This window comes from Camelus ferus, chromosome 18 (assembly GCF_009834535.1).
Source record: "Camelus ferus isolate YT-003-E chromosome 18, BCGSAC_Cfer_1.0, whole genome shotgun sequence".
Taxonomy (NCBI): domain Eukaryota; kingdom Metazoa; phylum Chordata; class Mammalia; order Artiodactyla; family Camelidae; genus Camelus; species Camelus ferus.
The window spans coordinates 29,469,659-29,523,135 of record NC_045713.1 but is presented as its reverse complement, the minus strand read 5'-3'; the positions used below and the strand labels follow the sequence as shown (position 1 = coordinate 29,523,135).

Below are 53,477 nucleotides of genomic sequence, written 5' to 3'. Positions count from 1 at the left end.
TCAGCCTGTCCGCTCTCCTAATACAGGTCTTAGCTTAAATGTCATCTCATCAGTGAGTCCTCACCCAGCCCGGGTTGCTCCCTTTACATTACACTATTTCCTTCAAAGACTATGTCCCAATTTATAATTTTATTTATCTTTTTTCTAGCTGATGTCTGCCCTCCTCTACTCCAGTGTAAGCGCCGAGAGCGCGTGGGGCTTTTCTGTCTGGTACATCCTTGTGTCTCCAGTGCCTAGCCTGGTGTGTGGCACACAGTAGGTGCTTAACAAATATTGGGTGACTGGGAGACCAAGGGACCATCTTCAGAGATAAGTGTTACCCCCGCTTTGCAGATCAGGACATGAGGATTGAAGAGTCTAAGTAGCTTGCTCAAGCTTCTTGGCTCCTAATTGCAAAGTCAGCTTGGAACTCTGGTTTACACTGCCTCCCAGGAAGGATTTGGTGGGTTGCAGATGTACTGGGTCTTGGCCTTGGGTGGAGGCAAGATATGCAGTGATCAGAACAGAAAGAGACAAATGAAAGCTCCTGGCCTCCAGGCGATGACTCAGAAAACTCAGCTCCTTAAAGCCAGACTCTGTAATTAGTGCGCTCCAGACACCTGGCAGAGACAGGGCTCCCGCCGGCCATCTGTGCTGGATTGCACACGGGGGCTGGGCCAGCCCCTTCTGCCTGGGTCCCTGCAAGCCCAAAAGCTCGAGCAGGAATTGTGCTCAGAAGCGGGTCAGAATATGGGGTGTGATGGGCTTTCTTGGAGGCTGGAAGCATCTGATTTTACACCCAGGTGTGGATAATTCAAAATACATATTTCTAATCTCCTGTTGGATCGGGACATCCTCCTAGGCCAGCTTGAGAGCAGAAACCCAGCTCAGAGAGAGGAGATTCAGGCAAATCTGACAAGGGAGGAACAAAAACACGTGTGAAATCCCTTACACCAGTGAGGACATGAGGCGTCATGCTTTCTTATGTTACTTATATGCCCCACAAATGGACTCGTAGAAAGATGAGATTGGAGGGGGTTGTGGTAGGTGGAATCATGGCCCCCCAAAGATGTCCACCTTCTAAGCCCCAGGAGCTTTGAATATGTTACTTTACATGGCAAAGGGACTTTGAAGAGGTGATTAAGTGAAGAATCTTGCCATAGGAAGATTATCCTGAATTGTCAGGGTGAGCCCAGCCTAATCACAGGGTCCTTCCAATGGGGAGGCGGAAGTTCAGAGAAAAGAGAAGATGCTTTGAAGATGGAGGGGGGGCCGTACACCAAGGAATGTAGGTGGACTCTAGACAGGGGACAAGGCACAAGCTCCCAAAGAGATGAAATGGATTCTTCCCAGATGCCTCCAGGAGGAACCCTGCTGACAGTCATTGAAACTGATTTGAGACTCTGGACTTGCAGAAATGTGAGATTAAAAATCACCGCTAAGTTTGTGGTGATCTCTTAAAGCAGCAACAGGAAACTACAAGGCAAAATCTCCCAGTGGTACCCGACTGAGTTCGGTCACATCATGTAAGAGGTGATTACGTCAAGCAGCTATGGCCCTAATCCTTTTCGTTTAACACCTACACACCTGTTATTAACCTCCTTTCTTAATTAGGAAAGAGCAGTCCTCAGGCTTAAAACCTCCTGCAAACAACCATTTGAAATATGCATTTAGTACATTCTTAGTTTGAATCGTATCTGGTTTTTAACTGGGTCACGTACAACAGCTGATACTGATCTTCAACATGTATAAATGCAAAGTTTGAAATAAATTATAAACTTACTTTTTTTCTTTTGAGTAAATGTATTTATATAAAAAAATTGTTCGTTTAAGGAAAAACGTTCCATGACTAACACACGCACAAGCAAAGAGCACATCGTTGGGATATGGATCAGTAACGTTTGGGAAGCACGAGCTCACCTGTGGGCTCCTGCTGGGAACCGAGCAGGCATGTGCCTGTTTGCCCAGCATCTGAATTTCCTTCCTTTGTTTGGCGCACTGCCTTCCCTCTGCGTCTTGGTGGGTTACAGAACTTACCTCCCACTATAGAAACCGAAAGATGCCTGCTAATTTTTCCCTAACCTCTCGTCTTCACCAATCAGCTGCACCATGCCAGGCTCTGAGGCTGAAGAGGTAGGGGCAGCACCCACGATCAAGTTCTCGGTAAAAGTGGCACCGTCTTGTGGTGACAACCGTGGTTTCCTTACCAAACTGTGTCCTGTGGAAGGATCCGTGGCAGTGGTGGGGGTGGGGGGGAGCGGGGGCTACCTCATTTCCTTTTAATAAATTCCTTTTCTATCTCATCAGAGATATCCTTTCTATCTCAAGCCAGAGTCACTGTTGCTTGCGACTAACAACCTTGGACAAATATGGAATTTGGGTGGGACAATCTTCAGACACAGGTGGCCGAGCACAGGGCAGCGGGGACCTGTTGTTCCGGGCTGGGAAGCAGCGGCCCCGGCAGTGCGATGGCAAAACATTTGGCAAAATTTTCTGTAAAGGGCCAGCTGGTGAACTGCTCAGTGGTCCATAGGGTCTCCTTCCGCAGCCACTCGACTCTGCCTTTGAAAGCAGCCTGGAAGGATATGTAAATTAGTGGGCGTGGCTGTGTTTACCAAATCAGGTGGTGGGCTGGATTCCCGCCGAGGGCCACGGTTTAGCTCCGGTTCAAACTGTCAGCCATTTCACACCAACCACGTACCCGTGGATGTCATATCAGAAAAACTTGTAGAAACACGTCAGGATGTCACCATGTCCAGCTTCTTCAAGTCTTCAGTAGGTTCCTGCAAGAAAAAGGCAAAAAAAAAAAGGCAAAGATTATCCATTTAACCAAAAAATGGAAGAAAATGTGGCTTTCCTGAGCCTCCTTCTGCCTGAGGCCTGCAGTCTAAATTGGTGGAGAGCCCAGCGATTTGGAGAAGCGCAGGGATGAGAGCCAGATTCCGAGCCAGGGGCTGGTGGACTTTGGGTGTAAGGGCCAGTAAATATTTTCGACGCCACAGGCCTCATAAGGTCTTTGTGGCGTATTCTTCTTTGCAATTTTCTTGTAACTCTTTTAGAGTGGAAAAGCGCTCCTGGCTTGAAGGCCATAAAAAAGGCCAGGCCAGTGGTTTGCTAAGCCCTGTTCTAGAAAGGATCAGTGGTGTGGAGGCAAAAACTGAGCAGAAGGGAAGATGTATGGAATCACAGGAAAGGATACGCCAGATCCCCTCGCATTCTTCACCAGACAGAGGGACAAGCCTGGGGACGCAGCTTGGACTGAGGGCTCGAAGACACAGAGGCACAGGACAGGAGACAGGAATTCGCAGGCTCAAAGATGGTGTCCACCTCATATAAGACTGTAAAGCAAAACGACCCAGCTACATGACTACTGGATTCCTTCCTGACTGTCAAAACCTGTGTGGTAATAAATGTTTGTTGTTTAAAAAAGAAAAAATCCAGATAAGATCTCTGGCTGACTTGGCCTTGCTTGGTCAAAGGAACCCAGAACCTCCTACCTGACCATCCAACCCTGAGGTGCTTCTGAGACACTAGGCTTCGTGCCCACAGGAAGGAGGGAAGGGCCTTCTCCCCACTGCCCGTCTTAGATACGGCCTGGGAGGCCTGTGGCCCAGAGATCATTCCGTTGAGTGGAACCAAGGGCCCTGCACTGACCACCACTGATCTCATCGCGGGATGGGTGTTCTTGGTATTTGTAACCAGCAGTGAAGCTGTGACCACTGGGCATTGTCTCTCATTCTGCTCATCTGTTGTTCCAAAGGGGACGTATATTGGAGGCATCCTGTTCCTCTCCCCCTATTCCATACTGGGTGCATTGGGAGTCTAGGACTTACCTTAGGTTGATGGGCCATGATGGGCCACGGCCCCCGGCCCTGGTAGAGAAGATGCTGGCTCATCACCAAGCGAGCCTGGCGTGGTTGTGACTTCGGGGTGTGTACCTCCTGGGAAGGGGTTAGCTCATCTTATGAATGTATAAGAATTTTTAAACTTCTGAAGGAGTTGTGCATGGATGTCAGGCAGCGAAGGGGTGGACTTTCGCAGACACTTTGGTTGCCTCCCTCACTCAATCAAGCCCCTCTTTTCTCTCCTAAGAGCACGTGGTTCATAAGTCTACCCCTCACCGAAGGAATCTGACCCCCGGCTCGGAGGTCAATGCTAAGCATGTGGTTGATCTGCCAGTGACTGGGTTGCGCGTGAAAACAGGGAATCCTCAGGCCAGCGACGTGAGGAAGAACTTGCTGTAAGGCTTCTGGGAAATCTCTCCTTGTTCCTAAAAAAAAAGCCTAGAAAAAGACAGTTCCCTTCTGACTTGATTAGACCAGGGAATGGCAACACTTCTATGAGCCAGAGAGAGGTGAGGGCTTTGCAGACCCTGTGAATTGGGTGGTGACACTGACGTTACAGCGGGAAGACGGCCACACACAGTATCTAAACAAACAGGCATGGCTGGGCTCCAGTAAAGCCTGATCTATGGACACTGAAATCTGAATTTCATATAATTGTCACGTGTCACCAAGTATTATTCTTTTCACTTTTTTGTTTTTTGAAAATTTGGCTTAAAATAGTCTAGACCAGCGCAGGGACGAAGTTTATCATGATACACCTGACACCCAGCACAATGCTTACGCTATAATCTGTACAGAAATATTTGGTGGATAAATACTTACAAACTCCTTGTGATGAACTGACCCCTTCATCATTATAAATATTCATGCACCTAACATCGGAGCACCTAAATAAAGCCAATATTAATAGATGTGAAGGGGGGAATAGACAGCAATACAGTAAGAGTAGGAGACTTGCATACCCCACTCCCAACAATGGATAGATCATCTAGACAGAAAATCAGTAAGGCAGAGGGGTGGGGGGGTGAGGCTATAGCTCAGTGGTGGAGCGTGTGCTTAGCATGCATGAGGTCCTGGGTTCAATCCCCAGGACTTTCATTAAAAAAATAATAATAAAGAATTTTAAAAACAAAGGAAATCAGTAAGGAAACACTGGATTTGAACTACACTTCAGACCAAATGGAGCTGACAGACATACACAGAACGTTGCACCCCACAGCAGCAGAATATACGTTCTTCTCAAGTGCACATGGGACATTCTCCAGTATAAACCACACATTAGGCCACAAATATTAGGCTAATATCTTGATTGGAAGAGATACACAGTGCAGTGCTCTGGGGTGACAACCAGCCACCTGCCACGTGGACAAAAACCAAAAAACCTAGAAACACAAGGAATCTGGACAGCAGCCCCTGGAGGTTTTGTTTGCAACCTCTGTGTGGAGACCAGGATGTGTGGGCTCCCAAGAGCTGCTACGACTTTTGACATCCCTTAGGTAAAATGTAAAGCTTGTGCGCTCTCTCTGATTTAATGTTTCTTTTTTTTTTTTTTTAAGGCGTGTGTGCTATCATGATAGTCTTATTTTCATCACCACCCAACCCTTTAAAGCAGAAGCCTTTATTGAAGACAAACTAAAGAACAAGACTAGCTGCATAACTTGCAAAGACCATCGCAAAATGAAAATGTGGGACTGTTTGTCCAAATATCATTACGATTTTTAAGATGGCGGTAGCAGACCGTTAACCGAGCAGGGGGGCGCTTCGAGGCATGGGGTTGTGTGTCACGGCAGGTTACTCGTCCAGGAAGCTGACCCATTAAAGCAGCAGAGGGAGAGGGACTCATCCTGTGACCAATGGTCCATGGCTCACTGTAAAATCCACACACTGTCGTCTCGAGGAGAAATCAAATGGCCCCCTGCCACTCCACACGGCGGCTTCTCGCCCTGGACATGGGCACAGTTGGGAACATCAGAGTCCGTTGCTCTGGGCAATTTGGTTTTAAACTTTATTTTTCATGTACAGTTTCAGATTATACAAAACATAGAAAAATGGACTACTTTAAAGGCACATGAAGTAGAAAGTCTCTAATTACCCTAAAGTCACATTTGTCCCCAAACCAAGATTCAAACTTAACCTCTAAGCCTTTTCCTAGCATCTCCCCATCACCACTGCCCCCCTCAATATACAAAACTATCCAACCTGCTGTACTGTAAGTAAACTTTCTCAACTATTAGCGAGTTTAGTAATTCCCATCCAGGTGGGTTTTAAATGATGCTACAGCTTCTACTTAAGCTGCCATATTTAGTGTGCTTACACAGGGGCTTGGCGGGGCGGGGCGGGGCCGGGCGGAGGGGGGCAGTCTGGGTTTCTTCGTCATCAGTTAACGTAGAGCATCCTAGGACCTCAGCCTGTTGATTAGGGATGCGCACACGCACATAACCCAAGGCAGAGAGTGCAGAGTGGGGCGGGGGATGTCTCCAGTATTCCTGCATTCAGGTGTGAGTATACACATTCATGCAGAGCAACAAATCAAGCCGTTCTCCAAACTCATTTGAACAGAGACCCAAAGTAATTTTAATGCAGATAACAAAAGGAGTTAGCCTGTCTCCATCCACTAGCCCCTCAATGAAAGAATTACAGTACTTTGTAAAAATGTCCTAACATATGCAAACTACAGTTCCCTCAAATGCCGTTGTTACCAGTAACATATTTGGTCCTAATATTTGCGTCTTGGATGTCTCAGCTCATTTTCTTTGCTGTTGTTTTTGTTCTTGAATAACTGATCATAAGCACCAAGTGAGGGCTGAATCTACCGATGGGTGAGGAAGTAGGGTATTTTCTTCCTTATGCCATCACCTCTTCCCCACCTCCCCAGGGCATGTTACACCATGGGGAGCGGGGGAAGGCAGCTCTCCTGTTTCACAAAACCTTGGCATCACAGATGGATGTGCGCACTGAATGCTAAACAGCAGTGGAGACCAGCCAGGAGAGTCCATGGGGTCATTTCAAACACTCACTCCTGAAGTTTTTGGAGGATGGAAATTCATGCATTGCTTGGGAATAAGGCTTTCCTGATTTTTGGTTCTAAGGGTTTTTGTTTGCTTCTATCGTGGCTACCAGGGAACTATAGAAAAGCCACCTGAGTAGAAAGCTGAGGCACTTAGAGCCACCTACCTCCGCTAGGCTTACGTAGCATCCTGCCCACCTCAGGGGTGTGACCCATGCTTCTACTCAAAACATGCCTAATGACAGTTTTCCATCCAGGCAGGAGGTGACCACCTGCCCTGCCTCTGGCCCCGTGACCCTGTGCTGGTGGCCTCTCTGTGGGGAGGGGCTCCTGTCTCAGGCAGGATGTCTGGATTTGCTCACCCTGTGTTTTCAGAGCCTTGCAACACAGTAAGCATTTACTATGCTGCTGAAAATGAATGAATGAGTGTATGGGTAGATGAAGGGAAAACTCAATCCTGCACTAAAGCCGTGTCTACAGTGGCCCTAGAACAACTCAAACTAGGTATTTCCCCAGTTCCACTGGACCTGGACTCATGGCAAATCATCACTCTACTCAGCTAATGGTCACTTACATGGCACCAGTGCTGACATGTGCACATAGGTCCCAGCCACACCTCCCAGCCTCAGGCCCATGATACAGGAGGAAAAAGACAGTGAGGTGCAAAGAACTTCTTCCGTAGGCACCTCCCGGGGTCCCTGCACTGCTGCTCACCTCGCAGGGCTGAGGACAACTCCCTAGAGCCCTGCTTCTCTGTACGGTCTCAGAATTGCCGGCAGCACTGGCTCACTCAGACCCTGGCAGGTGGCACCCCCCGAGTGGCACTTGTGCTCACTGAAGGTTGAGAACCATGGCAATCTGGGACCCTCCCAGGGCTTCGTTCGCTGTCAGGACCCTGGGCCCCTCTGCAGAGGGAAGTGTTCTCTGGGTGTAACACAGATGGCGTTGCCCCATCAAAGCCACCTGCACGGGCTGAGAGGGGTGAAGTTCAGGCTGATCTAAATGCCTCCAGGAGCTTTTAAAAACAGGCAGGCACAGAGCAGGCTCCCTCCCGCCCCCGCGGGCCTCTCTTCTGAATCCCTGGTTGTGTTCTCTGCAGCCTTAATCGCTGTTTGTAATTCATTTTCCTAATTGGTTTTTAATCTGTCTCCTCCGTGAGACTACGAGCCCCACGAGGAGAGAGAGTGTCTCGATATGGTTTCCCCTGTGCCTTGCACAAGCATCCCATACTTTATGTTGATGGATGAATGACCACATGGCAGATGGCCCTCTGAGGCTCCAGAAACGGGGGTCAGTAGAGGCCAGGCAGCCTTAGAAGGCAGGGCAGGAAGAGAAGGGAGTGGCCTCCTGAGTTAGCGTAGGAAGGAGGCTGCAACTCCCCCCCCCCCCACCCCGACCCGGCTGTCTGGCTCTTGGGATGCAAGGCCTGGGGCTGGAGTTTGGGTGGTCCAGATGTGAGCAGCTGCAGAAGAGCTGGTGGAGGCCGAAGTTTGGGCCTGCAGTGGGGGTATGCCTGCCCCCCCATCTCTACACCAGATCTTTAACATTGATAGGGCAGCTCTGCTCACCTGGCCCTGGGACCGTGGTCTTCAATTTCAAGGCACCTGGGGCATCATCGAGGAGCCTGTTAGAAATGCTGGCTCCCAGGCCCCATCCCTGAATTCTCTGATTCTGCAGGTCTAGGGAAGGGTCCCAGTAGCCTGCATTTAACAAGGTGCCCTAGGGATCACATGTTGAGATCAGGCTGAGCCTAAATCTAACCCCCAGGTTAAAGATCACCTTCTCGAAGGCAAGCAGGTGACGTCAGCAAATTTCGGTGGCACTTTCTGGATCCAGCCCATTACAGGAGGGTCGGGGCTCTGGTCTGGATGTAGACAGAACACCAGGGGCCATACCTGCTTCTCACATGGAACATGGTTAAACATTCAAGGTTTCCTCCCTCACCCAGACCCCCTCACCCCACCTTCCACAGCGAATGCAGAGAGATTTGGGAAGGGAAGCTGAGGTGGGGTGGGGGGGTTCCATATGGCCCAAAGCTAGGGAAAGCTGTCCCCCGAGACCCGGTTTTCTCCACCTCATGTCACATCACATCACATCCCCGCGGTTAAGACACATCCTGCTGAACATTTTTGCACTTGAGCATTGCTGGATTTTTGGCTTTGTCGCGTTAAGGCTTCCGGATGGGCAGGAGTTCTGACTTCCAGCCTGCCAAGTCTAGTCTCTGATCTCAAGAATGCAAAAACTCTCGTCTTCTTTTGGCTTTTAAAGGAAACAATATGTTTGCTAGAAAAACCACACACACACAAAAATTGATTATATACAAAACGGTTATCTGCACGTGGACTCTGTACTGCAGCGAAAGCGACCCCGCTCTGGGGGCTCTATTTACGCTTCCTGAGTATCAGGTACATGAGGCCGCTGATGAAGGTAAAAGCAAAGGCCACCCAGGCCAGGATGTAGGAGTAGCCGTATGTGCCGTCCGAGGTCTGGGAATACAGTCTCCAGTTGTTCTTGTGAATGTCTTCGCGCCGGTCTGTATAAATGGAAGCTGCAATCATGACACACAGGCCTGTTGGAAGAAAGCCAGGGTCCAAATAAATCACAGACCAGTGGGCGCCGGGGACCTGAGGGGACTAGGGCTGCAGCTGAGGACGAGCTTCAGCCCTTGTTATTAGAAGGTATGGATCTGTAGTCTCTTGAAGAGGTTACAACTAGTATTTAGGGGCAGAATATTGCTGCCTACCCTGTAGTCATTCTGTTTGCCATTCTGCTAGCTGAATTCACAGTTGTCTGGGAAGCCATCTCCCCAGCCCAGAGGGTAAGTCACAGTGGATCCAGGTCACAGGTTAGCTAGACAGGAAGTAGTTTGCTTTGCAGGCCACGTATGGTCTCTGTCACAACCACTCAACTCTGTCATCGGAGCGTGAAAGCAGCCACGGACGGTACCTAAATGATGGGCCGAGCTGTGTTTCAATAATGTTTTATTTACAAAAACAGGCAGTGGGCCAGATTTGGCATAGTTTGCCAATCCCACCTTGGCAATCCTGTTCCTGTTTACCTGTTATGGTTTATGGTTCTATGTGTCTCAGTTCTGGGCACTGAAAATTCTTCAGTGAAAAATATTACTCCCTGAAAAGAGGGAGATGAGGGAGGAGAAAGCACTTTTTTTTTTTAATTTTTAAATTTTTATTGATTGATTGATTGATTGATTGCTATACTTTCCCTTGCTTACTGCTTTAGAAACTGTTAGGTCAGGATGAATGTCTGGAGCTGCAGCAGCCTTTTTGGGGCTGTGAGGAGGTCATCATTGACACTCTGAAGATGATAAAATGAAAAGATGAAAAGAGTGGGGGGGTTCCTGATGATGCTGCTGAGCTGCCAAACCAACTCTTGAAGGCACCTTCCACCTTCAAGCTATTTGTTATATTAAGAAAGTAAAGGTCTTTGCAGCTGAAGTCATTGTTAATTGGATTTTTCTCTTTCTTGCAGCCAAAAACACCCTGACTGAATCACCAATATTCAGAGACATTTGTGATAGGATGAGGTTAAGTACCCAGATTTTCCTCGGGGGACTTATGCCTCTTCCCTCTGTATCAAGAGAGCACGTTCTAGACAGCAATTCCTACTCACCCCATAGATCCCAGCTCACGCTTCATGTCCTCAGGACGCCTTCCCCAACCCTCTAACTAAATCCAAATACTGAAGAATTAAACATCCCACCACAGTGCAGCAGCCAACCTCTCCTCTTGAAGTCCTCACCTGCCAGGCTCCTCCTGGTGGGCAGCTGGGAAGGAAGTGTTTGTTCTGGGAAGCCCGTCGTTTTACTTACATGCCATGAGCTGGATGATGGAGGTTAAAACAAATCTCTCTCCCTGCTTGAGGCGGAAGAGCTGAAGCACGAAGATCAGAAAGGCGATGCAGCTGAGGATGGTGGACAGGATCATGGTGGCCTGCACCGCCTGTATCGTGGAGAATTCTGTGGGAAAGGAGGGGCAAGAGTGGGTGACCGAGGACCGCAGACCACCCGGGCTTCCGGAGGGCACAGTGACAGCTCCAGAGTGGGGATGACAGGAGGCGAAAAGGCACCAGGCTCCCATCTGCACAGTGCGAGCACAGGGGCAGTCAGGAGACTTCCCGACACCCCTCCCTCCAGTGTCCGCTTGTGCGCTGGACCGGATGATCCTCAACATCCTCATCTGGACTAGGGAGCAAGAACCACCACTCTGCAGACTCCTGGTCTGGGCATTGCCCCAGACGCCTGGCTTATGGTCAGGAGCACAGTGGCGTAGGGGAGGTTTAAAGTACAAACCCTCAGGTTCCAACCTGGTTCAAGGGGCAGGGATGGGACGATTGGGTCAGGACTGGGGCTCTGTACCTTCTAAAGACCTCCAGAAGGATTCTTGAAGATACAGGGGCTCACGGGGCTGGGTGACCTTCTGAAAGTGCTCCGTGGACACAAAAAGGCCTCTCCGTCTAAGGCAGTGAGCCTTGTGATGGCAATTTAGGAAAAGAGAAAGGGAGGTCTTTTTTTTCCCCCTAGATTAGCCTTAGCGAGGAGGACATGAAAGTCTGAGGCTCAGCACAGGGACATTTCAGTGGAGAAAGGAACTGGTCCTGGGTGGAGGGCATGGCATGTGGGAAGGACACGGGTGAGGCTATGTGTAGAGAAGGGATCAAGTGCGTCGACTGGAGCCACTAGTATGGGTCTCAGTTTCCTCACCTGTAAAATGGGGATAAGCATGATTTGTAAGCACTTCAATGCAATGTTTAGAGCAATGGATCCTGGTCCATCTGGCAGCACATCAGGATCTCCTGGAGAGCATCTTGCCCCCTCCCCATTCCCTATGGTGAGGACAGAAGCCAGACCAGCACACCTACAAATACACACCGTGACTCCATTGCCATGAAGCCCAAGCAGCAGGAAAGAGGAAATCACAGAGACAGAAGTTGGAAGCGGCTGCGCTCAGGGCAGGGGGTGGTGGGAACTAAGTATAAAAGGGCCCCAGGGAACTTCCTGGGGTGATGGGGATGTTCTCTATCTTGCTTTGGATGGTGGTTATGCAGGTATATACATAATTGTCAAATCTCTGAATTCAGTCCTGAAGAAGTGGGCATTTTCTTGTTTGTAAATTACAGCTCCATTAAAAATAAAAATCCTGCAGGCTACCCTGAGGTGAAAGAAATCAGAATCTCTGGCTCTGGGATCAGACAAGAGGCGGGTGGGGCAGGCCAAGTCCTCCAGGGAAGTCCAAGGTGGGGCCGAGGTCGTGACCCTCTGGCTTAGAACAGAGAAGTGCTTCCCAACTTGGTGCCACCCCAGGACTCACCTGGGGGCTTGTTAACAAGACACATTCTGAGGCCTCCTCCACTGAGATTGCGATACAGTCATTCTGGGGCAGGTACTAGGAATTTGTATTTTTAGCAAGCACCCCAGGCGACAGGGCAAATATGGGAAACATGGCTGCTGCTGTGGACTGAATGTCTGTGTCTCCTCAAAACTCACATGTGGAAATCCTAACCCCCAATGGGGTGGTATCAGGAGGTGGGGTCTTTGGGAGGTTATTAGGTCATGAGGGTGAAGAGACAGCTGAGAAGTATTCCACTGTATACGTACACACCACATCTTCTTTATCCAGTCATCTGTCGATGAACATTTAGGTTGCTTCCATGTCTTGGCTACTGTAAATAGTGCTGCTGTGAACAATGGGGTGCATGGCATTGTCTTGTTTTGTTCTTTTGGTTGGTTGGTTGTTTTGTAACGCTTTAAAAATGCAAAAGCCATTCATAGCTCATTGGACTGAATCTGGCTGGTAGTTTGCTGACCCCTGTTCTATGAGTGGAAAATAAGAGGTAATAATTGCACACAGTGGATGTGGTACCCAAACGACAGAAACCTGGAAACATTGCCACAGAGGACGGCCAGTGCCCTCAGCTGACCACGCACCCTGGCAACGTTAGGGCTCCAACAGGGAAGGATGGCTGTGGCCAGGGTCAAGGGTTAGCAGAGCAGATAGACAGACGGAGCCGGGTGGCGGCACGGACGGCATTAGGTGGTTTAGAACACAGGCTTCCGAGCTGGTCACATCTAGGCTGGAATCCTGCCTCCATCACTTACTCCTGACTCTGTGACCGTGGGTTTCAGCCCCATGCCTCAGTTTCCCCATCTTAAAACAGGGCCAATGGTCCCTGGCGGATCGGGCTATGAGATCACTTACGTAAAGGATTCAGCCCAGTGCCTCGCGGTAAGCCCTCAGCAAACAATGCCTTCTACTGGTATTTTTGGTTTTATCATGAACGTTGATATTGCCACTGATGGGCTGGTGAGACTTTAGGACCCCGCGAGCAAGGTGCTGGAGGCCAAAGTGCCTCTTCCATCTGTTCTGCAACAGAAAATCGAACCGTGGGCTCCACAGTGAAGGGGAGGGGTTAAGAACATTTTCAGGTGGGATTTCCTGTATTTGCGAAGCCCTCCTGTCTGCTTCGGCTCGTGCCCGAGGCGGCCGCCATGGCAGGGCCGGTGCTTTCACCTGCGTTTACAGCAGAGGATGCCGGGCGTCTGAGCGCTCAGGCGACCTCACCCAGCTAGGGTCACACAGCCCACAAAGGAGCCCGCTCTCGGGCTTCTGCCGAGAAGAGACACAGGTGTCTCTGAGCCGACTCAGAGGCAGAGCGTGGACAAAAGAGGAGGGGGAAGATTCTAGATGAGGGCTGAAGCTGAGAAAGGGTGAGGAAGGAGAGCGCTTGGCCAAGAGAGAAGAGAAGGGTGGGGCGTCGCCAGGGTTGGTGACCGCTGGCCTCTGGCTTCTCTGCCCCTCCCGGCCCCAGCTTGTGCTGACCCTCAGCCCTGCTCCGCGTGCCCTGGGCAGCAGCCAGGCCCCTCTGCGCAGGCTGGAGAGGGAAGGGGGGCAAGGAGTCAGACCGCAGGGAAGCCTTTCTCCCAAGGGGTCTTTTTTTCCCTCAGGGCTTTCCAATCAGTTTCACACTCACCTTGAAAGGAGTCATCGATTTCTGTACAGTTTGTGTTGTTGACACAGACTCTCCAGATATCCACAAAAAACTCCTCTCCTACCCACCAGGCCTGTGACACAAAATGGAAACACACGGAAAGGCGTCTGTTAATTATAAAAACACGGGATTCCTAATCTGGTGCAAAACAGTGAGAATTCGGGATCCGTGCTTCTCAACCTGTCGTATGCACGCAAATCATCTGGGGGTCCAGGAAAAATGCAGATTCTGATTCGAGAGGTCTGGGAGGGTGGGCTGAGAGCCTGCACTTCTAACAGGCTCCCAGGTGACGCCCCCACTGCTGGTCTGCTGAAAGGGAAGGGAAGGTCCCTGGCCTCAGGGGACAGGTATGGGCGAGGAGGTGAGGCCCAGCTGGTGGTTGTAAGTGCAGAAGAGGGTGGTGTCAGAGGGGAGGGAGGTAAGGATGAGATCTGGGGGCAGGGAAGCCTGTTATGGATGAAAGATCAGACAAGACTCTCCTACCTTCCGTCCAAATGCTTTCATTCCTCTCTGTGCTTCTGTTGCTCTTTTGCCCCAGAGGGCCTTCCTTCTGCATCCCATTCACCCAAAGACTGGAATCTCCTCCCCCCATCCAGTCTGCAAACGTTCACTGAGCTCCCACTATGTGCCCAGCACCAAGCACAACTCCTAACTCATAATAAACACTGTATGACTCACCACCCAAAATGACAATAGTGCCGAGGTTAAGAAAACTTCCTCAAGAGGGCTGAATTTAAGCCACATCCTCAAAGGACATCCTACAGGCAAGGCATCATGCCAGGCTCTGCGGGGGAATCAGGGGTGAGAGGCCCAAAGTCCCTGCCCAACCAGACTGACATATGGGGTGCTTCAAACCCCACACTGAGCCCAAGAGTCCTCAGGCCCGGGCAATGGGTGTGCCCTGGAAGGGAGGATGACCCCAAATTGCAATCACCTTGGAGAAGTTCTCAGTCCTGCTTCTATTGACTCTAGGATCCAGGGGTTCTGGGATGATCAAAAGGAAAGGGAACTTACATTGTCGATGGTGGCAATGAACAGCAACGCCGCGGAGGTGATGTGGAAAACGATGATGAAAGCCAGAAGCACCAACATTTTCACGGTGGGGCGTGGAGAAGCGTTGAAAGCCCAGAGGAAGAGACGTGCTAAAGAGGGCGAAAGAAATTCAAATTTATCAGTGACAAAGCAATAGGAAAATGAAAAATAAGTGAATTTTCATGGGGCTTCAAAACATCTTAAACAGCTCTTTCCATCTCTCCTTTGCCTAGAGACTTATAAAACAAGGTCTGGCACGAGGAGCTGTTCTTTGTTGCATCCACATGCCAAATACTCCTTGTAGAGGAGAAGGGGTGAGGACCGATTAAAATCCCTGATTCAGAAAAGAATTGCAAGTCTTCAAAGCTGAACACCACAGGCACCAGGGCAGGAAGGAATAGCTCTGTGTGTGTTAAGATTCTGTTCCCGATCTTCTGCCCACCAAGCAGTGCCATAGGGATTTCACAGCACCAGAGGAGGCTCACTGTCTGAGTATTCGTCATTACAGTCCCTGCTGTGTAACAAGGCAAAAGTGATCAGATAGGAAAATACTTCCTAATGATCTGACCATTTATAAAATTAACCCCTACTCAAACACCCCTCAATATCTAACCGCATCTGAATAACGTCCAACCACAAAATGCAACCAATGTGTGGCAGACTGCTGCAGTTTGATTTTCCACTCTTTGGTCATGAAAGGACAATATTTCCCGGCCTCCCCTGCAATTAGGTTGGAGCCTTGTGACTAATTCTGACCAAAGGGCTGTAAGCAACATTAGCATTCGCCACTTCCGGGCTGGCGCATTTCCCGGCTGAAGAGCAGGTATGATTTCTCCGTGCTCCCTCCCCCTGATGGAGTAGCTGGGGTTGGTGCAGCCACGACATGTTGAAGCCTCACACTTTGGACAGACACTGTGACTGGAACATATTAGTCTTTGGATGTTAAACCCCTGAGATTTACTAAGGTGAATTTTTTACTAAGGTTGGACAGTCTGAGTAATATAACAACAGAAAGCGATGACAAAGTGAAACTGGAAATTTTGCAAAAGAACTAGGGTTGTATCAAGTTGATGAAGGTGACACCGGACAACTGCTCAAAAGGCACCAGAGGGGTTAATACGTGAGGATCTGTCTGGGCTGAACTAGCTAGCAATAAAAGAGAAAGTGGATAAACTTGAATAATGTAAAAAAAAAAAAAAAAAAAAAAGAAGAAGAAGAAGAAAGCAAAGAAAGAAAGCATTCAAAAGAATGATCTGAGTATCGAAAGGATTAAAAGACGAGGAAGTCTTTGAACATTTTTGCAAAAATGACCATCACCTTAGTCGAACGACATGCAAATGTCAAATGAAAATGTCACATGAGCCAATCCAGTTGGACAAGTGAATGCTACCAAACCCCAAATCAACACATGATTTATTCTTCTTTCATTCCAATAATCTGTGACAAGCTACTATTACTAAAATTTTGTAGAACATTAATTAATTTTTAGTTGCACTTTTAAAAACAGAGTCCTAACCCAGACCTTGTTTTTGCTATTTATAATGACATTGTGTTGCCAGTTTTAAGTGGATTGATTTTATTTTTAACAATCTCTTTCTCTCCCTCCAAACACACACACACACACACACACACACACACACACACACACACACACACACACACACATATATTTCCTCTCAATCATTTGAGAGTAAGTTGCCTACGCCATACTTTCTGTCTAAATATTTTGGTGTCTATCTCTGAAAAACAAGGACATTCCTTTATATAACTACAATATTGATGATCACAAAAATTTCACTTTATACAATACTAGTATCTCACCTACAGATATTCAAATTTCTCTAATAATCTCAGTAATAGCCTTAGCTTTTTTTTTCCCTTCTGGTCCAAGACAAATCGAAAATAATGCATAGCATTTTGTTGTCATGTCTCTTCAGTCTCCATTAATCTAGAATGGTTCCTTGGCCTTTCTTGGCCTTTCATGGCATTGATATTATGTAGAGTATTGTCCATTTAGTTTATAGACTGTCTCTCCATTTGTTTAATGCTCCCTAATGAGTGGGATTCAGGGTATGCTTTTTTGGCAGGAATACTGCATATGTGATGTATCCTTCTCAGTGTGTCCCACCAGAAGGCACAGGATGTCAGGTTGGCCATTCCTGGTGATGCGAACTTTGATTAAAGGGTTAAGGTTCACCAGATTTCTCCATTGCACATTTTTCCTTTGTAATTAAAAAGTAATTTATGGGGAGGCATTTTCAAACTCGGAAAATGCACACAATTTAAAATTTTACCATGAGTGACATTTAGGACATTCACAGAGTGGTACATCCATCACCACTGTCTAGCTCCAGAACATTTCCTCACCTTGAAAGGAAACTTTGTACCCATTAAGCAGTCACTCACCATTCCTCCCCCACTTAGCCCCTGGCAAATTACAGATTTAATCTGCTTTCCATCTGTGGACTTCCCTATTCTGGACACTTCATAGAAATGGAACGACAGAAGATTTGTCCTTCTGTGTCTGGCTTCTTTCATTTAGCACAACGTTTTCAATGTTCAGCCATGTTGTAGCATGTGTAGGGAGATATTTTGAGTTGATGTAAAGGTCCAATCTCTGATCAAAATGTTACCCCAAAAGTTTGAGCATCCACTAGTATTTCTAAAATAGAATCACTTAAAAGAGACATTTTCTGATACCAACTCTCCCACAAGAGAGAGTTGCACTGCACACAACCCTCCACCCTCGCTCCACCAGCCCTCCTCTCTGGCCAGGTTCACTCTCACTTCTGGGACTCATCACTTTCTCCTGGGACTGACCAAGGCTCAGGAGCTCACACAGGGGCCAGGCCTTGAGACCCAGGACTCCTGAACAATGAGCCAGGAGCTGTGTGGCTGCAGAGCTCAGCCTGGATGGTCCCAGCTGCAATTCTGTGCAGCATCCCTTGGAGGAACCCAGTGAACCAGCTCAGAGATTCTTCCAATTCTTTTAAAAAGGACAAATTCCTCTTTGTGTAGGCCTGCGTCATTCTTAGCAGCCATCATAAGCTGCCTCCAACTAGATGTTTCTGACCCTTAAAAAAAGGTGCATCCCCACACTGAATGCCACATTATTTGGACATCAGCTGGAATGCCAAAATCACAGACAGTGCCCAAAACGCCAGGGTGGTAATAGCTTTGCACAGTGTCCAGCTCAGACGACACAAATGCATAATGACAGATAGTTAAAACTTTCTAGAAAAGGGAAGAAAGGCTGTAACTCTATTCCAAAGTGTGAAATTTAGATGTGATAGGGCATGATTTTGGATGGTGCACTGATACGGCATTAAATAACATTGAGTTGGGGGAAAGCATAGCTCAGTGGTAGAGTGTGTGCTGAGCACGCACGAGGTCCTGGGTTCAATCCCCAGCACCTCCATTAAAAATAACTAAATAAACCTAATTACCTACCCCAGCCCACCCCAAGTAACATCAATCCACACAGTATGACAGTCTCATTCTAATCCTTCTGAGCTCATCAAGGAAAAAGGCCCAGTTTGGAGCTACCCTGTCTCAAACACTTAGCAATTTTCTTTTAAACAAAAAGAAAAAGCACTAGTTTAGATTTTATTATATTTATTTTTAAGGTTCTTCCTTTTAAGAAGTAATACCATTTATAGTAGTGATAGAAAGTCTCCTCTTAAAACGACTTTATTGAAGTTTTAAAGTGAGGCCTTTAAGAAAAATATTATGTAAATAAAAGGACAGGGGGTCATCAGTGTTCACCCCAAAGCAAAAATCCAGAAGGTAGTTCTCAAATGCCTACTGTCTGGAAGGCACTGCTTTAACACCTGGGAGTGATTTCAGTTGGAATTCCAGACATTAGAAATAAGCTCCCGCAGAGAAAAGAGTAAGTTTTTACAAGAGGTCAAGTAAGATCTTGAGCCTAGTGTGAGCGAAAAGTCTAGGGGTGGGGAGAGGGTCTAGCTCAGTGGTAGAGTGCGTGCCTAGTATGCACAAGGTCATGGGTTCAATCCCCAGTACCTCCATTAATAAATAAATAACCTAATTACCACCCCCAACAAAGAATTTTTTTAGAAGTCTAGGGGCACACAAGGGTGGCTACGTATGGGTTTACCCTATTAGGCATCCAGTTAAATTGGGGAATAAGGAAGTTAATGTCACCTACTTGGTTCTCTCCTGTGATGATGCCTGCAGTTCAGATCCCCAGTGAAAAACAAAACGGGGTAAATCAACAATGGAACTTGCAGACATAAGGCTCTGCTCAGTGACCTCAGCAGGAAATTTGGAGGAAATTATTCATAAGTAGAAGAGACTCCATGAAACTTTAAGAGGGACTAAAAATGACCCTTTACCTTTGCATCTCTATATCAAAAGAAGTCTCCCTTCACCACTATCCCTGACCCACTCTTCAAGTTCCCTTCCTTCCCAGTTTCCTGCACATCCTTCTGGAAATATTTGTTAGGTGGGAACACTTATTCCCCCTGTTCAGGTTTCCCCGTGGAGGGAGCTGCACTTGGGTAACACTTCCGGCCTCAAGTTCCGCCCCTCACTCACTCCTTCGATCCTGATTGGAGGGGGCATCCAGTGTCCACTTTCTGGATTGGTAGAGCTCAGCCATTGACAGGCTACCTCCCAGCACTTTGTCCTTCCCCTCACCTTCTCCTTAGACTAGGGAGTGAGTGTGTCTGTCCCCTAGAGCTCAAACTTCCCTTGGTTGGGGGAGAGGAGTCCAGGGCTCGTGGGAGACAGGAGTGTGGAGCTGAGCCTCCAACCCAGCTTTTCTCACCTGATAATATCCCTCAGAGATCATTCCTTTCCAGCACGTGAATCGACCTCATTCTTGCCGTGGCTGCAGGTGGTCCACTGGGTGGCTATGCCACCATCTCCTAGTTCCCCACTGATGGCCACTGAGGGTGCTTCCAGACCTTTTGCTACTCCAGACTACACTGCAGTGAACATCTTTGCACTTATTTCTTTGCATGCTTGTGTTGATATTTCTGAGGGGCAGACTCCTAGAAGTAGGGGTGCTGGGTCAAAGGGTAAGTATGTTTAACTTCTTTTAAACTTTCAAGTCAAGTTTAATATACTGCAAAGCATACTGGATACTGTTATTGCTGTGCAAGCCTTGACCTTCAGAGGGTCTTCAAAGGATGTAAAGTATTGGCCCAATTGTTATGCATAGCCTGGGTTGGTGAGTGGAGAAGCCTTGATGTCGTGTGTTTTGAGTTAGTAACACCCTTGAGCTCGCCCAGAAGTATAATTCTGGCCTCTGCCATCCCCAGGGGTCCTCCCAGAGGTGCTCTCTCCGTCCCATGTCTTACTCCTGCACCAAGGACTCTGTGGACCCTCTCTGGAGACACTGAGGAGCAGACAGCTCCCTGGGCTAGATGTTGGATGAAGGTTGGCCCACCAATCCCAGGGTGGCATCAAATGTATCTTTGCCATTCACAGAAGTTTATTTTCCCTTCCCAAAATGTCACACTGAATGCTGATCCCTCTTGCCTCCCCTTGAAGTCCTTGTGGGCTTCAGCGCTCTGCTGGCTGGGCCTGGTCTCAGTTCCTTGGAGCAGAGCTCCCTGAAGGTCACTCAGTGTCTCTTCCACCCTCAGCTGGCTCTCTCACACTGCCCTGGTCTCAGCTCAAGCATCCGCTCCTCCAAGAAGCATCCCTGATCCCCCAGTAGCCATGCCCCCCGCACTGGCTGTCGTCAGGACCATCCCATTCCCCCGGGTTATTTTCTGCAGAGGATTTTCACTGTCTGGAAGTATCTTACTCGTTCACTCGTTTGTTATCCATACGCTTCTGTTCCCTGCTGCGCCCAGTTCACGGAAAGCTATTCGCTGTCACTTACAGTTCCAGAAGTGTAGAACTGGAGAGGCCCTGGGAAAACTCAAAGCCCTGATTGTGCAGAGGCGGGAACCGAGGCCAGAAAGGGCCATGACTCACTCAGATCCCACAGCAGAGCAGGAGCAAGAGCAGGACTGAGGGCCTCCCGGGCCCCCACTCCAACTGCCCTTCTGACCTCAGTGGGAGGTCCTGCAGAGGGCGCACGACAATATTTCAATAGTCAATGAGCATTTCCCCAAGGCCTCTGGCACTTTCAAGCACAGTTTTCACCAAGCAGTGCAAACCACGTTGTTTTCCCTTTGGTGATTTCCTCAGGGGCTGAGCGGGACATTCTGAAAGGCCACCTGGGTTGGGGCGGTCACCTGTCTGAAGGCGGGAGATTGTACTGGATGAGCTTTTCAAGTTCCTGTCTAGAAATCAAAGTCTTATGATCTGCCGAACTTCTCTTTTAGAAATATGTTTTGATCTACGTAATACATGTGATGATTAAGAGAAAAAGAAGATAATAGAACAAAAGGTATAGGACGAAAACCACAGTCTCTGCCCTACCCCAGTCCTGATCCCTGGATGCAATCACTGTTAACCCTTTCAGCTGTTTTTCCACCGTAGTTCTATATGTCCAAGCAATATTCATACACTAACCCTAACCCTAACCCTCCATCTTCCTGCTCCCATCATCCCAATACAGGCTTGTCATAGTCACATCAGTAATTGCCCGGTACACTGTGACCGTGTAAATGCTGCACACTGCAGAGCCAAATAGTGTACTATGATTGTGCTTTTTTCTTAAAACTCTTCTTTTCCCTAGCAACACTTACTGCCTCTTCCCGGCTCTCTCTGTGGCTCCATCTCTCTTCCCCAGTTTCTTCAGTTCTTTTCAAATTTCTTATCATTCCAGGACTTCTGCAGAACCCCAGATGCAAAGCAATGCACGCTACAAGCCTGTGATTAGGCTCATCCTCCGCAGTGTACCATCTCCAGCCAGTCCCTCTCTTCCAACTCTGTCCTCTCCTGTCCTCAGCAGCTGCTGCTGTCCCAAGATAAGCAAGACAAACATTCTTCAGGAAAGACCAGCAAATTTGCTCCTCGCTGTGACCAGGGCACAGGAGCCAGCATACTCAAGACACGCAGGAGATAAAGCAGATCCTTGGGGACGGCGGGAGGGGTGCCCAGAGGGGTCGTCCCACATGAAATGAGATTCCTCATGATTAAAGGTCGAGCTGCAGTTTACACAGCGTCTTGTGTTGCATCTGCATGTCAAACCTGTGAAGCTGGCAGAGCAAGGTAGCATTATCCCCATTTTACAGATGAAAGACTGAGGCTCACAAAGGCTTCACGTGATATGCCAAAGTTCACAGAGCTGGGACTCTAAGCCCTGGTTTTCCGACTCCAAATCCAGGACCTTTTCCCTACTACCCCCTTTTCTGCTCCCATGCTCAGGGCCTAACGAAAATCACATGGCGGCCTAGTTAAAATCAGGCGAGAGTGCGCAGGCTGCATCAGGTCATCTTTGTCTCCTTCACCTTTGGCTGGATTTCCCTCAAGCTTTGCACCAGGCAGTGGGGATTAGGGAAGGCAGCGTCTCTCTGCCCGGGCCATTAGCTGAAGTTGAGATGTGACTGGTCTAATTAAGAGACAGCTTGATTAAAAACTACGCTTTAGTCTTCATTTGTACTAAAAATAGAGTTTCTTGCATTTTTAATCCTATTAGCTCCCTGGCCCACTGAGCCCTGTGTTGCCTTTATTGATCTACTCTGAGATTGGTTTGGACTTTGGACAGAGTTTTTCCTCGATCACTAAAAGGATTTATTCAGACACAGTAGAATGGACTCAGTTCTGTTTTCTAAATTTATTTCAATGTGCCCCCTTCCCACCCGGAAACTCAGCTGGACTTTGCAGGGTACAGCATCTGGACTCCCCCACCTTGACTTAGTGCACCATGGTGATAATATTTTCAGACTGAAGGCCTAAATACTCCCCATTCTCTAAAATACCCATAAAAATAATAATAGAAAATACTATAGAACACAGGATAGTCAAACCTAAGGTTTTATTTTTATATATTTATATATATATATATATATATATATATATATATATATATATATATATATTTTTTTTTTTTAAAGGAGAAAGAATCAGTAGCTGGAATAGGAGAAGCAGCAAATGGGCTCCCCTGAGCAGGAGCCAGCATCCTCTGGGCATCAGAACGGGAGTGAGGAGGGGTGGGAGGAGGGTGGGCTATGGGAGATGCAGGTGGGGCTATGGAAATTCTGCACACAGAATGGAGCATTTGTGGTTCAGTGAATTTCAAGTTCTAAAGGCTGATGGTTAAAAAAAAAAAAAAACAAGAAAAAGAAAAAGAAAGGCTGATGGTTTGAGATAAGGGATGGTACCCTCAGAAATGCCCATCTAGACCTCAGATAACAAACAGGGACTGGCATCTCCCCACTGCCTCCTAAGTCAAGGTTCTGTCCGGCTCTACCTTGGTCCAATGTTTGTTTGAAGAGTGTGTGTGTGTGTGTGTGTGTGTGTGTGTGTGTGTGTGTGTGTGTGCACTGCCCGTCTAGCTCTCACTGGGTGTGGAAAAGTCCTGCTGCTGACTCACTGGTCCTCCCTCCCCGAGAAGCAACACGCGGTCTGTCATTGATGGTGGGACGTCACCAGCAGGGTCTTACAGGTTAAGAGGAGGCCAGAGGACCTGCCCACGGGCAGTGTGGGGGTCCCCCCCCATCTTCCCTTCATAAAAACACAGCCCCCGCCGCAGGGTGCCCCAGCCCCTGCGGGCTGCTGTGACCAGGCAGCTGCTTTGGCACACGCTCCGCTGCGCACAGGGGAGCGAGCGAGGGAGCCAGCGGCTTCCCGCAGGGAGAGAACACGCTGTGAAGATGACCACTCGGCCCACTCGGTTCTATTCTCACCCTCGGGAGCTCTTCCAACAATTTAAACCACGGCCCATTCTCAGCGGAGTTGGAGCCTTTTCCCGGAATTATAAGCAAAAGGACAATCGTGAGGTGTGGAGCCTTCCAAAACAGGCCTGAGATGTTTGGCGTCCGGAAGTTGGGGCTGGATCCCCCCACCCGGGAGTGCTCCACCCAGAGGTCCAGCTCAGGGGGCCAGGGAGGCTCTGGGCACGGAGCCCTGGGGGAGGCCAACTGGTAAGCCATCACTCAGGCCACACGGGAATCCAAGGCCCACTCTGGAGCTGGTGGTTCTCCCCCTGGCTGGCTGGAACCCAGCACCACCACCACCCCCCACCGCCCACAGCACTCAGAGGGGACAGTGGCTGTGGCCTGTTTTCAGGAAAGCAGAGGTCAGCTCAGCCTCCTGCCCTAGTATCTGGACACCAGCCAGCCCGGAATGGCCAGGCGTCCAAGATGCCCTGGGGCTGGCGGAAGCCCCTTCGCCTTGGGCGGCCCAGCTTCGCACTCGCTGCGGCTGGGGCTTCTGGGCACAAAGCCAGTGCTTGGCTCTGTCCAGAAATGGCAACAGGCAGGACTCTGGGATTGGGCAGTGCTCCAGGGCAGAAGCCGCTGAGGGTGATTCTGCCTGTGCAGGCCTGAGCCTTTCAGGCCATAGGAATAATAACAGCCATTACACCCACAATGATGATAGCCAGCACTTACTGCCTGGAATGTGCCAGGCACTGTTCTAAGCTCATTACCTGTATTAATTTATTCATTCCTTACAAAAACACTATGATGTAGGTGTCATAATTAGCCTCATTTTATAAATAAAGAAAATGAGACTCAGAGAGGTTAAGCAAATTCCCTAAGATCACACAGCTAGTAAAGGCTAGAGCTGGGATTTTGAACTCAGACCATCTGGCATCAGAGAAACCACCATATTGCCCACCCTAAATCTGAATTTCTTTTCCCTTTTGGGATCCTGTTACCTTATGGCCTGATCAGGAGATCGGTTCAAAGTCCTGGGGCCATGTGTGGATTTGGACGCTGGCCATCGCTATATGTCATTAGTCTGGGACCCATAGAGTGGGACACACTTTGGGAAGCACACTGGGGACAGCGGAAGAGCACAAAGTCACCCACAAGTCCTCCAAGTGGAAAGCACCTCCCCTCACTGCATGCAGGGTGAACACCTGTCAGTGAGGGAACCGCCCTGTTGTAAGGATGGGCAAAGACTAGGACCCATTCTGCAGGCGAGAAGTCAAAGTGACAGATTTGTCCACATCACCCAGTTAGCAAACCCCAGCTTTCAGCTTACTAGCTCTCACTCATTGTTTTCAAATGGGGCAATTATGAGGGGGTGGGTAATAGCTCAGTGGTAGAGCGTGTGCTTAGCATGCACAAGGTCCTGGGTTCTATCCCTAGTGCCTCCATTACAGAAATAAATAAAAGGAAGTGGTTATTCAGGCAATGAGCATTCGTTGAGGCCCCCGTGTACCAGGCCCCGGTGACACATGGGTGAGTAAGGCAAGCTCCAGGTCCCCTGGGGAGCTGTCAGGTATGGAAAGAACAGGGCGTATAAATAAATAAACATGACCTGATGACATGTGTGCTGTGAGAACGCAAAGGAAGGTGTGATGAGCCCCATGCTGGGGTGTGGGCAGCGTCAGCGGCTGCATGGAGGAAGTGACATCCAGGCCGGGTAGCAGCGGATGGGCGGTTTGCCAGGCAGAGCCATGGGGACAGGGTGTTGCAGGCAGAGGGAGCGGGACGCTCCGAGGCACAGAAGCATGACAAGTGTGAGCAGGGTGTGAGCTGAGCAGGGCCTGGAGCTGAGCCAGAACTCTGTGCCGGGTGAGAAGCTTGATGGGGCTTGGAAGTTTGAGTGTTCTCCTGGAGGCAGCGGGGAGATGGGGGAGGCTCCGAAGCGGGAAAGGAGTAAGATCTGCCTCTAGAAGAAAAACTCTCCACCGTCAGGAGAGATGAGAAGGCGGCGAGCTGGGGGAAGCTGTCAGAGCATCCCTGGTGAGAAACAGAGAGGGTCCAGATGAAGATAAAAACTGGGAAAAGGATAGAAGGGAGAGACAGAGACTCCCTGAAAGCAGAATCGACGGGACCTGGTGATGGGCGGGGGGCCGGACAACGGATTCTGGGGGCCCAGAGTGGGTGTCGGTTCCACTAACGTGCATGGCTTGGAGCAGGAGGCGCACACTTGAAGGATGAGGGAGGCAGTTCGTGCGGTGTTAGAAACGTCTGGTTCCCAAAGGTGGCAATGCATCCGAGCAGCTGGAAATAGGGGCGGCACTGTCACCCCGGAGAAAACAGGAGCCAGGAACAGAAATCCCCATGTCATGCGGTGTGTGCATGGGAGAGGAAGCCACTAGTAACTATGAAATACTGCCCAGGGAGAAAGGGCTGGGAGAGAGGAGGGGACGGTGTGACCCCAAAGCCAAGAGAGGAGAGAGTAGAAAAAAAAAGGCATCAGGATGGAAAATTAAATCATTGGCAAACTTGGTAATAACAATTTTAGTGACATAAACTAAAGCCCTTCTTTGTTTTTCTCGAAGCAGCACCTCTAACGGGCCAATATTAACATTATAGTTGTTCACTTGGGCGTTAACTACCTCCCCTGTGGTGTGTTTCTGCAGGTCAGTATTCTCAGCACTTAGAATGGTGCCTAGTTTTTAGATGGTGCTCAATAAATGCGCTGGATGAAGGAAGGAAGGAGCCAGATTTTAAGGGGCTAAAGCACTAAGAAGTCAAGAAATAGAGCCAGACTTTCCCTTCCAGTTTCGCAATAAAAGCAGGAAGAAATATTTATCAAGGCTCTGGAGTCGCTTCCCAAAGAGAAACCTCCAGGCCCAGACGGCATCGCCAATGAAATCTGCCAAACATTTAAGGAAGGACAATATCAGCCCCACACGTACTCTTCCAGCAAATCGAAGATGGGGGAATATCTCCCAACACATTCTGTGAGGCCTGCATTACCCTGATCCCCAAACCAGGCAAGATATTCCAGGACAGGAAAAATACAGACCAATATTTCTCATGTTCATACGTGCAAAAGGTTTTAACACAATATCAGCAAATTGAATCCTCCTCTTAAGAGGTGGAATCTACTTCCCCACCCACTGAACCTGGCTGTCCTTGCGATTTCTTTTATCAAGAGAAGGCAGTAAAAGCACCAATGTGCCAATTCTGAGCCCGGACCTCAGGAGGCCTCATGCAATTCCGCTCCCTGTCTGCTCAGCGACCCCATGAACGAGCCCAGCCTGGCCTGTTGGACAGTAGGAGACTACACAGGGTGCAGGTGAGCTTTTCCAGCAAGGGCCACCCGAGACCAGCCAGCCCCCAGCTGACCCACAAGTTGGCCACAGACATGTGAGAGAGCCCAGCTGAGCCCAGCCCATGTGGCGCACCTGCAGGATCATGAACTAAATAAATAAATGTTTTCTCTTTTAAGCCATTACAGCCTCGGAGATATCACAGGCTCCCTTCTAGTCCACCACAGTAAAACGAGTATCACCATGAAGTGAGCTGCACAAATTTTTTGGCTTCCCAGTGCATAGAAAAGTTATGGTTAAATAGGTAAACAACAAAGACCTACTGTCTAGCACAGGGAACTATATTCAATTTCTTGTAATAAGCTATCATGGCAAAGAATCTGAAAATACATTTATATAGATATGTGTATATATGGATAACTAAATTGTTTTGCTGAACACCTGAAACTAACATTGTAAATGAACCACACTTCAATAAAAAATAAAATTAAGAAAAGAAAACTTATGTTTACACTACACTGTAGTTTACTAAGTGTGCAATAGCATTATGGCTTAAAAACATAACTTCATTTTAAAATACTTTATTATAAAAATTGCTGACCATCATCTGAAGCCTTCAACAAGTCATAGCAGGAGCATCAAAGATCACAGGTCATATAACAAGTAGAATAATAATGAAAGGTTTTAAATATTGTGAGAATTACCAAATTGGGACACAGAGACATAAAGTGAGCAAATTGCTGTTGGAAAAATGGCACCAATAGACTTGCTCAAGGCAGAGTGATCACAAACCTTTAATTCGTAAAAAGAAAAACTGCAATATCTGCAAAGCACAAGCCAAGCAAAGGGCAATAAAACAAGACGTGCCTGTGCATTTCGGGATTGTTCGTTACACAGCAAGAGCTAACTGATACAGGGGAAACTGTGTTGTTAGATTCAGAGTTCCCCAAGGACAGAAACCATGTCTTACTCATCCCCAAGGTTACTCAGCAAACATAGGCTGAATGTCTGCTGGTTTGCACAGCTTCTGCAGAAGAGCCAATAACCACCACTTTGCCAATGACTTCTGTATGACCCCGTCGATTAAAGAGCTCCCTGTTGGCTGCTGTCATCCAAGGAGCTGTCTGTAATTATGCCACCCAGCAAACCCACACCTTAGCCCAAAGAAGACTGGTACCTGCAGGCGCACAACCTGTCAGCCTGGGGCTGAGGTGGATTTGGATTAGGTGGCTGGGGTGAGGCCGGTGTCAGGCTCAGGGTGTTTGCTGTCCTCACAGCCGTTAGGCTAGGCATGTTCTTTCCTTTCCAGAGCACCTGGTATTAGTGACTTCCAAGTTATCCCCAGGAGATCAGTGGCGCTCACTCTAACAGCCTTCTCATTCTTTCTTAAACTGTCATTTCTGTGGATGAATTTTGCCAGCAAGTTAGGGGCTGGGACTCAATACCTATAACTCAGCCAGACCCAAGGAGCCCCGGAACCAGGAAGCCAGGCCTCCACCTCCATGAGGTTAACACACGAAGGTGATGAAGGGGAGGAGACAAGCAGGAAGTAATACGTGCAAAACACAGAGGAGCACAGACAGACCCAGGCTGGACTGCAGCCTTGCAGCCTAACAACTCAGTGCCTCAGTTTCCTCATCTGTACAATGGGGATGTCAATGGTATGCCTACCTCCTAGCACCACCGGGAGTTAACAGAGTGAAAGTGCTTAGAACAGCATCTGGCACAAAACAAGTGCTATGTATGTGCAACAATCAAGGCCAGCTTCATGGTCAAGGACTTTCTTAGAACTGCCACCCTTAAACCTTTCCCCTCCCCACAGGGCCTACATTCTCCCCTCGTCCACTGCCCCTACTCTCGGGTGGCAGTCACCAAGTGGAAATAAGCCAGCCAGCTGTCTCCAGGGGAGAAGTACAAACACACAACAGGCAGCTCAGGGCGTGTGGACGGTGAGGGGATATTTCAGGCACCGTCCTCACTGTGCTCACGTCAGTGTTTCCCAGAATCAGTCATTCCTGCACCACGTGCAGAATCTTGGGAATATCTGTGCACCAGCAGGGTCACTAGGAGCCTATTCGCTTTTTAAACTTACATCTTTATAAAAGGAAACCTTGTATCACAGCTGAAATGGAAAGTTAGCAGTTGCCTGCCATAAATAGAGGGTGCTGGAAAACAGGAATACAATGGAAACAGAAAAATGTTATTCAATCCCAGCTAAAAACTGTTGCTGCAGAAGACTGAGTCCAAGGCCAGCTCTCTCTCTCTTTGCTGAAGCAGGATGTCACACGTGTCTGGGAAGTTTTATGAAAGACAGATTAGCACAAAAATGAGCTTTTCTCCTTGGAGGGTTGGAAGGGAATTTAAAAGGCAGTGATTTAAAAGGTACTCTATCTTACTTCATGCTGTGTGTCTGGCCCACCTAATAAAGCATCCGTGATCATCCATTTCCCATGAACATTTGGCTGGGGTATCTGTGAGGATGCTTTGGATGAGATTAACACTGAAATCAGCGGGCTTTGAGGAAAGCAGATTGCCCTTCATAATGTGGGTGGGCCTCAGCCAATGAGTTGAAGGCCCAAATAGAACAAAACACTGATTTCCCCCGAGCGGTCCTCAAACCTGAACTGCAACATACCTCTTCCCCGGGTCCCCAGCCCTGTCAGCCTACCCTGCTGGTTTTGGACCTGATATCCTTCATAATTGCATGGGCCAATTCCTTACAATAAATAATTGTGTGTGTGCGTGTGTGTCTGTCTGTCTGTCTCTCTCTCTCTCTCTCTCACACACACACACACACACATATCCATCCTATTGGTTTTGTTTCTTAGAGAACCCTGCCTAATACAGCATCTTTCCATTGGGGTATCCAGCCCATACGGACTCACTAACCTGAGAGCTGGCAGGCCATGCCCTTTAGCTAGGGGGTCTGCACCACCAGGAAGGGATGCCCGCTGTTAAACACTCAAGACCAGGCAGATGCAGAGCCAGCTGGGGAGTCTTCCCCATAAACCTGGAATCACACTGTAACACCTTCCCACCAGCATGCCCCGGGGGGCTGTGCGGTTGCCCCAGTGGAAAGGAAGGCAGCCCCCCTAAACCTCCTGCCCTTCCAGCTGGGGCATCTCTGACGATGTCGCATCTGCCACTTATGACACTGTCCAGCCGTGGAATCGGGAAACTGATCCGACACAATGAGAATCGCAGACTCATGCAGTCTCAGCTGAGAGGCGCTGTGTGCTCATGTAGAGCCGCCCCTCCCCACAGCCTCTGCCTGGATTATTTTTTATAGCAACCAGTTTCCATTTGTACCGGCCCTGGGACTGGAGACCTCACCACTTCCCGACACAGCACCAAATTATTGGGCCCTAAACATGGGAAGAGGTTTTCTGAACTTCAGTTGTTGGCCGACCACCTTCCTGAGGACCACTGTGAGATGTGACCTCGTATTTGTCTCTAAATAAGCCCACTCTTTAACAGAAATACATGTACTTCAAAAAGAAATCTGGTTCCTTGGAAATGGAAAATCAGCACTGACCTGCCACAGAGATTGAAGATGAAAATTAATAGGCACCCCCAGCAAAGTTCACAAATTCTGGTTCGATGCTGTTGTCCACCAGGGGCTAAGTGAAGACCTGCTCTGTCTGGTTAAAGAAGGAAAATTAGAGTCAGATGTGTCGTCCTCGTGATGGAATCAGAAGAACTGAAAGACACTTGCAAAGGGAACCAGTTTCTCACTGAGCAATTTAATGTCATTTAATGTTGTATCCAGTACCACCTAAAACACTCCAGCATCGTGCAGGAAAACAGCCTTACAGAGGGCTCTGTCTTCCCCTGACTCGAATTCTCTCTTAAGTGGTCCTCGTCCAGGGAACCGTGGAGCAGGTGCCCTTCATCCCTTCCCTCCATCCCCAAGCCCTCTCAGCCTGTCCCAGAACCTCTGGAGGGGCCTCGTTCAGACCCAGGAGCCCTGGTCCCCAGCAACCTGCTCGAGACCTAGAGGAATTCCACTACTGGAAGCTTCTTAGGAACCAGACACGAGGACCAGACTGGGCACTGAATTAAAACCGGGGAAAGCTGAGAAACCAGAGCCCTCATCCACGGCTCGTGGAAACGTAAAATGATGCGGCTGCTTTGGAAAACGGTCCGGCTGGTCCTCAAATGACTAAACACAGAGCTATCACAGCACCCAGCAATACTACTCCTGAGTCTCCACCCAAGAGAGGTGAAAACACACATCCAACAGGAACTTTGCGGGCACGAGTGTTTAGAGCAGCACTGTGCACAACAGTCGCAGGTGGAAGCCGCCCAAACGTCCAGCACCTCATGAATGGGTTAGAGCCGCCCAGGAGAGTAGTATCAGGCCATAAAAAGGAGCGAGGCCCAGGTAGACACTGCAAAATGGATGGGCCCTGAAGACATTGTTCCAAGTGGAAGAAACCAGACCCGAAAGATCACACAGCCTATGATTCCATTCATATGAAATGTCCAGAATAGGCAAATCTATAGAGACAGAACGCAGATTCGCGGTCACTCAGGGCTGAGGGGGATGGGAAAACAGGAGGCTGATAGCTAAAGGGTATGGAGTTTCTTTTCGCCATGATGAAACGTTCCAAAACTGACGGCAGTGATGGTTGCACTTATCTGTGGATACACGCCAATACACTGAATTGTACACTTTAAAAACTCATTAAGAAAGAGGTTTTTAAAAATAAAATGAGGGAGCTCTGAGTTCACTGGGAGCTGGTGTTTCAATGCCTCCACCACCCTGGGTCTGACACTACAAGGACCCCTAGGAGCACTGTGACCCCTGAGGCGGGAAGGAGGCTAGAAACCAGGTCTCAGGAAGCTGGGCCTGGAGCTGGTCTGAGCCAGAAGTCCTGCCCCACCCACCACGGGGCCCAGAGGTGACCATCCCACATCCACTACTGACCAGCCTCCCCCGGGCTGGGACTGAGCCAGCCCCTCACTTCCCAGGATACCCCAAGAGGCGGGGAGCACGGGACCCCATTTCCAGCCATCTGTCCTGAGCGTCCAGTAGGCACTACACGAGGACATGAGCACATGGGCCACTCAGTCCTGATCCTCACAGAGAACCTCTGGGATGTGTCTTTACCCCAAGCAGTGCCCTTCCTTCTCCCTACCCCCACCCAGGGCACCAGGATGTTTGCATGTCATAAGCCGTTTCCTGTCTGGAAAGTTCTTAGATCTGGGGGGTGACTGGCTCCTTCTCTTCACTCAGCCTCAATTCCAAAGCACCCCCTTCAGAGAAGCCTTCCCAGACCATCCAATCCAAGTGACCCTGTTTGATTTTCTTTGACTGACTCAGATCATCTGCTATTTTCTTTTTGATCTCTAGTCCCTTCTTTTTTTCTGTCTCTTCCCTCTAGACTGGAAGGTCCTGCCAGGGACTTATGCCTGTCTGGTCACTGCTGTGTCCCCGGGGCACAGCACAGTGCCTGGCACACGGTGGTGTGAGGGATGGTGACCTTCAGGAGCTCTCCAGGAAGCTCACTCAGGCCTCAGCAGGAAGCGCCAGAGCTGTGAGGGGGTGGTGACCAGGAGAGTCTCCAGTGAGAGGAGCTCACTTGTGACGAAGGCTGAGCATCCCCCTCTCCCTGGGGAATCTCGTGCGCTAAGCATTCTCCTTGGAGTGCAGGAGCAGGACTATTCCAAAGCTCATCATCCCCTGCGGGAAACTGCAGAAAAAGCACCGGAGACAGACACGGGAGAGGGTGTGGCAGGGGAGGTGGGCTCAGGCCAGTTCTGGGACCCACCTGGGGCCACAAGCCAGGGTTATGGGGAGCACAACTTCCCAGGCATCTCCAGGTGAGGGGCTTCTCGAAATTCCCAGGAGAAAGGGAAGCTGTGTGTCTTAAGCAGCCAGTGCTCACCGCAGCTGGGTGTGGGCACATCACCCAGCAAAGGAGGCCTGGGTGGGGCACCCACGGTGTCAACAGCATCACCCTTATCACTTCTGCCCTGTCTGGGTACCACCTGTACTATTCGTTGCCCATAACTGTCTTTAAAACACATTAGCTCAACTAGATTAACTCTTAACTGTGTGTTATACCATAAATGGAAAATCAGTATCACTTGCCAAGTGACTGACATTTTTACTAATACACTTTAAATACGAGCATGTTAACTGTTTTTAACCTTGCCTCTGTGCCATAGAAATCATGTCCAAATGCCTGTGTGTGTGGAGACCACACTCTGGGCGTGCCAGCGTTTAAGCCTGTTTTGGGTTCTGGCCTAGAAGAATGTGACCCCGTGTCACAGTGACAACAAAGGGATGTTGGGACTGATGCTGCTCCGGGCAGAGCCAAGTGCAGGAGGGGGAGGGGGCAGCTGCCTCAAGCCCTCCCTCCCTCCTTCCCTCCGCACCCCCTGCAGCCTCCCGCTGGCTCCTCTCTCCAAGGCGTAGGGGCCTCCCTTCTGTGACTGCTCCCTGGGGTCTGCTGAAAAACAGGAAGCCAGGGACTCCAGGAGGAAGCCCTCTCTCAGCGACTCACACAGCTGAGACGTTGATGGAGCACCTACTGCACACTTGGTTCTGTGCTGGATGCTGGAGGTACCCTGGTGAGCTCAGCGGATTGGGTCCCTGCACCAGGAGCCCCTGCCTCCCTTAAACAAACCCCAGCAGAAGTAATGGAAGTGATGATGGTTTGGACGGTTTAGACAGGGTAGAACGTCTTTCTTCCATCCACACACACCTGAAACAAGGGAATCAAGACGGCTTTGACCTGCAGGGGGTAGGGCGTTGACGTAAGTTCTATTCTCTGTGTCCTGGCTATGGAGGGAAAAGGACCCTCGTGTGGTCCAGGACTCTCAGGGCTGAGATGGCTGACTCTAGAGGGAGAATGCTGGCATCCAAGACACCCACCAGCACATCTGCAGCAAAGGAAGTTTCTTGGCCCAAAGGACTGGGATTGTTTCAAGAGGATGCAGATGGCTGGTTTTTTGGTTTTTTTTAATTAATTAATTTTTTTAAGTTGAGGTACAGTCAGTTACAATGTGTCAGTTTCTGGTGTACAGCATAATATATATACATATATTCGTTTTCATATTCTTTTCCATTAAAGGTTATTACGAGATATTGAGTATAGTTCCCTGTGCTATACAGAAGAAATTTGTTTTTATCTATTTTTATATATAGTGATTATCATTTGCAAATCTCAAACTCCCAAATGTATCCCTTCCCATCCCTTTTCCCCCGGTAACCATAAAATTGTTTACCGTGTCTAAGTCTGTTTCTGTTTTGTAGATGAGTTCATTACTGTCCTCTTTTTTCTTTCTTTTTTTTTTTTTTTTTTAGATTCCACATATGAGTGATATCATATGGCATTCTTCTTTCTCTTTCTGACTTCCTTTATTTAGAATGACCATCTCCAGGTCCATCCATATTGCTGCAAATGGCATTATTGTATTCTTTTTTATCACTGAGTAGTATTCCATTGTATAAGTACACCACAGTCTCTTTATCCAGTCATCTGTCAGTGGACATTTAGGTTGCTTCCAGGTCTTGGCTGTTGTAAACAGTGCTGCTATGAATACTGGAGTGCATGTGTCTTTTCGAATTAGAGTTTTCTCTGGCTATATGCATAATGGCCCTATTGACACATCCTGAATGTACTCACATTGCCCCGTCTCCGAATCACTGTTCATAGCACCCAGGCAGGAAACTCACCACACCCACAGAACATCCTCAAAGGGATGGTCCAAGGGGAATGTTCCACGGGGGCTGGATGGCACCTCCTGAGTTAAATCCCTATGAACGTTTTCCTGGATTACTGCACAGCCCCCACCTAGACTCCATTCACCGTGCCTCCACCACGTCCCCCATCTCCTTAAGCTCCCCACCCCAAAACCTACAAAACTCACACTGCTTACCCGATTCAGGGAAGACTCTTTCATTATTATGGAACTTCAGGTACACCCATACCCGAGAAGATATTCTCTCCATTGAAGACAAGACTGGAGTCCCTTTGCCCACTCCCTTCTCTCCCTCTCCCCATGGGCAGCCACACTAATTGATTCTGACATGTCCTTCCAAACCCTTTTCTTGTGTCTACGTAATACATACAAGGTCATGGGAATTACAGGTCTTGTTTGTTTTTATATAAGTAGCCTATTTTTCCACATTTTGTTTTGCTACTTTCTCTTTTTTAAAATTCAACGATGTCTTATAGATCTTTCTATATTGGCATTTAATTGAAAATACAGTTGAGGTACGGTATGTTAGTTTTAGGTGCACAACGTAGTGATCTGACGTTTGTGCGCATCAGGAAACGATCACCGTGGTAAGTTCAGTATCTTACACCCTCATGGCTTCTTTATTGTACAGCTGGTGGTTCATACCTCTTAATCCCCTTCACCTATTTTGCCTGCTCCCACCCACCTTGAACGTCGTTCTTTTTAATGTCTCCATAAAATACTCCATAGCATGATTGATGGATATTTAGGTTGCTTCTAGGTTACTTCCACTTTTTTCCTTTCTCTCTCTCTTTTTCGTTCCATCATTGCTGTGTGAACCTTACATCCTAGCCGGGGTCATCGGGATGTGGAGGGAAGCCCCTTCACCTCTGCCCTCCCAGCTCTATATCCCAGCCCTGCCCTCCCTTCCTGCGACCTGCACGGCAGGCAAACTGGACACTCCCTGCTTCTCAAGCAGGGCTTTTGCTTGCAACCTCTGCCTTTTCTCTCGATGTTCCCTTCTGCATACCTGGAACCACTGCTGCTCGGAAAAATTCTAGGGACTCTTCTAAGCCCATCTCCAGTCCTATAGCCTTAAGGATACCCTTGCACCCCACCACACAGGCTTCCCTGAAACCCCATCTCATGACCCCGGTCCTGGTGCATACATCCTTGGACTCATCATCCTCTTTGCTGGACTGTAGCCTCCTTTGAAGAAAGGGATCCCCCTTTGCCTACACAGCTCACTGCACAGAGTCGCACAATAACACCCATCAGGACGAAAGTGGGCAAGCCAGCCCCTCCCTCGGCTTTCCTTTGGTTCAAGCAAACCACAAACAACTCAAGCCACTTCCATGTACATCAATATATCGATGCCCCGGATCCCCAGAACAACCTGCCCAAGGTCATCTGGGCAGCACGATGACCCTCATCAAAGATGGGGAGGTTCCCCTGGGAGCCAACTGGCAGGTTAGGTCTGAAGCTGAACATCAGGGCCTCTTTGCAGAAGAGGAGCCCAGGAGGGGAGCTCATAGAGATTTCAGGATTAATCATGTTGTCGAAAGGATGAACACCCCAGCCTCAGTTACGCCGTCTCTCAAAAGACAGTCATTCCCAGGCTGAGATTTTTGCCAAACCCAAGGATCACCTGTGCTCATCAATCACACTCTTCCGTTATTTAAAAACTGCCTTCAAGTTTAAAACATCAACTTCAGTTTCACCCTACACAGGAGTAGCTGTGAAACTGTGAGTTTGTGTGCTGTTTACTTTTTTTTTTCAAATACCAATGGAGAAAAAGGCGTAATTACTCTTTCTATTTCATGTGCAGCCATGGACATTTTTTTTTAAGTTTTTCTTTTTCAGGTTTGTTTGTTTGTTTGTTTTTAGAGGCGGTACCGGGGATTGAACCCAAGACCCCGTGCTCTACCACTTGAGCTCTATCCTTTCCATCAGCTGTAGACCTTTTTAAAATGATCTTGGTCACCACCAGCGAGAACGTGCTTTGGGAAACATTCATCAGAATAAGATCAATGAGACAACTTTGGATCATATTTATTCACTGCAAAAAAAATTTTTTTTTCACTAATTTTGCTTTAAGGAAAGACAGCTCTCCAGAGAAGTTTATGATCAGAAGCATCAGAAAGAGAAATCTTCAAAGCCATTTCTCTATGGGGCAAACACACTTGATCTTAGGCTACAAGCAGTTTGCACTGAGGGACTTAACTTGTCCATCTCTGCATCCTGCAGGGCGGTAGGCATTTCACATCCAAATTTCTGAGAACAATCTTGATGCCAGATATCATCCCGGTGACTGCTCCCTCAGCTCTAGACCCAGGAGTGCTAGGAAGCTAAAAGCCGATGTCATCCAGAGGGCAGGAAGCTGGGCAGTCTCTTCACCCTCAGTCTTCTTTTAGATCAACAGAAGCCCAGCCTCCCAGGGAAGGAGAGAGCCCTGGGAATTCAATTATTCAGGTCAACAATTCCTCATATCTCCAGTGCTGAACGTGTGAACAAACCAACAGTGTGAACACACTACACACACGTGTGAACATATCAACAGTGTCTTCGGATAGAAAGATGGTTCTCCTCCGGCCCCCTGCTCCCTACTTCCTGCCCCAGGATGGACGACATTCCCAGAGCCCAATAGCTGTGGCCAGTAGCGACCTGATGCCAATGGGAAGTGACCCACTGCCTGAGCATGGCTCCCTGCCCACCTTTCTCCAATCAGCATGCGAGCATGGAAACTCAGCATCCTAGATGGATGACACGTGCCATAAGGGTCCCTGACCCTGGGGACCTGGCCTAGAAGCCCACTGACCATGCTCAGCCACCAAGCTCCTCAGCAGTGAGTCCCCAGACTCAGACCTAGTCCAGGTACTGCCAACAACTTGCTGGGTGACCTTGCTCAGACCTCTCTGAGCATCCCTAGCTGTCAAACTGGGACTTTCTAAAGCGTTTATGGCCCTGGAATTCTCCAATCCTGCCCACAGAAGCCTTGAACGCAGAGAGCTCTCACCCCTCCTGGCCTCGGCCCGAGGCTTGGCTGCCTGGAAGGGTCCAAGTGACTCGGGAGCAGAGCAAGGCTACTGCTGTCGTCATCAACACCGCCACCGCCACCGCCACCACCGGGGTCGGGTTACCAGGCCGGCGCTCTCGCTGGGTGGCAGTTCTGCCTCTGATATTTTTAGACTTCCCCCTTGGCCTGTCCCTAACAAGAGCCAGATGCACCAGACAATTCTCGCCATGAGTCGGTCCTGCCAGAACTGCGCTTTGGCTAGCTCCTGCAGGGAGCCAACTCCATCAGTCCTGGGGTGAGGAGGGGAGCCTCCTCTTCCACCACCCCACCACTACCCCATCCTTCCCTGGACAAGATGAAGCCAACATCCAAGAGTCAGGTCTCCAGTTCTGTCTACAGTGCCAGCTGCCCTCGTTCCCCGTTCCAGCTGCTGCTGCCAATCGCCTAAGCTCAGTAAGCCGGAGCCCATCCTCCTGCACCGGTGTCCTGTCGCCGACCTTTAACTGCCTCTTCTAGAAGGGCTCTGCTCCCCGGTCCCAGTGCCTGGGACCGCACCCTACCTTTGGGGGATGGCTCAGATCACCTCCGCTCCAGAGCTCCCCGTGGCTGGAGAGCCCAGCCCCACCCTGAGTTAGCCCCTGAAGCCTGTGTCAGACACCCCATTTGTCCCCAGAGCTGGGCAGCGGCCCCACGTTGCAACACAAACACACACACAATTATCTATTCCCCCCACAACGAGGGTGGCTGGACTCCTGCCTCCCAAACAAATCCTGCCAAGCAACCAGCAATCCACCGCCACCCCATCTGGCCTGGAAAGGCATTCTTACATTTTTGTCTCGACAGACTTCCCTTCCTGGTCACGTCTGGCAGAGTTTACTATGACAAAGAGCCGGCCTCGGCTGTGCCCCAGTCAACCAGGAAGGCCACAGAGGGCAGGGGAGTCAGCCTGAGCCTGGGATGAAACGTTGGGCAGGTGAGCTTCCCTGCGAATCACCTGTTGCTGGAATAGTGAGAGTCTGTGGGCACAGGTGCATGGTGTTAGCTTCTGCCCTGCAGATATTTTGCACAAGGCAGAGGAAGGAAATCCAGGTGAAACATTCACTCCCATTCCAGAAACAAAGGGCCTTAGAAATTACTCGTGTGTGTAGGGGAGTGACAACGGGAAGGACAGAATGGTTGTGGCCTGTATTTACAATTAGATGCCACCGACCCCTCAGTCCCTCATGAGCTGTGCCTTAACCTGGGGCCATGAAGCCAGAAGAGGGCTCAGCAGGTCCCCTCTGGGTGGGACAGCGCAGGGTCAGCCCCGAGCCTCCCCTCCCAGACTGGCCCTGCCCCCATCCATCCCACCAGCCACCTCAGTGGCTTCCAACGCAAACACCTGTCCCCAGATTTCGAGTGAACCTCAGTCTCCCCACTGGAGGGACCGAGGTGGCTACAGGCTCTGTGGCCTGCTCTCTGCCTCCCACTCCCCAGGTCCCGGCAGGGGCGGATGGGCTGATTCGAAAACCCTCAGTGGGAAAACAGGTTCTGCACCTTCCCGCCACCCCCACGCCCTTCCCTCTGCTGTGGGCTTGGCATCTGCCAAGGCCCCCGTGGGCATCTGGGCCCTGATTTCCCCAGAAGGGTCTCCCCCCTTAACTCCCCAAAGCCCACCAGGGCATCTCCAGGTGGTAAAGCAGAGGGCGCGCGGTTTGGGGGGTAGCAGCAGATGGAGACTCAAAGTCTGGCTCGTGGCACTTCCTCGCTCAGGGACCTTGAGAAACTGACTTCAGGTCTCTGGCCTGGCTTTCCCCACCTGCCGCCTGGGAGTGGGGGCAGCCATGGCACAGTGGGGTGCTGCCAGGAGCACCCTGCAGAGGCTCCAGCAGCTTCGGCTCCCCTCCTTGTCCCTTCCAGATTCCTGGGGAAACCCGGCTCCAGTCCCTTCCTCATCCTCCTCCCACTTCCCTAGACTGAGGCCAAATTCCAGGGAGCGGTGGCCAGCAACCATGAGTGGCCTCTGGGATTTCTAACTGATTCAGACAGAAGCACCGAGGCGGCTGGAGACTCCTTTTGCTTAATTGTGGTGAAATATGCATAACATGAAGTGGCCATTTTGACCACTTGTAAGTGTAGGATTCAGTGGCATTAAAAACATTTACGATGTCCTGCAACCATCATCACCATCTACACCCCAAATGTTTTCATCCTCCCCAATAATAGCTCCGAGCCCATTAAACAATAACTCCCCATCCTGCTCCCCCAGCCCGGGAACCTCTGTGCTACTTTAGGACCGTATGAATTTGCTTATTCCAGGTGCCTCACATCAGTGAAATCACGCAAAATTTGGGTTACCGGCTTCTTAAGACCCTCTCCACGCCCCTTTCCTTACTCCTCACTCAGCCTGCCACTTTTTAGGCTGGTTTCTGCTTTTTAGACCCAGCTAAGTTAAAAGTTCATCGCACCTCACCCCTCATACACATCTTTGGAGCCTGGGACAGGGCAAACCCGGAACTTGGCTGTCAATCTTGTTCCAAGTAAGAGGCGGGTTCTGTGGCTTGGAGGGAGGGATTTGCTCTGTGGGGTCTCCCTCGGGTTCAGGTGCCCCCGACTAGGCCCCATTTATGAGGTTCCCGTATCAGCCCCAAATTAGGGCCTCCCTGGCGTGCACTTAGGACCCTGGATTTGGGAAGAGTGTCCTTCTATACACGAGCTCTAGGCTCCCTTTCCTCGGGACCCATGGGTGGGGCCGTCAAAAGCCCCCAAGCCCAGCCAGCGTGGAGAGGGTACAGTCATGATCCAAGCAGCGCCTCCAGCTCCTCTGTCGCCCCAGACCCAGGGCAGTTGCCCCTCGCCGCTGGGGGGCGCAACGGAGCCGCCGCCGGAGTCGAGACGGGACCCACTGACCCAGTGTGGGCGCCGCCGGTCCCGCGCGCTCAGTGAGGCGGGGAGCCGTGCGCCACAGCGCCGGGGACCTTCATGCGGCGAGCGAGGAGGCCGTCCCGGACTCCGAGAGCTCCGGGAGTGGAGCTAGCGGGGGCGAGGGGAGTCGCCCTGACTCCTCCCCAAACTTTTCCCGCCCGCCTCGGCGCAAAAGGCGAAGGAAGCAGTCCGGGGGTGGGGAGGTGGAATTCGGGGTCCCAAGCCAGCTCGGCACAGGCAGGAACACTGCGCCCTCACAATCTGGCCGAGGAACAGTGGGTTTTCGGCATGGATGGGCCTCGGCCCCTCCCTGCCCCCCACCGAGTGCCGGGACCTCCCTGGGTCCGGTACGTGCAGGGGCTCGCGCCCCTCTGCCCGGAGCCCCCCGACCTGCCCGCGGCTCCCGGGCAGCGCGACCCCGACTCACCGGGCGCTGGCGGCTGGACCGACCGACGGGCTGGGGCGCGAGGTGAGGCCGCCGGGCTGTTTTGAAGCTCTGGGCTGGGACTGCGCGCCCTCCCTTCTCCTCCCTCTCGGTGGCGCCGAGCCTCCTCTCCACGTCCCCCCTCCTTCCCGGATCCCGCCTCCCGGGGCGTGATGTCAGAAGCCCCAAGAGCGGAGTGGGAGGGACTGCAGGAGGCGGGTGGGGGGACACTGGAGAGAAAGACCGGAGCCTGGGAAGTGCCCCCGCCTCCCTGCACGACTCTGGCCAAATTTAGTTCGGAGCCAGGAGCGCACGCAGTTCGGGGGGGAAAGAGCGGCGAAGTCCGAGCTTCCGCAGGAGCTCTCCGCTGTGCCCGCCCGTACAGGTTTCCAGCTCCCCTTCCTCCCCTCCTAGTCTTTCCCCCTGTTCTTCTCGTCCCTTTTGGGTAAGGCTTGAGGACGAAGGTTCTAGAATCCAGCTGCCTGCTTTAGAACCCCTTCCCTGGCACTTTTCTTACCTTAGTGATCTTCTTTAATCTTTCCTGCCTCAGTTTCCCCTTCTGGAAATGGGAGTCTCATTAGGACCGCTTTTCTTGGGTGGTTGTGGACCTGAAAGTGTTGTACATGGGCAGTGTCTGTCACAGAGTTAGTACTCAATTAATCTTAGCTCTTGGTTTTTTTGGTGTTTTTGTTTGTTTGTTTGTTTGTTTGTTTGTTTGTTTTAATCTGACATAGAATCCCCTGCCTTCCTGAGAGGTGGCAGGGCAACCTGGAACTTGGTCTTAGGACTCCTCCAGAGTCCGCCTATTCCATGCCCCCTCACACACACACACCCTCACACAAACCACCACTCCTATCTTTTGAACCCATAGTCCTGGTGTTTATTGTCCCTGCAAATGGCGTCAAAAGACAGGGAACTGTCTATCTCTCCAGTCGCAGTTTCTCTATCTGGAAACTGAGAGGGCTAATGTGCCCTGGAGGCTCTGGTGGGATGGAGGAAAAAGGTAGAGAGGCGGGAGCCTTGTCTGTGGGGGTGCAGGCTGGGCAGGGGATAGGATTTACTGTATTGAAGAAGTGAAGAAGTTCCAAAACAGGGCCACCACATATTACAGTATATTTTTAAGCTTTTAATTTAACATATTATTTGCACACACCCCAAAATATAAGGCAATGGACCTGTGCCAATAACAAAGGCATTAGAAAGCCTTTTCAGAAACTTGTTGCTAACTTGTTGTGTAGTAACTGGTCTGGCTGGTACACCATGCATAAATTTTCTGATGCCAGTGTTTTTTCAGTCCTGTTGGGGGGGCTCTGCAAGGGAAGAGCCTCCTTGGGTCTAAATTAGAGATCCTTCAGAGATTTGAGGCCCCTTCCAAAGGACCACTCCATGCCCCAAGTCTTGAGGTTCCCCAGCTGGACCAGTGTCTGACCTGTCTGTTACTGCTCTTTAGTTCTGAAATTCTATGGTGAATCAAGACTTTCATCTCTCAAGGAAGAGATTCTTTGTAGGGCTGGAGAGGGAGCAAGAAGATGTTCATTTGAACTAAAGCCCCGCATAAAAGGGGTGGAGAGTGTGTTCTGGCTGCTTCAGAGGAGGACCATGCAGGGCCCACCCCCTAGCAGGGACAATGATACCTGCTTATCTCATGGCCACCGGGAGGACAGAGAAAACCCAAAAGGCTCTCCCAGAATGGACAGTTCAGGTAGAGGCTGGAGCAGGTGGATTTCTGCCCTTTGCTGAGCCCTCACTCTATGACAGTTGTTTTGCAAACATTACCATCAGTGTAACACTACAGCCCACGAAGAAACTAAGGCTCAGAGAAGCTACCTAAGTAACTTGTCCAAAGGCCCTGTATGAGTGTTGAGTGTTGGAGCATGGATTTGAACCCAGACCGACTGTAGCAAACCCCACTCTCCTCTTCCCATTATACTGCTATTTACAAAATGCCAACCAGGGTCAAGCCATGACTTCTGCCATAGTTACGGGCCACCTGAACTAGTGTTCACTTAATGTTTTTCTTTAAATCAACTCTGTTTATTTAACTATATTTATTTTTCAAAAGGAAGCCCTGTATCATCATGGTAAACAGGAAACCAATGCCAGCCACCAAAAACAGAGGACAAACTTACAAATGTAAACACTATGCAGGGAAAACAGTGTTAGTACCTTCTAGCCAGAGACTATTACTTGAGAAAGTCCATGAACCTAGGGTTTAGAATGTATTAAAAAGGAAGATCAGCAAGGGTACGAGGTGTCAGAGACACACTAGCACAGAAGACTTTCTCCTTCTTGTAATCAGAACTATTGCAAGATCACTGGAAAAAGGAATTACGTTCTCACTCCATGATTCAAGGCTGAGCGAGGCCGCCTCCCTGTATCACCTAAAATCACCTCCCATGTGCCTGCTGGTGGGGTGTGCCTCACACTGGGAAGAACCTGGCCCGACATCAAGATGCCTCTCTAGGACCCAGAGAAAGGAACGGATTGCCTCTCTCACTTGTTTCCAAACCTTCTTCAGAGCCCCACCTACCTGTGCAATTCACCTGCTACTTACACCCCTTAGTTTCCTCTCTATAAATACACACTTAGCTCTCCAGGGAGATGGAGGCAGAAACCTGCCTGGTTTTTCAGTAATAACTGTTTCAGTAATACAACACTCCTGGTGTTTCAGTAATAAGTTTGAAACCTCAACATGATGCAAGGGGAAAAGTAAGAGTGTGTTTGATTGGGTTCTGGGTCCCAGTTCTTCACCCCGCTGTAGAATAGTGTATATCCACACCGCAGCTGTGGTCTCATGGCCAGGAGAGCACACTTGCCCCCTTGGCGTTGAGCTAAGCTATGTGACTGGTTTTGCCCAATGAAATATTAGTGCACGTGACACATGCTAAGGCTGGGAGTGTGCTTGGGCAGTAGGGCTTGCCCTCTTGTGCTTTTCTCATTAGCATAAGCAGAATATACCTCCCATAGCCTCTTGGCCCCAGAAAAATGAAAGACACAGAGAGCAGAGCGTCCCTCCATGACGTGCAGAGCTTCCATCTGGGATGCAGAGCTGCTCCAGCCAGGCTGCAGACACATGAATGAGAAACGATGTCTATTGTTGCCTGTCATTGAGGCATCCTGGTTGTCTATTTCACACCTGTAGCTGGTGGATAAAAGGATTTTCTCATATGGAGAGAGAGAGGACTGTAAGGAAGGTACTTGAAGGCATGGAAGGCCATGGAGAAGGCTGGGAAGTTGGTTCAGGGTTGGAGAAGGAAGGTAATTGAGAACTCAGTGATCTCTTGTGTGTTCTTTCTGGCTTGAACATTTTAAGGTTCTGCCACTTTCTTATGACCTGTTCATGTTGACTCTTTTCCGTTCTCAGAAGGAATGACTTGGGGTGTGCATGCCTGGGGGCAAACCTGATCCCCAGGCTTAAGACAGCCCGAGAGAGCTTGGAGTTGTAGCAGAAGAGGGGATAGAGAAGAATATGTGGGCTCTGGTCAAAAAGGATGGAACTCTAAAAGAAAATGTGATCTAAATGCTTAAAGTCATGATGGGAATGGATCAAATATGAATGTGATTCAACCATCAAAACCTGCTTTTGGTTAGTGGGCCAGTTTCACAGATGTCAGAAGTTTCCCTAACATCTATTCAATAACCATTTCCTTTGAAAACAAACTGGTAGATAAGATGACCCCATGTGATCTGCCTCCTGGTGTTCACACCTTTGTGTACTCCCCTCCCCTTGAGAGTGGGTGGGACATAATGACTTCTAATGACTAGAATAAAATGAAAAAATGATAGGATGTCACTTCCGTGGTTAGGTTATAAAAACTGTGACTTCTGTCTCAGCACATTCCATTGCCCTCTAGGCTTGCATGACTTCATAAAATAAGCTATCATGTTAGAGAGACTCACATGGCAAAGAACCAAAGGAAGTTCTGGCCGACAGCCAGCCAGGTACTGAGGCCTTCAGTCCAACAGCCCCCAAGGACCAGAATGTTGCCAACAACCATGTGATCTTGGAAGTAGATCCTTCCTCAGTTGAGCCTTCAGATGAGACCGGAGCTGTGGCCATTACCACGATGGAAGCTTTGTGGGAGGCCCTGAGGCAAAGAACCCCATTAAGCCAAACCCAGATTCCTGACCCACAGACATTGTGAGTTAAATGTGTGTTGCTTTAAGCTGCTAGATTTGCGGGTTGAGGGGCTGGGTTCTATTGTAGACCTTGTATCAGTTAGGATAGGCTAGGTTATGGTGTGGTCCCTCAATCCTACAATCGCTGTGGCTTACAACACAAGAATGGATACACCTTGCGCATGATATATGTCCGTCGTGGGTTGATTTTGACCATGTGTCCCTTTCATCTTTGGGATGCAGGCAGGTGGAGCAGCCTCTCCATGGACCATTGCTGGTCTCAGGGAATTGGGAAGATAAGATGGTAAACCACCCACTGGCTATTAAAAGCTTCTGCATGCTCACATTTCATTGGCAAAGCAAGTCATGAAGCCAAGCAGCAAAAAAAAAAAAAAAAAAAAAAAAAAAAAAAAAAAAAAAACTCCCACTAGCCGTGTTATCTTGGCAAGTCACTTCATCGCTCTGGGTCCAAAGCAATCTTTGAGATTGGCTTACACTCTGAATGCTGCTGGATGTAGGAATATAGCCAATATATCCAAAGGCCTCACAAGCAACATTTTCTCTTGGCTGCTCCTCCAGATATGCAGTAGGATCCTCCAAACCACAGGTCTTGCCATCAGCACTTCTAGACGATGCTCAGCTGGCTGCCCAGCTCGCCATAGAGAGACATCTGGGAAAGCCGCTGGTGCCTGCTGTGTAGAGGGTCAAAGAATCTGAATTCCCACAGTGGGATCTGAGAAATACGCTCTCTTGAAACCATTTCCTCCCTTGTCGCCCACCTCCACAGACAAGGTTGGGGGTGGGGTGGAGACAATGGTTCCCAGCAGGGGAACAAGCCCTGGTGTCCTCCCATGTAAAGCTGAGAGCTCTGGGTCCGACCACTTCTCTTTGTCATAAAATGTCCTGCCGGGGCAAGAAGAATTCACAACACAAATGTTGTCCATTTGACGTCTGACTGATCACCAAAGACAACGGCCACAGAATTTCCAAGCCTCTGGAGATGCAGCCCGTAACCATGATCTTTGGGGCTTTCATGTCCCCCCCCCCAACCCCGTGTAATGAACACAGATGTGCTGTGAGCAGAACCTGAGGGCTGAGTGTGGGTTTTCCCCATTATAGGAATGTTTGGCATTGAGACTCCAAACATCTGGTTGTTTGACTAGGGTTCCCAGTTTGCACCAGGAGTTTTGGCACCATAGGGACAGAGCTTCAGAGCACTCCCAGATTTGGATTTCCCCGAAATACAGTCAGAAAGAGTAACAGGAAGCAGGGGAATTTGCTCCCACCTCCAATGTCATTACCACCCAAATGTCTAGAGGCCAGGAGTCCTACGGGATGTTCTTGGCAAGTCGCAGAAGAAAGTCCCCAGGTGTCTCCCAGCACACAAGGTGAATAGAGGCCAGTTTTCTTGACCCATCTTCTGAAAAGACCAAGTAAAGTTTGGCACTGAGAAGGGGAAGGAGAAGAAAAAATTTCCCATTGTTAATAGTGTCTCAGGGTGTGTTCTTATTTTCCTGGGATCTTAAGCACAATCATAAATATTATTCCTTCAGTCCATGAGAGCATCCTTTGTACTTTTCTGAATATCTTTAATTTTCAAAAAAAAAAAAATCCTTTCCTTCCTTCCTTTCTGCCAAACAATTGCTCAGGGAAATAGTATTTTTCCAATCATCCATTTAAAGTATACCTGGTGTGACTGCCCCGTGTGCCAGACACAAGTTGAGACAGCAGTGAACAAACTTGTCAAAGAACTTCTGCCCTCTGGAACTTCCTAACCAACTCTGGTCAGTTCTACTCATTATCTTGCTTGACCCCAATACAGGTTTGATTTTGCTTTGCTTTCTAAGACTCCTGGATATGTTTGTGTGTGCAGGTTGTCTCTTAGGCTCTAAGACCACGGAAGCATCCCCAACCAAGTGACTCTCAGCCAAGGAACCCCAGCCTCAGGACTCAGGCCAGACTCATAAAACCTTATGAATCTTGCTGTAATAGGGAAATAAAGAGGTCTTCTATTTCCAATGGAAGACACACACACACACACACACAAACACACACACACACACACAAACACGCAACTCATGATCCCGCATCAAAATTCAAAGAATGACAGGGCAGGAGGAGACTTAGAAATTCCTGTGCATTCTATGCCTCTGTGCAAGAAGGTATTTGAACCATTCCGGGCAAATGAGACTCTTGATCTTAAAGTCCTTACACCTGAACAGTCTGGAATTTCCTCCTTATATGGGATTATAATCCTTCTGGACACAGCCCATTTCTGTTTGCTCTCCTGAGTGACATCCCCTGAGAGGTGGTAGCTCCGGATAACAGAGCCTTGGCCTCCAGACTCTGGCCTCTGCCTCCAGCAACCAGCAAAGAGGAGATGCTCAGAGGAGAGGCTTTTCTCCCATCAGGCTGTTTACGATCTGTAATTGTATTTGTTAATTCTTTATTACTGTGCTTTCTCATTCACTGTCTTCACTCCCCAGTAGAACACAATCTCCCTAAGAGCAGACGCCCCCTCTATCTTTCCCATGGCTTTTTCATCCATGTCTGACACGTAGCACGTGATCAGCTGGGGTTTCTGCTAGTCTTTACGATGCCTTTATGAAAATTAATGGGGGAAATGCCCCTTCCAAACAGATGATTTAGAAAAAGATGTCCTTTCAGCTCATAGAGCTTGGTATAAAGATGGCACCTTCATGCAAAGAAAAAAAAAAAAACGCCCCTTCTTCTGAGCAGACACAACCCCAAGCCAGGCATATGGCTTGCTGAACGGTCTGTAGGCTATAGATTTGACCCCCTTGTCTCTCAGCTAGGAACTCTTTTGCCCAAACTACACAAGAGGCAGGAGTGTTGGAATCAATAAATATTTGATGGATGAATCAATGAATGAAATTCAAGTCTTTGAGGATGTGTGGTGGTCTTAAGATACATCTGCAAATTCTTTGACACTCAGCTCATTGAGAGTTTGGGCTCATCAACTAGTGTCCAGTCAGCCAGTGGAAAAGGGGGGAAGTGATGCTATGTCATGTTCAAGGGTAGGTCCCAAATAGCCATGTGGGATCTGCTTGGTTCTCTGGAGCCAGGTGCTGGGAATACAAAGATGAGCAGTGTCCTCATAAGCTTACAGTCTGGTGAGGTGGGCCCTCGCCATATAATTTATCACCCACAGTAAGACACTTCTAAGTGAAAGGGGTGCTATTAATAATTGCAGTGGGACAATAATCTTAAATAAGAACTGTCCCAGGGAAACAGGGGTGCACAAGCACCCCAATTGTAACAAATTAATGAATTTAATTAATTACTCAACCAAATGTGACAAGCATGCTATGAAGGACCAGGAAACCAGTGTTCTTTGAGCCTGCGGTGAGGGAATCTGACCCAGGTAGAGACATCAGGGAGGGCTTCTTTGAGGGAGCGGTGCTGAAGGATAAGTAGGAGTTGGCTTGGCAAAAGGGAAAGGCAGAAACAGCACATTCAAAGGCCCTGTGGGTGGGAACATGGTGGGCAAGAGGGTCTGAAAGAAGCCAGTGCGGTTGGAAAGGGGAGCATGAGGATGAGGGTAGGGAAGACGGTTGGGCTAAGTTAGGTTGGCGACTTCACTCCAGAAGTGATGGAGCAATGAAGTAGCAACAGGGTCTGATTGACTGTTGTGTGAAGAAGGTTGGGAGGGCCAGAGGGGGCTCAGGCAGAGAAATCAGGAGGTAAGACATGACAGTGACTTGGAATCCAAGATTCTATTCATGCTTTAGAATGATGAATAACCCAAAGGAGGCTCAGAAGTCCCTTCAGGGAGCTGCATGAGGGAAATAACATTAGACAGAGGTCTGAAGGGTCTGGAGGTCACATGTAATGGCAGCTTCTCTTGGGCCAGTGCGAAGGGCGTGGCTGGTCCACTGGAATGTCCGAGGGTGCAGGTGCTTTCTGAAGAGCTGGGCGTGATTCCTAAAGACTCGGGGACCAATTGGAGCAACTTAGGTACTTGAGCAAGTGTCATTGGGCAGCTTCTGTATGAGCTGTGCTTTGATGGTGAGTTCACGGACAAAAGGAACATCAAAGAGGCAGGGGTGGTTCCCTGGGGCACCTAGTCACGTTTGAAATCTCATGTTATTTACTCTACTATCTGGCTTCCAAACGAAGTTAAGGCAACTTGGGATCAAAGACATGCACACAATAGAGCTGACACAAAAGGAAATAAAAACTACAGAGACTGAGGAGGAAGCACATATAGGAGCCCAGAGATTTTGAAAGACAACAGCACATATGAATCACCTGGGGGAGTCTACTAGCCATGCAGATTCCTGGGCTCCCTGTAGGCCCGGGGTGGATCCCAGGAATCTGCACATTTAACAAGCTCTTTTCCACCCCACCCCAACTGCAAAGTGTTTCTAATGCTGATGGTGTGTGGACCACATTTTGAGAAACACTGCCTTAGTCCTTTAACCTAGCATGGCCATAGTCACTGAGCATCGAATTTAACATTGGATTTCCTGACACCCTGGGCACGTGTGAGTTGACATCGTACAAGATGGCTGGTGGAAGACCACCTTACTACCCCACAGAGGTGGGTCCCAGGAGAGCATCATTTTAACCACCTGGACCTGCAGTCGCATCTCTCTGCTGCTATAGAGGGCTTTGCATGAGCGCTCAGGTGGGTGTGGGCAGGTGTTGTCACTGAGGCAATGTGGAGCACCCGCCACTGGAATATCCAGGCCAGGTGTGTTCAACTGCTGGGATGTGCGTGGTGAACTTGGCATTGAGAATGGAGACAAGCAGGTGAGGCAAAAGGGCTAGGTTTTCTGGCCCTGGAACAACTTTTCTCCTTCCCAGGAGAGATCCTGGGCAGGCAGAGTGGGACCATCTTTGTCCAGCTCCCCCAGGTCTAGACAAACCAGCTCATTAGGCTGTGAAACCTCTTGAAGCCCAATGTGCTTTGCTCAGCTAAGCTCCTGCAGCATTTTTAATTCTGCGCTCCTTTGTAATTTCTCCTACTTCTCTGTTAATCCTTTCTTGGCTTTCACTAGCCACCTCCTTGCTTCTGAAATGCTTGAGACCTCTCCTCAGGTATTGAGCAATGAGAAAGGGTAGGCTGGATGGCTGATTAGGACAGACTTCCCTTAGGTCATTGCTGCTTAGGGTGTGGCCACAGACCAGCAACTTCAGCATCCTCTGGGAACCTGTAAAAAATGCAGACTTTCAGGCCCCAACCAGACGTATTGAATCAGAATTTGCATTTTAACAAAATCCCCAGTTGAATCATGTGCATGTTAAAGTCCTGGTGTCATTATTCCTTCATCCAACAACTATTTATTAAGGGCCTCCCGAGGGCCAGGCTCCATACAGTGTCGGGAGATGCATGAAAGAAGGATAAATGAAAATGACATGGTCCCCAACCCAGTGGAAGGTACAATTTGGTGGAGGAGTCATGGGATAAAGAGGTAAACAAATAAACATATAATTACAAGTTGTGGCAACTGCTATTAAGAAAGTGGAAACATATTAGTGATCAAAAAAAAGTCCAAAAAAAAGTTATAAGACAAACAACAGATTTGGAGAAGGAGTTGTATGAGACAGAAGAGTCAGAGGGATCAAAGGGAGGAAGGCCTCTCTGAAGAGGTGTCTTTTGAGTTTGAAAGTTGGGTGATCCTCAGTGAAGGAGTTGGAAGATTCTAGAATGGATGCCCAAGTCTTGTCCAGGATCATGTGGTGAATTGGAACCTGGGATGTCAGAGGTCAGATTGTATGATTGCTGAAAAAAGAGAAGCCATTGAGATGGTTTGTTTTTTACTGAAATGGACTCTAAACAACCCCACTCTCAGGACTACCAACCACCTCTCCGATCAGTGGGTTCCGATGCATGGTGGGGACCCATAGCATCTGTTGAAGTCTTCACATGAGCCCAGCTCCTGAGTCAGTTTCCCTCCCTGCTGGCAGCATCAGCATCCCCTGGGAGCTTGTGAGAAGTGCAGCATCTCAGGCCCCGCCCAGACCTGCTGAGTCAGAAGCTGCATTTTAACAGGATCCCCAGAAGAGGCGCATGCACACTAAACTGAGAAGACTTGTCCTACATCGTGAGGTCACACAGGGGTCAGTTCACACGTCGGATCCCAGAAGACGGCTTACGGTGGTCAAATCCACACAGATCAGGAGAGCTAAGTGCTGGCCTGGAGAATCTAAAGACACTCAGCAGTCAAGCAAAGGCCTGTGAGAGCTGACCACTGGGCAACTGGGGACTATACCCATAGTCCTGGGTAACTGGTCCAGTTTTTACATTTCCCAAAGTGAGGGACATACACCCTGGCAGTCCTGGAGATGGTTTCAGGGGATACATGGGCATACACTTAGTAACTAATAACTAATAACTTATAACTAATACATAACTAAATTATGGATTAAGAATGCTGTTCTCTCTCCAAGTCCTGTTCAGTCTCTCTGATGACCAGGAGGAGGAGGGCTCAGTTGGGTGCTAGGATGCCTTCAGCACCTACAAATGGAGCTTGGTTGTTGACAGGTACTCCAGGCTGCCTGTATCCACGTATCCACGTCCAGGCTCTGCTCCTGTGTTAGCCCACTTGGGCTGCAATAACAAACGGGCACAGATGGTTGGCTTACACAACAGAAACCGACTGTCTCATAATTCTGAGGCTGGTAGTCCAAGGTCACGGTGTCAGCAGGGCTGGTCTCTTCTGAGGCTTCTCTCCTTGGCTTGTCGGTGCGCATCGTCTCCCTGGGTCCTCACATCACCTTCCTTCTGTATGTGTCTGTGTCCTAATCTCCTCTTCTCCTAGGAAAACCCAATGGCCTCATTTTTACTTTAATTGCCCTTCTAAAGACCCCATCTCCAAAGACAGTCACATTGTGAGATCCTGGGGGTTAAGACTTCAACCTAACCTACGTGAATTTGGGGGCTGGATACAACTTAGCCCATAATCATCTTCCTAGTTGTTGGAATTTTCACAAATTTCTCAACCTCTCTGTACCTCAGTTTGCTCATCTGATAAAAGGGGATAATGGTGCCCATTTACAGGCTATAGAGGGAGTTTAGCACATTAGTACAGATGAAATGTTTAGAACAATAATTGGCACCAAGGAGGCCCCCAAGGGCAACAGCAATTATAAGGCATGATACACTGTAGGCAGTCAACAACAATCTGTCGTATGAATGCGTGAGGGAGGAGGAAATTCTCCTCTACCATCCTAGGTCCTTTTTGCTGGTCTAGGAATTAAATTGACATGAGACAGGTTAACAGGAGAAAATCAAACAAAAGTTTAATAACATGTCTACATGGTAGAGACCCAGGAAATCTGAGTAACTCCCCCAAATGGCCAAAGCCCTCACCTTAAATATGATCTTCAACTGAAGGCAAAAGAGGATGTTGAAGGTGGTGAGAGTCAGTTCTGGGTCGTGACCAGGGAGAGCATAGTAAACAAGGGTAAGGTTGTTATGCAAATACAAGTCACTGCTTTCTCCACTGATAAGAGTTTCTAGAGATTTGGCCATTCTTCTTCCAGGTACAGAGACGCCGTTACAAACAAAGATTTCCCTTCCAAATTTTTCTTGCAAAAGGGTAACTCTTATTTGGTTTTCAGAGTTTTCCCCATGTCTTCTGTTTTCACAAAAAAGAACCAGCTTAAAAAAATTAAAATGCCAAAGAGACAGATTTTAGGGTGGCAAATTCTGCTCATTTACAAATGAAAGAATACTAGCCCTTGGCCCAGCATGTCCATGGCTCCTGGAAGGATGCCAGGGAATCTCTGGGCTTCTTGGGTTGAGGGTCCCAAACCTAGAGTTGGTGCTGACGGGGGCTGGAGAGACTGCAAACCAGCTGTCTCCCTGGAGTCCCTACCCATCTCTAGGGTGGGATCGTCACAGTTCTCTGGCTGGCACCCTTGCCCGCCCACACCCTATCCTCACCCAACCAGTCGGACTACACCGCCCACATGCCAGGCAATGTGCCTAGACAGGCACACGGCAGGACCCAGCTCGCTGGCTGCCTGTCCTCCCATCTCCCCACCTCCCAGATGCCTCCAGTCTCCGTGTTCAAAGCTTCCTCCTTCCACGCATGTTTGTCTCAAAGAAGAGAAGCAAAGACTCCTTCCTGGAAGCTCAGGGAGAGGAGAAAGGGAGGCTTCTAGATGGGGATTCCTTGTCCTCGGGCTCATGAGTGTGGGAAGTGACCCCAAAGCCCACGCAGGCGAAGTGGAGAAATTCTGCTCCCTCAGGGAAGGCAGGCCAAGTGGACTGAGTTCTGACATGGCCACCTCTTCTCTTACTGGGCCCCAGTTTTCCCGTTTGAAAACAGAACAAAGAATTCCCTCATTGTCACATTCCTTGAAGTATTCCCTATGGGAATTCCCTGGGTTAGACTTAACCCATGGTCCCATTCATTCAAATTCATTCAAATTTATTCAAA

The 53,477-nt window shown here is 49.2% G+C and overlaps 1 protein-coding gene and 1 long non-coding RNA gene across 3 annotated transcripts; one reads left to right on the top strand and one right to left on the bottom strand.

The window, feature by feature from the left end:
* Positions 1 to 5,806: 5,806 nt before the first annotated feature.
* EMP2 (epithelial membrane protein 2) lies at positions 5,807 to 41,107 on the bottom strand. Of its 2 annotated transcripts, none has more exons than XM_032460815.1 (5): positions 40,948 to 41,107; positions 14,851 to 14,978; positions 13,819 to 13,909; positions 10,661 to 10,807; positions 5,807 to 9,400 (listed from the first exon to the last, which is right to left on the bottom strand). In XM_032460815.1, exons 2-5 carry the CDS (start codon positions 14,926 to 14,928, stop codon positions 9,213 to 9,215), a joined length of 504 nt encoding a protein of 167 aa, XP_032316706.1. In that variant the 5' UTR covers positions 14,929 to 14,978; positions 40,948 to 41,107; the 3' UTR covers positions 5,807 to 9,212. The 2 variants fall into 2 exon arrangements, with proteins under 2 accessions (XP_032316706.1, XP_032316705.1); XM_032460814.1 differs by lacking the exon at positions 40,948 to 41,107 and adding an exon at positions 21,537 to 21,679.
* Positions 19,596 to 21,754, top strand: LOC116657594. The gene is made up of 3 exons (XR_004312759.1): positions 19,596 to 19,910; positions 21,171 to 21,235; positions 21,617 to 21,754. It is a non-coding gene; the product is annotated as an uncharacterized LOC116657594 (long non-coding RNA).
* Positions 41,108 to 53,477: the final 12,370 nt, after the last annotated feature.

What these genes read in the sequence shown, in the direction of transcription:
- EMP2 (XM_032460814.1), bottom strand. Translation starts at nt 21,567, where the DNA reads ATGGAGCCACAGAGAGAGCCGGGAAGAGGCA. An exon ending in GAGAGAGCCGGGAAGAGGCA is followed by an intron (nt 14,979 to 21,536) that starts GTAAGTGTTGCT and finishes CGCCCTCTTTAG; the next exon opens with CACGTCTCTTCCTCTGGGCT. An exon ending in CATCATCCAGCTCATGGCAT is followed by an intron (nt 9,401 to 10,660) that starts GTAAGTAAAACG and finishes TTCTTCCAACAG; the next exon opens with GCCTGTGTGTCATGATTGCA.